Source organism: Monomorium pharaonis, chromosome 1, assembly GCF_013373865.1.
Source record: "Monomorium pharaonis isolate MP-MQ-018 chromosome 1, ASM1337386v2, whole genome shotgun sequence".
Taxonomy (NCBI): Eukaryota; Metazoa; Arthropoda; class Insecta; order Hymenoptera; family Formicidae; genus Monomorium; species Monomorium pharaonis.
In genome coordinates this window covers 32,413,943-32,465,523 of record NC_050467.1, presented here as the reverse complement: position 1 = coordinate 32,465,523, position 51,581 = coordinate 32,413,943, and the positions used below count along the sequence as shown (strand labels likewise).

The window sequence follows — 51,581 nt, the reverse complement described above, 5'->3', positions numbered from 1 at the left end:
CGCGGAATCACAAACGAGATAATTTCGTGCAATAAAGTCTTTCTTTTCCGAAATCGCCTCAATAATTCTATTCTTTGTCACGATTGCATCAGCGATCAATCCGACCCTAGCAGATACGACGAGGAAATCCATCACTATATCTACTGCGGTAACAGTCCCATCTATGAAGAGTGCATGCTGCGGCAGAGCCGAATGCTGCGTAATATTAAATACCACCGTCTCATACGACGATTGCAGCGACTGCACCGCGAAATTTGAGTCGTTTATAATACCTGCCAGTAGGAAGTAAAAGAGAGTTCTGGCTGCGGTGCTCCGCGGGGGTTGCGGGGCGCAGGGGGTACTTTGCGGGGAGGGGGTATGACGTCACGCGGGTGCGATGGCATATGAAGTCACACGGGGTGGGAGGGATATCTTACGGGGTACCGCTTATCGGTTTAGGGGGACATTTATGATTTATGGGTTATCCTATACCGCATAGTCTGCTCTAAACAATTAGGCGCATGTTTATCATAGTGAGCGCCGGACCTTCGGCAGCTTAAATTTTTCTAAACAAATGTTCCAGGTGTTGTCCGGCGGAGTCGCAATCCGCTAAGATAATCAGATATAAGCGTTTATAATTTAGGGTAACATTTTCTATAATTTATGGTTATCCTATACCGCATAGCTTGCTATAAACAATTAAGCGATTGCTTATTACAGTAAGCGCCGAATCGACGGCAGCTTAAAATTTTTTTAATAATAAATCAACATTTAGCTTGCTATGCTCCGTGTGAAACAAAAGGATAAAAATTTGTGGAGGAGACAATAAAATAAAAAGAATCACCCGACACCGTTTCCACATCAATTAACCAGCGGAATACGAACGGTAAAGTTCCAATCTTGCATCAGTTAGTCGAAGGAAGTCAGAGTCTCCCGAAAAAATGAACTATTACGTTCCGATTCAGCAAAATGAAGCGTGTGATAAACCGTAAGTATATGTAATTTTTAAATTCTTTTCAACAATCTTTTATGTTTTCTTCTACATTTATTTGCATTTTCTATAACTCGCATTCTTTAATATTCTTTTTACAGAACATTATCGCAACCGCGTTATATTCCGCGCATTTTGGGAAGGAGATACGCTTTGACCGCCACGGCATACAAATACTTGGATATTGGAATCAGCGTAGGACCTATGTCATACGTGGAATTACTGCTTGGTGACAACAAAGGCAATCAGATGTTCCTGACCTACACGATGTGGAAAGCATTTATCGAGAAACGTGTCAACATTGAACGACTCATGCAGTCAACTGAATCTTTCTAGAAACTTACGATTCATGAACTCGTTGTAGAAATTGTAAAAATACGTGACAAAAATATTGTGAAGTTAACATTATATGATACTTGCATGTACGTGAAGCCATCAACAATATTATTTATGTTTGAACTTGAAGACTGCATTGAATACGTATATTACCAATTGAATCAAAATATTTATACTGTAAGTGATAAATATAAGCAGTTTGTAAGTATTTTACGTCAAAACCATGTTACTAATAAGTGTGATGCCATAAAATTATTGCGTGAAAAATACGATAAAACTTGTCTCATAAATTGTGAGCTAATGGCTTACGCTTCAAACAATATTGTATATGATGCTTTATATGGTAAATAAATGTGTGAAAAATATTATATTATTGTTAGAATTATTTTTTCCTACCTGTAGCTCTAGGTTAGAAAGAATTTTTTTGGAAAAAACAAGATAAGGAAATATGATTGGATATTAGAGGGTATAAAAAATAGACAATGGGATAAAAAAAAATTTATTTTTTATTGTCTGACCACCAATTGAATACTTTAAATACATTTTGTAAAGCGCAATTTTTCGAATGTTGTGTACAACGTAACGTATGCGTAACGTTCATGTCATTTAAAGATCTTATATCTTCGTAATGTATCTCGACATTTTCAACGTATATGTCTTCTCTCGCGTCGTCCAGAAGGAAATTCTGTAGCCATTCTCGTTTCTCGTGTCCCTTGACGTATACGACGGGCGGTGTTTCGTTCCTCGTCAGCGCCGTTGTAATCAATTTTGTAGCCATGCCGTATGGAATTATTCCGCTGTTCCATCGTAATCCATGATGATACGTAAGCAACCACAATGCCTGGCGTTTGTCCGCGTTATTGAGTCGATGCCATGGGACAGGATTTTGAAAAATGTAGTGGGAGAGTTCAAATCCATCTCCGAGAGCGGCAAACTCCTTAACGATAAACTTTCCTCGAACTAAAAAACCTTGCAGGTCCACGAACGTTGGTATGGACATAACGAGGTCTTGTCTATCGATAAATGAGAAGACTGTGATCCACATCAATGCATCGTAGATTTATATATTGTCTTGAAATTGTTTTGAAGAAAAAGTGGCGCCGCATTTAGGTAATCTTGCGCACAACGTTGGTCAACGGGTTGTACTGAACCACGCGATCGTGTATGATGAGACAGTACGCGGTGGTGCTCGCGGGCACGTTCTATTTGCATTCAAACTCTAAGCGCACGTCCACGGTTGCGCTCTTGACCGATTCATTTTGTCGAGAACAATCGATAATCACGAACGGACCTTTATGCCGAAATTTTGCGACAGTTTGATTCGGCTCGAGATAATCATATCCGTAATAGGTTTTACAGAAACGTACGTACACGTCGTAAAGAATCGACCATCTGTTTTTATCGAAATCCAGATTCATATCGTCGTACGGATAACATTCCGAGTTTAGATACAGTTTGACGTTCGTCAGTTTGCAATGATCGAATCGGCTTGCGTCTTCGAGCATGACATTTTTCCGACCAGCCTGCAGAGCGAAAATGATATACCGCGGCTTTTCAAGCTGAGTAGCGGTCTTAATGGCCCACGAATGTTTGGTTGTGCGTTGTAATAGCGGAAACTCATACAGATCCCACGAACGAAAAGCCATGCTCAGGTATCGCCCGCTTTCCAGAGCACGCAGCATCGACAGTTTATTTACCTCATTCAGCAGCATGTGCGGCATTCGCCACTGTACTTTGAATAATTCAATTTCAGGCTCTCTCGCCGGTTCACCAACTAAACAATTGTTGTCGTTCCGCGCGCGTATTAAGATCAACTCGTGACGAGCGTTAATTACCACGCGTCTGTAATTTTCGCAAAATCCCAGTAACATGTTGAGTTGTACGCAAAAATTAAAATATCCATTTGGATGATTCCACGGTTCCCAGCCGGCGTTACTCGCCATCATAATTCTGTCGGATGACATAGTTACATAGTTCTTAAGGGCGCTGGTTATTCCGACGTTTCTATTGCGATCAATTTCTACACCGTCGAGCTCGTATCGAATCTCATCGAACATGAATGGAATACAATTATTTCCCAATGTCACATCACACCCCGCAACTGGTTTTTTTATCGTAAGTTTTCCTTCAATGTATAGAAAACTTTCAGATGGTAACGTGTACAAATCTTGCTGTTGTATAGGTATTCTTATCTCGTCGCTATGTTCAAACGTCGTGTTGGCGAACGGATTGTATGTGTGAGTCTCGATCTTGACGATGCGATCGTCAAAGAACGGCTCGTCCTCAACGTTTAAAATGCTAGTCATTGTCGCACCGCAAATCCCAGAGATTTTAAAAATTCAACGTTTGACGTGTCGAGTTTTTTTTTCTTGGAACACCCAGATAATCGATTATTATCGAATGGTATAATAGGGATATTGGATGACTGTTGTAACGTCGATGTTTTTGTCGTAATGACGTTTATTTTTCTCGTATGTTCCGATGCGTTCAGTACAAGTATCTCACGTTTACGTTATCGTTGCAGCCGCCGTCGCACGTGCAATCTGACGGTGATTTCTTCTCCTCGAAAATCAAGCAATCGTCCGTTCTGGTCAACCACGCGTATCGTTAGATCCGTAACGCTCCGCACGATGATCGGCAGATAAATGATCTGCGACGGTCTTTCCGAGATCTTATATCCAGGCGGCACGTTTGGTGAAAACTCGTGTATCGCGTGCACACTTTTGCCGTTGCTGTACGCGTCCGCGGTCATGTTGCATTCCACGCGGATAATGTTCACGTTCATTATGTTGATCGATACATCCGACTCGTGCCATTTTTGCGGATCTAGTATACGCTTCGACGTGAATCCTAGCAACGAGCCAATGTTGTTGGGTTTGCCAAAATTTATTTTGTAGGCGCATCTGATCTCACATCTCATCGTATTGTAGTTTGCGCGGATCGTTATCGGGTTTTCATCGTTGTCTTCAATCGCAATGTCACCGCGCGTAAAACGGAGCTCGTCACGTCGCGGACGTTTCCGCGATATCGCACGTTTCAAAAATTCGTTTATGGCATGCAGCTCGTACGATCCCTCGGGAATTGTAATTTCCGTGTTGTCGTTGTCAAAGTAAAATTTGTTGTTCGAAGCATTTACGTTCGGTATCGTGTTATATGTTTCAAAGATTGCTAGACCGAGCTCGTAGTCATCGTTGCTCAAATCTATAGCCGGAGAATACCTTGCCGCGAGGATGCTGCTCTTCCCGCTCAGCGTAAGCGTCAGTGACATGTTTGAACGAATACTGAGTTTAAACAGCTCAATGTCGGTCTTTAAATCGATTGTAAAAATAGCAAACAAAGTTGTCCACAATTCTTTTGATCATAAGTTTGATAGGACGTTCGATTATACTCTATCTTTGTCACACCGTCCCCAAAATATCGCACAAGTTCTCTGGGCGGTCGAAGATTATCGAAACTGTCGAAATACACGACGCGAGTAGTAGGCGGGTTCTAAGCCAGACAATGGGGATGACCTCACTAGGGGGAAGGAAAGGGGGAAGGGTATGTTTTCGAAGATCCTTTGGATCCGCCGCCTCGCAGGTGTCAGATAAGGGAAGGAGTTTCATCATATCTTATAAATATATATATATTTATCACCCTTTATATATATATGAATATATATGATTATCACCCTTTATATATATATATATATATGAATCACCCCTTTATACCTACTTATATATATATATATATATATAAGTAGGAATAAAGGGGTGATTCTGACTACGGGGCTCCGAGGGGGGTGAGGGGCGGGGGGGGGGTATTTGCGGGGAGGGGTATGACGTCACGGGGGTGTATGACGTCACACAAACGGGTGCCGCCGCTTATCAGTATAAACATTTCTAAGAAAAATAATATGCGAGTTGCAACTTGATATAAACAATTAGGCCCTGCGGCTAGAAGTAGTAATTAGGTATAAACAATTTTTATCTATGGTTCTTTCTGTCGCTTATCAGTATAAACATTTTTTAAGTAAAATAATATGCGAGTTGCAACCTGATATAAACAAATTTCTAAGAATATTTATCGTACGGAGCGCCGAATCGTCGGCAGCTGATAAATTTATTCGACAGCTCTTGGAATAGCTATAAACAAAAATCGCTGACCATATCCGGTGGCGGTTTGTTATAAACAAATTTTTTATCGCGACAAGGAGCGCCGAACTGTCTGCAGCTAATAATTCGACACGTTTCTTCCTGTCGCGGTGTTACCTCCCTGCTTAGCGCTCTTGTTAGAGGTAGCGGCTCGTTATAAAGAAATTAGCGAATGTTTATCGCACGGAGCGCCGAACCGTCGGCAGCTTAAATTTCTAGATAATAAATCGGTAGTGACCACCGACAGCTAAAATATCTAAACATTTGATCGACATTTATCGCCCGGTAGCTTTAAGCGGGAAGCTATGCATAACTATAAACAAATGCATGAGACAAAGGGCTAAGAGTGAAATATAATTGGTCCGGAAGAGCACGGTGCCACACGTGAAGTCTTCAACCCGAGCGAATCAAAGTGAATTAATTCCTAAGTATTGTGAATTTTAACTTGAAGAATGGCTAATCAGTTAAATGAAGTGGACATTATAGATATCGCGGACGATATAGAAATTGTGAATATCGCGGACGATGAACAAATTGTGGATATCGTAGACGATACAGAAATTGTGGATATCGCGGACGACATCGAAATTGTGAATATCGCGGACGATAAAGAAGATGTTGATATTGCAGGCAGTGATTACGAAAACTCCAACGATGAAGACATGGTAGTTGATGATTTCGAAAATTCCTACGAGGATGATGAAGACAGCTTAGTATCCGATGTTAGTGATTCTACGAGTTATTCCATTGACTTTGTCGATCGCGTGGAAAAATTTGTTTCACATGAAGATTTTCTTAAATTAAACGAGCGTTCCGAACATTGCGCGATATTTTTCTTTTATTCTACGGGTGGTGCTCTAGCTCTCTGTGCCGAGTGTATGATAGACATGTGGGACATTAGAGAAGGCATGAGTGCTGTTAGGGAGCATCAAACGGATCGGCTAGAAAATTTGGATCATCGGGCTTGCTCGAATTGCCGTCAATCCATGTACGTGATAATTCCGCGCAACATGTGCCCAGTGTGCAGTTTGTAAAGACTTTAAATACATAACCGTACAACATGGATCAGGAGGACATTGAAGATATCAAATATGTTCTTAACAATAAACGAATATCACCAGTGCAATTTATACGCGATCGAGAACTTGGTATACGTGGAACGCTTGAACGCGTTGCGATACATAGAGTGTATATAAAGAATGAATCTATTTATCCCTGGCCTTATCACGTGAGACAGGAAATATATACCATGGCATTGAATCAGTGTCCAAATGATGAAGTCGCTAAAAAGATGCTACGTGAATACGATACTATGTACATTAAAATTCCTGCTGGTATTGGAAGGTGTATCAAATTGTTGATAAATAATATGGTTAAAGTATTCTTAAAAAATCCTAAAATAACAAATATGCTGCACACGTATGATGATTTTTTTAATGCATGGAATCGTTATGCTTATAAAGACAATGAGAATAATGATCATTTTGGACGTATGATGAGAACTTATGTTTTCATTCTGCATGAAAAAGAATGCAAGAAAATGCACTATGAAGTGCAAGATTCGGTGCGACGCTGCAAATCATGTAGACGTGTCACGTGCAAGTGCTCCGTCGAAGAATGTAACGTGATTTAAAAAGTGCGAAAAGACGCTAAAACATGGAACAATTAGATTTAGAGGAACGCGAACTCTTGGAGCAAGCGAACAGAGTCGCTACTTTGGGCGAGTGTTTTACATGGTTGCAGCGATGTGATGAGTGTGTACAACGGCTCGAGGAACATAGCCGCGTCAAGCGTCCTCGGCTCGCCGTCGGATATAAACAATCGTTGGTGGCGAGAATTGGGCGACTCGAGGGTGAAAAGACAAGATTACAAAGACGTTTCGTGCACGTCGGCGGTGATTACGCGAGTGATAACGCGGAAAGACTCGTGTGGCGCGAGATAGATACCGCGTTCGAGAATCGCGTTCTGACCGGTGCGGTTATTAATACTAACTATATCGAGCCGCGACAGTTTCTCGAAGACGCCGGAGGTATAGTGCTCGAGAGTGTGCGAGACGCTCTACAAAGACACAACTGTATAAAAGTAAACACCGCGTTCAACGGTGTATTTGTGACTGGTGAAAAGAGCGCTAATAAGAGTATCACCACAAAAAATTGTGAACTCTTTCAAACGTCAAATTTAGACGAATGGTACGAGCGGCGTGTCATTGAGCCCACGTTAGCGTCGCTTGAAGAGTTCCAAGAACGCGATAGCGGGTGGGCGCTTTCACGAATTCTCAATTTAACTATAAATGTGAACAAGTTTAATCCTCTACACGCGGGATGTTACGTGACATTGCCGCGAAAAATAATGTTGAAAAAAGCAGTTGTGAACGTTAAATCGAAGGACAATGCATGCTTTGCATGGTCAGTGGTCGCCGCTCTGCATCCCGTAGAAAGAAACACAGGACTGGAGTCGTCGTACCCTCATTATACGACAGTCTTAAAGTTCGACGACATCAAGTTTCCCGTTATATTAAAAGACATTGGGAAATTTGAGAGACTCAACGATGTGTCGGTCAACGTGTACGGGATCGAAGAGGATAAAATTTTTCCATTACGACTCACGGATAACAAGAGAGAGAAGCATGTCAATCTTTTGTACGTGCAAGATCCGGGGAATAACAACGTGGGTCACTTCACATGGATCAAAAATCTGTCCCGTCTGGTGGGATCGCAATTGAGCAAACATGCATGCAAGAAATACATTTGCGATCGGTAAGTAATAATTCTTCATGAATGTGTTTATAAATTGTTTCAAATAGCAGTAAACATATATGTTTTCTTTGTTATTTACAGATGTCTACATTACTTCAGTTCCGATGAAAAGTTACAATCGCACAATGTGGACTGCCAAAAGTTGAATGACTGTGCTGTCGAACTACCAGATGAAAAGGATAAGTGGCTGAGCTTCCGCAACTTACACAACAAGGAACGAGTGCCCTTCGTCGTATACGCCGATCTCGAGTGTGTGCTGCGGAAGATGCAACCTGACACGGAGCCGACGACATACGCCTACCAACAACACGAGGTATTTAGCATAGCGTATTATGTGCGATGTTCATACGATAATGCGTTATCCGTGTATCGGTTTCGTCGCGATCCCGATTGCGTGTTGTGGTTCGCTAAGCAACTTGAAGATTTAGCACATAACGTTAAGATTCGTTTATGCGCCAATGTCCCCATGGGGATGTTATCGAAAGAACAATTAGAGGCATACCGTAGCGCGACACATTGTCATATTTGCGAAAAACCGTTCGCGCCGGATGATAAGCGAGTGCGCGATCATTGCCATCTGACCGGTCGTTACCGCGGTCCCGCACATTCGCTTTGTAATTTATATTATCAAAATGTGTTGTACATACCGGTAGTCTTCCATAATTTATCCGGATACGATTCTCATTTTATTATCAAGGAAATAGCCACAGCGTTCAAAGGAAAAATTGATTTATTACCCATCACGAAAGAAAAATATATTTCTTTTACAAAGCATGTTGTAAGTACCGCCGATAAATTAGGCCCAAATAATCACATAAAGTTAAGATTTATAGATTCATATAAATTTTTAAATACTAGTCTCGAGAAATTAGCATCATTTCTGGGTAAAGAAAATCTAAAAATTGTACGTTCCGAATTTTCGCACTTATCCGACGCAGAATTTAATTTATTGACACGAAAAGGCGTATTTCCATACGAGTACGTTGACCGCGTCGAAAAATTGGAAGACACATGTTTACCACCACTCGAATCCTTTTATAGTTCTCTGACCTCCGACACAGTATCCGAGAGCGATTATGCACACGCCGTCAACGTCTGGCATCGGTTCTCAATTCGAACGTTGGGTGAATACAGCGATCTATATTTGAAAACGGATGTCTTGTTGCCGACATTTTTGAAAATTTCCGTGATAAATGTTTAGATAGTTACGGTCTCGATCCCGCGCATTATTACACTCTTCCTGGATACACGTGGGACGCTATGTTAAAATATACCGATATTACTTTTGAATTGCTTACGGACATAGACATGGTAATGTTTATCGAACGCGGTATACGCGGTGATCTGAGTCAATGTTCAGGCAGATACGCACAGGCTAACAACAAGTACATGCAGACCTACGACCCATCGAAACCATCGTCGTACCTTATGTACTTTGACGTTAATAATTTGTATGGCTGGGCGATGTGTCAGCCGTTACCCTACACTGAATTTCAATGGGTCGAGGACGTTTCAAATTTCGACTTGAACTCTATCGCTCCGGATTCACCCACGGGATACATTCTCGAGGTCGATCTCGAGTATCCTCGAGACCTTCACGATCGACACACTGACCTACCTTTCTGCCCGACGCGCGATAAACCGCCCGGCAAGCGAGAATGTAAACTTCTCGCCACGCTCTACGATAAAGAACGTTACATTATACATTACCGAAACTTACAGCAGAGTACGCGTCACGGTCTTCGTATCGCGAAGATACACCGCATATTAAAATTCGCGCAATCTCCATGGCTCTGTAAATACATAGAATTAAACACACAATTCCGAACTCACGCCAAAAATGATTTTGAAAAAAACTTGTATAAATGAATGAACAACGCGGTATTCGGGAAAACCATGGAGAATGTGCGTAATCACGTTAACGTTAAATTATTGACGAAATGGAAGGGTCAGCACGGTGCGGAGGCAATGATCGCGAAACCGAATTTTCATAGTCGTACCATTTTTTCAGAGAATCTTATTGCCATCGAACTAAGAAAACTCAAGGTGAAATTCAACAAACCGATTTACGTAGGCATGTGCATTTTAGATCTTTCTAAGACGTGTCTATACGAATTTCATCACGAGTATATGGTACCTTTGTATCGCGACAAATGTAAAGTCATGTACACTGACACCGATAGTCTCGTATACCACGTCGAGTGCGATGATGTTTATGAGACGATGAAACGCGATATTGCTAGGTTCGACACGAGCGATTATCCGGTCGACAACGCGTACGGTATGCCTCTCAAAAATAAAAAAATACCTGGTCTAATGAAAGATGAAATGGTGCGATAATGATCGAGTTCGTCGGACTTAGAGCAAAAATGTACGCGTTGAAAGTGGACGGGAAAAAGGACACCAAAAAAGCAAAAGGTGTCAAGAATAACGTAATAGCGCGAGCCATAACGTTCGAAGATTGCACCCGCTGTTTGAGAGATGAAATCGAGATGACGCGTCGCCAGTCGTGTATACGATCCAAGTTACACGAAGTATACACGGTGTCCGAAATGAAAATTGCTCTAAGTCCGTACGACGACAAGAGATATCTCGTACCCAATTCGATCGAAACGTTACCGTGGGGACATTATCGGATACCCCTATAATATATTGGTATGTATTTTGCGCCTGATGTACTTGTAATTTACATTCCATGTATTTTATATTTTACATATATTTGTTAATTTTACATCTAGCGTTTCATATATTTTATAGTTTATATTTTTTATTTTTTACATTTTATACTTATTTTATAATTTTACATTTAGCGCTTCATGTATTTTATATTATACACATATATTACATTTTATGTATTTTTGTGAGTCTTTTTATATTATTGTAATTTGTATTTTAACGGTTTCATGGATCGCATACCGATCGTTCCTGTTTTTTCTATTCCGTTTCCGTTCTTTGTCTGTTCTTTTCCCGTTTTTTTCTGTTCTGTTTTTGTTCCATTTCTGTTCTTTCGCTGTTTTTTCTGTTTCGTTTCTGTTCTTTCCCTGTTTTGTTCCCGTTCTTTTCTGTTCCGTACGCGTTCTGTACCCGTTCCGTTCCTGTTTTTTTCTGTTCCGTTTCCGTTTTGTACCCGTTCCGTTCCCGTTTTTTTCTGTTCAGTTCTGTTCCGTTTCTGTTCTTTTCCCGTTCTAATCCCGTTTTTTTCCGTTCCGTTTCCGTTCTGTACCCGTTCCGTTCTTGTTTTTTCTGTTCCATTCTGTTCCGTTTCTGTTCTTTTTCCGTTCTAATCCTGTTTTTTTCGTTCCGTTTCCGTTCTGTACCCGTTCCGTTCCTGTTTTCTCTATTCCGTTTCTGTTCTTTCCCTGTTCCATTCCAGTTTTTTTCTGTTCTTTTCCTGTTTCTTTCTGTTCTTTTCCTGTTTTTTTCTGTTTGGTTTCTGTTCTGTACCCGTTCTTTCGCGTTCGTTTCACGTTTGAATTATCTTTTATCACTGCTTTCTATCGTCTTTCAGCAGTGGTTCTTTGTCTTCCGGTACCGATCGATCAGACAATCGTTCGTAACTATTCCTGACTTGATTTACAACCGTTCGATAACCGTCCGACAATCGTTCCCGAGTCGTTTGATAGCGATCCTGCACCGTTCGATAGCTATCCGACAACCGTTCCTGAACCGTATGCTGTTGATTCAGGAACCGATCAAAATTGTTCGTTAAACGTTCGTAACCGTCTTTTCGCCGTTCGTTATTACTCATTGTTTTTAATCTTGATACGATATGGGTGACATCAATCAATCGACTGACACGTTTCGCGATTACGCAGGTTAATTTATAATAAGACCCGCTTCGCGAAGTTCCTCGATGATGGACAGAATCTCGTTGACGTGTGCGTTGTGACCGGCTCGACGCGATGCTTCGAGTAACCGCAGACGATCTACCAGTTCATTGGGATTGTCCCAGTGCACGTAATCGATCGCGTTATCATTTAACGTCATAGCGTGAGGTAATCCCTCTCCAGATTTCTTCGTTTTCGGCGTAGGTTCGATCGACATCAACGGTGCGATCAGATGTTTGTACTTGTATCCTCTGTTGCTTCGTAGTTGACTGTCCTTGGCGTAATTGCGTCTATGCACGTTTGTAGCAAACAATATGCTTTTTTACTTTTGTAAATCATCATCTGTGTAGATGTCATCGGCAGGAATTTTCTTGAAGATCAATTCGTAAAGACCAGGTGTACCAGCGTAACGTACATTGTCGATAATTATATTATCCTCGTTGTCCACATCGAAATGTTTATTACCGAGCATCATTCCATTATTCTCGAGACGAACACCGTATATATTGTCTACATCGCTTTCTCGGTTACCGCTCAGGACAGTCACGACATATTTTTGACCCAGCGGACCAAATTGAGCTTGCAAAGCTTTTCGTCCTTGCGACGTCTGTAACTGATTTCGAACAATCGTCGCAAGCGAGTCATCCGTCGTTTCGAAAACATGCTCAAGCGATTCTATCGGTTGTACGGTTGTGGGACGTGATGTGGAGGTTATCATTGGTACGTTGTTTGAAATTTGTAAATGATTAGATTTTTGCGGTGTCGCAGAGATATCGAACGAGACGTTCGACCGTTTTCTCTTACTGGCATATTCTTCCCCCTCTTCCCTCACGTTTACGGGTGAACGAAACGTTATCAATCGGCTCCTCTTTTATCGCGCGTACGCCAGAATTGTCAATAATTTTTTGCAGCGGTTCGATCAACGGTTCAAAGTGTCTCTTAGTCGCGATATCCTCTTCGATCCTGCCGGTTTTTAGAGCACGATGTTTCTTTCAAATTGATTCGCTCGTTTTTTTAATCTCCTTCGCGATTTTCTCGCGCTCACGTATATCTTTGTTTTCAGCCATGTTAACAGAGAGTGTTGATCGTACGTTTCACCCCGACAAGGTACCAATAACGACTAACCGTTCCGCGGTACTGCAAACTCGTTAAATCCTCTTCTGTATCGCCCGTTAGCAAGTGCACTGTCCTTGTCTATCATCAAAAATCCATGATCACGCTGCCAACAATCGCGACATAATTCACTAAAATCATCATACGACATGTCGGTGTTTACGTGATCGTTGTACACGTGTTTCAAGTTGGTACTGTCCTGCTTAAACAGGATCAGCAGGTTGGCGTTGTCGCGTATAAGATGTTTAGGTATTCTCGCGTACGACTGACAGAGATAAAAGCAGTCGACGTTCGAGTGTCTACCCATTGAAAAATATTCTCTCACGACATCCTGCTTATCGCATGCAACGTCATCGAAGACGAAAATTGAGTTTGGACGCGCCTCGCTCGGTGGAATGACGTCACTGTTATTGGAGAACGTAAAGTAACCGATCTCGTCCATCGACGACAACAAATTCTCCAGATACCGATATTTCGAGTACACGTACACGTTCTCGAAATGTACACCGTGCGGACATTCCAACAAATTTATCAGAACGTTGGTTTTACCGCAATTTGACGGACCGCAAATGATGGCGCGTATAGTATCGGCAGCATCGCACCATGCTTACGCCTCACCCCGCCGTCTCCCATCGATTGTAATTTATCGTCGTAATTCGTTACGCAAATCGTCAAAGGTTGTCGCACGAATCTCATGTTTTCTGAATCTGATTATATATCTGAATCGAACGTCCTATTTATAGGTGTGTGAGTGCAGCGTACGCTCTATGGGAATGCGCCTTTGTACATGTGCACGTGCGTGATAGAGAAGGTGTGTGTGTTTGTGAACGCAGTGCACGGAGAAAGAAACGTATGCGTGCCCCCTGTGCATGCTACAGAAAGCGCTTGCTAGAGAAAGACGTGTGTATGTGGGAACGCAGCGTACGGAGAAAGAAACGTATGCGTGCCCCCTGTGCGTGCTAGAGAAGGCGCTTGTGTATACGTAATAGAGAAGACGGTTAGACGTGTATGAGTGCTAGAGAAGGCGTGAGTATGTGCACGTATGTGTGAACAGTGTATAGAGAAAAAAGTATATCGACGGTCGCGTGCTAGAGAAGGTGTGTGTACGTGCGTGTGTGCGTGCGGGTGTGTAAACGCAGTGTATGGAGAAAATAAACGTATCGACGATTGCGAGTGAGATGAAAGAAAGAAAATAGGATATCATGCAGGATTGAAGGATGAATAAAAAAGATATGCAATATATGTATAATATATATATATTTAAAATATTTAAAACATTAATATTACAATTAATATTACAATAACATAATGTGATAGAATAAAATTATAATATTTTATATTATAATAAGCTAAATCTAATAGAAAAAAGGAAAATATATGAATATATAAAAAATATATAAATATATAAAATATATAAATATATAAAAAAATTGAAATACATATAATTAGTAAATAATATAAAAATATAATTTTCTTACTCTCTATTATAAATCTTATCTATCCAATTAACTATAGTTTTTAAATACATGTCGAACTCCCAGTCTCGTTCTATTTCGCCCTCTTCGACTTCTTCATCTCCAAAGAGGTATCGCAAATCGAACAGATCGAAGAGGTCGTACTCGTCTTCGTCCTCGCCTTTGCCTTCCTCTCGCCATAACCATTCATTATACCGCCGCGTGAAGTCTCGCGTGTTTCTTACTTTTAATTGATGAGCAGCTACATCCACGTAACCGCGGACGTTGACTACTGTGCGCCCGGTGACGAGTCCGCAACGGTAACACTATAAAAAAACATGTAAAAATATAAAATTATCAATTACAAAAACAATGTATTTGTAGAAAAAGGGTACTTACAATGCTAGCAGGTATTCGCACGTATGCGTTCCTGCTGAGGCGCGGAAACGTCTTTGGGTGGCGCTTTGCTGTGCGCACCGCCTGCTGACTTTTTACATGTATAAACCCCAGCGCTGGCATGTTGGGCAGTGCTATTCTCGTTTCTTTAGATATGCACTGTAAAAAATTAAAAAATATTAATATAAATTAATATAAGTTAATATAAAATAACATAAGAATAGGTAGTATAAAAAATACTTACTATTCGAACGGTGTTATGCGGACCAAACGCTGCCATTTTACTTGCACTTTTTAACTTTTTTCTGAACTACTTTTCAAATTTTTTCGACGAAGAGCGAATGCTTCACAGTTTGAAGTCAAACTGACGGTGCAGTCCGGCTTCGAAGGCATTGTTTATGATTTTGGTACTTATCCCCACGCTGTGGAGATGCCACTTGAGCTTATCATCGATGCTCAAGTAAACTATCACCCTTTGACGATTCACTCGTGGTTTGAAAACTATTTTTCATAATAGTACTCACACTGTTTTTTATAGCAAGAAAAAAAATTACTAGGCAACAAAAACCTTGCAAAACTATTTATAGGCATGCAAAATCGCGCATCGCTCAGTAGCAAACATGTATCTCATACTGTCACATCCCTCTGATATTATAAATTTGAGTGCTGAGCAGTTACAATTCGTACCAAAGATCGTTCTGTTACGCGAGTGCGGCAACTATATCGAACACGTGTGGGACAAGCTTCCGGAATATATAAAGGTTGATTTCGAAGTTCAGCAATATCGTCGCTGCAACGAACATTATAATCAGCCGTGGCAGCAAACGCACATGGACGGAACCGCGCCGTTGATCAAGAATTGTAGCGAATGCCAGATGTCGCAAAGATAAAAAAGGGTTGCGGTCATCTTTTGAATCGCGTGATAAACGCGCTTCCCTTTGAGCTACATATCCCCGGTTATCAATTTTGCGGACCGGGAACTCACTTGGAAAAACGATTAGCTAAAGGCGATAGAGGTATAAATCCGCTGGACGCAGCGTGCCGCGAACACGACATTGCGTATTCTCGGAGCAACGAGCTCGCCGACAGACACGCGGCGGACGAGATACTCTCTGCGAAAGCACGAAAACGCGTAATCGCGTAAGACTCGGCTCTCGGAGAAAGAGCAGCCGCTGCTGCCGTCTGGGCAGCCATGAAAGCCAAGACAAAGATAGGTATGGGTATGAAGAAGAAAAAAAAGGTAACGAAAAAAAAACGTATACTTCCGACAGCCAGACGAGGCGGCATGTTACCAATTTTACCGATGTTGGGCGCGCTCGGATCATTGATCGGCGGCGCGGCCGGTGTGACAAAGGTGGTAAACGACAGCAAAGCTGCGCGACGTCAGCTCGAGGAGCTGCAACGTTACAATCGCGCGATGGAAGGGCGCGGAGTGTATCTCGCCCCGTACAGAGGCGGACGAGGACTGTACCTCGCCCCGTACAAGTACGGAAAAGGTGTAAAAGCGAAACGAAAAAATATGTCAAAGAGGCGTTAAGAATACCCGCGGGTGTGACGACGAACATGCAACTACTTCAATTGGCAAAACGATTGTGTATCCCGTATTTCAGAGAAGTGTTTATGCGTAACGCGCTACCGACGAGCGGTGCGCGTCAAAACGAGAGCGGTATCGTAAATCTGGACGATGCGGAGGGTCCCGGTACTCACTGGGTAGCGTACGCAAAGAGGAGAAATCACGTAGCGTATTTCGACAGTTTCGGCAATCTGCGGCCACCCAGAGAACTCGTACGATATTTTGGGGACGATGTGACAAAGATAGAGTACAATCGAACGTCGTATCAAACTTACGATCAAAGGAATTGCGGACAACTTTGTTTGCTATTTTTACACTCGATTTAAAGACCGACGTTGCGCTGTTTAATCTCAGTATTCGTTCAAACATGTCGCTGACACTTACGCTGAGCGGTAAGAGCAGCATTCTCGCGGCAAGCTACTCTCCGGCTATAGATTTGAGCGACGACGATTACGAGCTCGGTTTAGCGATCTTTGAAACATATAACACGATACGGAACGTGAATGCTTCGAACAATAAATTTTACTTTGGCAAAGACAACGCGGAGATTACGATTCCCGAAGGATCGTACGAGTTGCATGCCATTAATGAGTTTTTGAAACGTGAGATTTCGCAAATACGTCCGCGACGTGACGTCACGACTGAAGGTAGTAATGGCGGGGATAAAGATCCAATAACGATCCGCGCAAATTATAATACGATGAGATGTGAGATCAGATGCATACACAAAATAAATTTTGGCAAACCAAACAACATCGGCTCGCTCCTGGGATTCACATCGAAGCGTATACTAGAACCGCGAATATGGCATGAGTCAGACGTGTCGGTCAACATAATGAACGTAAACATTATCCGCGTAGAGTGCAACGTGACCGCGGGCGCGTACAGCAACGACAAAAGCGTGCACGCGATACACGAGTTTTCACCGAACGTGTCACCTGGATATAAGATCTCGGAAAGGCCGTCGCAGATCATTTATCTGCCGATCATCGTGCGGAGCGTTACGAATCTGACGATACGCGTGGTTGACCAGAACGGACGATTGCTCGATTTTCGAGGAGAAGAAATTACCGTCAGATTGCATGTGCTACGACGGTTGCAACGATAACGCGAACGTGAGATGCTCGTACTAAACGCGTCGGAACGCGCTAGAAAAATAAACATCTTTACGACGAAAACACCAACGTTACAGCAGTCATCCGATACTTTTGCGACGACATTCGATAATATTCGATCATCCGACTGTTCCAAGACAAAGGGGCTCACCGCCTCGAACGTTGAATATCTACAATCTCTGGGATTTGCGGTGCGACAATGACGGATATTTTAAATATCGAGGACGCGCCGATCTTTGACGATCGCATCGTCAAGATCGAGACTCACACGTACAATCCGTTCGCCAACACGACGTTTGAATACAACGATGAGATAAGAATTCCTATACAACAGCAGGATCTTTACACGTTACCGTACGAAAGTTTTTTATACATTGAAGGAAAACTTATAATAAAGAAACCAGTTGCGGGATCTGATGTGACATTGGCAATTAATTGCATCGCGTTCATGTTCGATGAGATTCGATACGAGCTCGACGGTGTGGAGATTAATCGAAACAGAAACGTCGGAATAACCAGCACCCTCAAGAACTATGTAACTATGTCAGCTGCCAGAAGCGTAATCGCTAGGAACGCCCGCTGGGATCCGTGGAATCCTCCGAACGGATATTTTAATTTTTGCGTACCGCTCAACATGTTGTTGGGATTTTGTGAAGATTACAGACGCGTAGTGATCAACGCTCGCCATGAGCTGATTTTAATACGCGCGCGTAACGATAACAATTGTCTGATGGGAAGTTCAGAATTGGAGCCGAAGATTGAATTACTCAAAGTTCAGTGGCGAATGCCGCATGTGTTACTGAACGAGATAAATAAACTGTCGATGCTGCGTGCGCTAGAAAGCGGGCGATACCTCAGCATGGCATTTCGTTCTTGGGATCTATACGAGTATCCTTTATTGCAAAGCACAACCAAACATTCGTGAGCCATCAAGACGGCTACTCAGCTCGAGAAGCCTCGTGGTTTTCGCTCTGCAGGCTGGTCGGAAGAATATCATGTCTGAAAACATGAGCCGATTCGATCATTGCAAATTAATCAACGCGAAACTCTATTTAAACTCGGAATGTTATCCGTACGATGATCTGAATCTGGATTTCGATAAAAATAAATGGTCGATTCTGTACGACACGTACGCACATTTCTGTAAAAACTATTACGGATATGATTATCTCGAGCCGAATCAATTCGTCACCATGTTTCGACATAATGGTCCATTCGTAATTATCGATTGCTCTCGACAAAACGAATCAATCAAGAGCGCAACCGTGGACGTACGCTTAGAATTTGAATGCAGAGAAAACGTACCCGCGAACACTACCGCGTACTGTCTCATTATACACGATCGTGTGATTCAGTACAACCCGTTGACCAACGTTGTGCGCAAAATTACCTAAGTGCGGCGCCACTTTTTCTCCAACACAATATCAAGATGATATAAAAATTTATAACGCGTCGAGACGGATCACAGTATTCTCAACGACAGCTGTCATGTCTGTACCAACGTTCGTGGATCTGCAAGGTTTCATCGTTGGTGGAGAATTTATCGTTAAGGAATTTGCCTCTCTCAAAGATGGATTTGAACTCACCCACTACATGTTTACACCCACCTATTCATGGGAATACCTTACCAAGGCAGAAAAACGTCAGGTGGCGTGGTTGAAAGTGAATCATCACGGAATATCATGGGAGGATGGATTGATTCCGCACAGCATGGCTAGAGATTTAATTACAAAGGCAGTGATGGGTACAACTGCAACCAATGATGAAATTGTCGTGTACGTAAAGGGATGTGAGAAACGAGAATGGCTGCAGGACTTACTCCTGGACGAGGCGAAAGAGGAAGCTAATGTCGAAAATATCGAGGTGCATTACGAAGACATAAAATCTCTAAACAAGTTGGACATTACGTACACCTTACGTTGTCGGAATCATGTGAACAATTGCGCTTTACAGAATGTATTTAAACTGTTTAACTGGTGGTCTAGCAATAAAAAATGATTTTTTTATGTGTTGTGTATTTTTTTATATTTCCATTACCCGTTTATATTTCCTCTTCTCCATTTATTAATTAAATTAATTTTTTAAGTTAGGATAATTAGTAGGAAAAAATAATTCTAAAACGTTTTTATACAAATACATATTTATTTATTATTCAAAGCATCATATACAATATTGTCTGATGCATAAACCATCAGTTCGCAATCTATGAGCGAAGTTTTTACACATATTTCATCTAATAGCTTTACAGCATCGCACTTATTATTAATGTTATTTCGCTGCAAGCAGTTTACAAATCGATTATATTTTTCTTTCACTACAAACATATCCCGCCAGTGCTGCCAGACCCCCCTCCATGGGCTAAGTCGCGCATGTGCGATGGATGGCAAATACAGTTACGTACGTTATGGGCGCTTAGTTTTGGCGGGCCCCAATACTCTAACTACCTCAAGGAGCAGAGAGGACGTAATATGGTAAGTAATAGGTAAGTAAATGGATTAGTAGTAGCAGTAGTGGTAGTAGTAGTAGTAGTAGTAGTAGTAGTAGTAGTAGTAGTAGTAGTGGTAGTGGTGATGGTAGTAGTAGTAGTAGTAGTAGTAGTAGTAGTAGTAGTAGTAGTAGTAGTAGTGGTAGTGGTGATGGTAGTAGTTGTTGTGTTGTAGCTGTAGTAGAGTAGTAGTAGTAGTAGTAGTAGTAGTAATAGTAGTAGTAGTAGTAGTAGTAGTAGTAGTAGTAGTAAAATAGTTATTGTAGTTGTAGTAATAATTATCTGTGATATTGCTTTAATATATCTGTGATAGATTTGCAATATTATTAATAATTATGGATATTGGGAAAGGAGCTATTAAAAAAACAGTTAGAAAGTTTAATGATGCATGGCTAAATGATGATAATTTTAAAGGATGGTTGGCTCCCCATTCTGAACAAAATAAAGCTTTGTGTGTAGTGTGTAATAAGACTATTAGATGTTGCAAGACGGATATAACACAGCATTCACAGACGGTTACACATACAAATAATATAAAAACACAAACTCAAAGTCTTGATAACCACGAGCAATTTTCATTTAAAGATAATATAAAACGCGCAGAGATAAAATTAGCAGCATTTTATGCTGATCATAATTTAGCATTTTCTACCGTAGAACATTTGATACCGTTAATAAAAGATATTTTTATAGATTTGCATACTCCTGAAGTTGCACAAAATCTTTCACTGGGACGAACTAAATGTGTACAAATTGTTAAAGAAATAATATCAAAACGCGAAGAAGAAAAATTAATTTCAATTTTGCAAACGTGTAAGTTTTCTATTTTAATTGATGAAACTACAGACATTACCGATAAAAAATTTATGTGTTTACTTGTTCGATATGTTTCACCAAATGATAAAAAAGTAAAAACGCAATTATTAGAATTATTAGCATTAGATGCTACAGATTCTAGTGCACAAAAAATTTTTGAAATGTTTAAAGCATTTTTAAATAAAAATAATATTCCTATTAAAAATATTACTGGCATGGCAAGCGATAATGCATCGGTAATGACGGGATGTAACAATTCTTTTTTTTCTCGTTTAAAAATAGAAGTACCCAGTGTAATATTATTCAAATGTATTTGTCATTCGTCCGCAATTATAGCCAGCAAAGCTTGCAGAAAATTGCCACAAAATTGCGAAAATTTAATTAGAAATGTTGCAAATTATGTTTCGGGCAGTGCGAGAAGGTGTGCAATCTTAAAGGAGTTTCAAGCTTTTTTTAATGTTGAAAAGAAAAAAATTCTGAAACTTTCAAATACAAGATGGCTTGTTCTGCATAATTGTGTTGTCAGACTTCTTGAAAATTGGGATGTTCTTAAACATTATTTTACTTTGGCTGCTGCAGAAGATAAGTCTAAATCCGCAGAACAAATTTTAATTGAGTTAAATGATAATTCGAATAAAGCTTATTTGTTATTTTTAAAATATTCATTACATTTTTTTAACAGTTTTAATGCTCTTTTTCAATCGCGTAAAATTTTAATTCACAAATTATATATTAGCAGCCAACAAATTTTATATCAAATTGGTCAAAATTTTATGGTTTCAGAGACTTTGAAGCACATCTCTACTTTAAATGTAGATGATGAAACAAATTTTAAACATCCAACAGATATTTATGTGGGACCAGAATGTGAAAGCTTTTTGCGAACTCAGCCTTTAGAATTTGTAGAACAAATAAAATTAAATTGTCTTAATTTTTATAAAACTGCTCTTAAAGAAATTTTAAAACGTTTGCCACTTAATAATACATTTTTTGCAGAATTAACATTTTTAGATCCTAAAATTGCACTTTATAATGAAAGTAGAGATACAGTTAAAGATTTATCATCCATAGCTATACATATAGAAAATATTAATATTACAAAATTAGCAATAGAATGGAGAACATTACCAACAATTTTTAGTGATATTGAGAAAAAAGAGTTAGCTTGTTTAGAAATTGACGAAATGTGGAAAAAAATATTAGAGTTTCAAGATTTTAATGATGAAAAAATGTTCCCAAATTTAGAATTATTAGTCGAGTTTGTTCTTACTTTTCCACATTCAAATGCTGAAGCGGAACGAATATTTTCAATTATAACAGATGTAAAAAATAAAAAAAGAAATTCTTTATGTAATAGTACAATTTCCGCAATTTGTAAAATTAAATCTAGTTTTCAGGCTGAGAATATTGATTGTGTTAATTTTAAAGTTGATTCGCGACATTTAGAATTGTTCAATTCGCAAAACTTATATCCAAAGCAACATAAATCTAATCCTTAATTTTTTTTTATTTTGTTTATTACATTTTATTAGTATCTTATTTTTATTTATTTTTTAATTTTTTAAATTTTATTTATTATATTTTATTACTTTTTTATATTTATTTTGTTTTATTTATTTTATTTATTTTATACTTAAATTTTATTTACTTATTAACTATAATTTTTTTCTTTTCTACACACTGCACAGCTTCTTATGCATGTTAGTTATAAAACATTAAGATTTTATTTTATTTTTTTTATTGCGCATGATTTTTAAATGCATGTTAATAAATGATTATTTTTATTATGTCTAAAATAATATTTTATTTATTTTTTTTTAACATGGCATGTTGCAATTTTTTATAATTAATTTTAAAATGTTAAGTTTTAGATAGATATATCTGTGATGTATCTGTGATATATATGTGATTTTAATAGTTCATAATTATTATTATAGTAGTTATAGTAGTATAGTAGATTAAGCTTATGAGGGGTTTTTAGTGAGTAGGTCATGAAGGTAGAATCTTTAGCGATGTACCTTACATGAAATCTCACACTACTCGAATGTACGGGCATTCGGGTGTCTTTGCCTTCTTGAATCGAGGACAACTAGGTTATCGGCCCAAGAAATGCTGCACGAAGATTTTCCCCTTCGTAAAAAAAAAAAAAAAATTATTTTGTTAAATATTTGCTTTTAATTTAAACATAAAATGTAATTTTTATTTTATAAATTTTGTTGAGATTTTTAATGATTTTTTTTTTTAATTGCAATGAATATTGATATAATAATTTCTGTAAAATAAAATATTTTTCTTAATTACAGAAAAATGTATTTTTCATCAATATATTAATTTTACTCTCTACTTATCCGCGGGGGCATATGTGTAGTCACGAGAGTCCGTAAATTTGTGATACATTACTGTATTTAACTCGTAAGCGCATGCGTCGGCAGAAGCGTGCCGGGCAACCCGGCAAGATCTGGCAGCTCTGGGTTCACGTCCCACACTGACACCGATATCCAAATATTTGTAGGCAGTGGCGGTTAAAGCGAATCGCCTTCCCAGGATGCGAGGAGTATAGCGTGGCTGCGATAATGTTCTGTAAAAAGAATATATCAAGTTATAGAAAAATATAGAAAATATATAGGATTTTAATATATAGATTTTAATTTAATTAAAAATACTTACGATTTATCGCACCCGTCATTCTGTTGGATCGGAACGTAATAGTTCATCTCGTACGGTTCTTTCTTCAGACACTTTACAATCCGACTTCCACCAATCAACTGCTGCGGTAACGTAGATGAAGATTTACCGTTCGTATTCCACTATTTGACTGATGCAATAACGTTGTCGGGAGCTCTTTTTTATATTAATATCCCCTCCATAAAATACCCCCTTTTTTTTATCCCTCTCCACAAAAAATCTAACTTTTATCCCCTCCACAATTATCTAATTTTAACGCGCTCACTACCGATTCATTATGTAGAAATTTAAGCTGCCGACGGTTCGGCGCTCCTTGTCGCGATAAAAAATTTGTTTATAACAAACCGCCACCGGATATGGTCAGCGATTTTTGTTTATAGCTATTCCAAGAGCTGTCGAATAAATTTATCAGCTGCCGACGATTCGGCGCTCCGTACGATAAATATTCTTAGAAATTTGTTTATATCAGGTTGCAACTCGCATATTATTTTACTTATAAAATGTTTATACTGATAAGCGACAGAAAGAACCATAGATAAAAATTGTTTATACCTAATTACTACTTCTAGCCGCAGGGCCTAATTGTTTATATCAAGTTGCAACTCGCATATTATTTTTCTTAGAAATGTTTATACTGATAAGCGGTGACCGGCAAGTTATTGTTTATATCTGGTTACAACTGACTTGTAGTTTACATAAATGTTTATACTGATAAGCGGCTACCGACCGGTATTTGTTTATATCAGGTTACAACTAGCATGTTGTTTACATAAATGTTTATACTGATAAGCGGCGGCACCCGTTTGTGTGACGTCATACCCCCCCCCCCCCGGTGACGTCATACCCCTCCCCGCAAATACCCCCCGCCCCTCACCCCCCTCGGAGCCCCGTAGTCAGAATCACCCCTTTATTCCTACTTATATATATTTGTAAATCTTATCTTTTTTTTATTATTGCGAATATTGATATTTCCAGTTCCCAAAAACATTTAATACGTAGTCATTTTATTCGAAGATATGTATGTACACTGCCGGACAATGATTCGGCCCATTCCCTAGCGAGTTTATCTAGGACTTGTCCTATATAAATTTTGCTAGGATGGAATGGGTTGAATCATTGTCCGGCAGTGTACACAGATTTTCTTCGACTCGAAACTTTATCGTCACGTCGATATTAAATTTTATTGCATTCGAATACTTTTGCCGACGTGCTCGACGGAAAAGCCTACAGTTGCGTTTGATATTACCCCAAAATAAAAATTTTTCGATACAATTGAACACGTTTTCATATGTCGAAGCCCATAGGCTTATTAGTTGTAAACAAGTAGCATGGATATATATATATATATATATATGGCGAGACTCTTAGAGCAACTCTTAGACCAAAAAGATCAAGCGTTTGAGATCGCAGCTCAGTTGTCGGAGTTTTTCTGAAAGTGAAATTTAATTATTAAAATATATTGCAAGATGCGTACTGTACAGATTATATATCCAGTAGAAGGTGTAAGTATAAGTGACAGTGCAAGTTTTATGTGTGGTAAAGTGTATAGATTTAATAATAATTTTTAAAATTTTACAGTTTGTATACGTAGACGAGACACCAATTACAGGTGTCACATTTGCCAATAGTATTACGGTACCACTACTCCCACAACAAAATCAAATGTATATACCATTGAGTAATTTAATTTCGGTGCGCGGTTCCGTAGGACCACAGGTAAGTTGTAGATTATTCAATTTAATGTCATTATATATATATATATATATAATTATAATTACAATTATAAATTTTTTACAGCCGTGGTTTCCCTACGCTGATATACACATCCCCGGCTTTATCAATATCGAAAAGAAAATCTGGACGCAATACTTTAGAAAGATCAATCAGGACCATAATGATGATCTAATAAACCATTCTTATGGAGAATTTGGCATGGCCGACGTATTTGATTTGCGCAAATTGTTTAATAAGGAGCCGCTGGTTGACGAGGATTTGGAAGATTGGAGTCGCGATAAAATTGCACCGATTAATGAGTCTGGAGTCTCTAATCAGCGATTTAAAAATTTAGGAATAGTTTTTTTAAACAACATACATTTATATTTTTATATTTATACTTTTGCATTAACTATTTTTTTTATTTTATATGTAATAATTAATTAAGAATATATATTATTTAAAAAATAAAAAAATAAAAATTTAGTCAGTCTCTCTTACATTTGTCTACTCATCACCATACTATCCTTTCACTTTTTATCTCGTATTATTATTATTATTATTATCATTATATATATATATATATATATATATATATATATATATATCATAGTTGACATGTTTGCTGAAAAACTTAAGAATACGTTTAATATTCACTCTCCAAAAAATTTCTTTATTACGATTGAGCATATGTCGAAGCTCAGACGGTTCACAGACTTCAAAGATCACGTGACTATTTACAAATAGTATGGGTATATATGACGATACCCTTAAACGTCGACGCCGTCGAGCCTACAGCGGTAGTGGGGGCATAGCAGGCGGTGCCTCGAGAATCGAGGCGAAATGTGCAACTAATTCCGAGCACTGCTTTAAAGCATCCCTTTAGAGCTAAGGATCATGGGTTCGAGTTATAGTCGGTTTGTCAAAACGTGAAACCTACACAAATTTTCAACGTGGGTTAAACGAATCTGCGTTTTTACATATAATGAAAAATTTCGAACAAGTGGAACGCGAACTCTTAGAACAAGTAAATGGAGTTGCTACATTGAGCGAATTTTTTACATGGCTACAACAATGTGAGGAATGCATCGAACAGCTCGGGGAACGCAATCGTGTCAAGCGTCTTCGACTGGCTGTTGGACAGAGACAATCTTTGGTAGCAAGAATCGCGCGACTCGAGGGTGAAAAAACGCGACTGCAAAGACGTTTTATACACGTAGGTGGTAATTACGCGAGCACTAGTGACAATAGCGATAACGCGAGACTTGAGTGGCGTGAAATAGATACTGCGTTCAAGAGCCGTATCTTAACCGGTGTAATAATTAATGTGCACCACATCGAACCACGTCAATTTTTAGAAGAAGCTAAAAACATTGTGCTCGAGCGAGTGCGGGAGGCAATAAACGTACACGGTAGTGTAAAAGTAAATACCGCATTCAATGGTGAATTCGTAGCGGGGGATAAACGTGCCAACAAGAGTGTGAATACAAAAAATTATGCATTCTTCCAAGTATCAGATTTAAACGAATGGTACGAGCGATATGTTATCGAGGCCACGTTGACATCGCTCGAAGAATTCCAAGAGCGTGACAGCGGGTGGGCGTTGTCGCGTATATTAAATTTAACTGTAAATATAAATAAATACAATCCAATGCGTGCAGGATGTCAGATTATATTACCGAAGCATATTATGTTAAAAAGAGCGGTGATTAACGTGCAATCAGAAGACAATGCGTGCTTCGCATGGTCGGTGGTTGCTGCTTTGCATCCTACACAAGATCATCCTGCTCGGAAATCATCGTATCCGCATTACAGTGCGATTCTGAATTTCGGAGACATAGAGTTTCCAGTCGCGCTGAAGGATATTAGAAAATTCGAACGACTTAACAATAATATTTCAATTAACGTATATGGCATCGAAGAGGATAGATTTGCCCCCCTGCGACTCTCCGACGAAAAGAAGGAGAAGCATGTAAATTTGTTATACATGCAAGATAACGATGGCAACGTGGGACACTTCATGCTGATAAAAAATTTATTTCGACTTATAAGCTTGCAATTGAGCAAGAATAAATGCAGAAAATACATTTGTGATCGGTAAGTAATAATTCTTTTATAAAAACGTGTTTATAATTTTATTAAATAGTAAAAATAAAATTTCTTTGTTATTCGCAGGTGCTTGCACTACTTCGATTCCAAAGAAAAATTACAATTGCATGCTGTAGACTGCCATCGGATGAATGACTGTGCCATACTATTGCCGAGTGAACAGAAAAAGTGGTTGAAGTTCCGTAACCACAAGAACAAGGAACGGCTTCCCTTCGTCGTGTACGCTGATTTGGAGTGCATACTGCAAAAGACGCAACCTGACACGGAACGAGGGTCGTATACATACCAGCATCACCAGGTATTCAGCATTGGCTATTACGTGCGATGTTCGTACGACGACGCGTTATCCGTGTATCGGTTTCATCGTGATCCCGATTGCATATCATGGTTCGCGAAACAATTAGAAGAATTGGCGCATAACGTTAAGGCCCGTTTATCCGCTAATGTTCCCATGAACACGTTGTCGAAGGAACAGTGGCAGGCGTACCGTAGCGCAACACATTGTCACATCTGTGATAAACCGTTTACGCCAGATGATACGCGGGTGCGCGATCATTGTCATATAACCGGTAGATATCGTGGTCCCGCGCATTCAAATTGTAATCTAAATTATAAAAATTCATTTTATATTCCAATAGTTTTTCACAATTTATCCGGTTACGATTCACATTTTATAATAAAGGAAATAGCAAGCGCGTTCGAAGGCTGCGTTAATCTGCTACCAATAACAAAAGAAAAGTATATTTCTTTTACTAAATTTGTTAAAGATACTACCGAAAAAGACTCGCGAAATTATATAGGGTTACGATTTATAGATTCATACAGATTCCTTAACACCAGTCTCGATAAATTAGCATCGTATCTCAATATCGATAAATTAAAAATTGTACGGTCTGAATTTGCAAACCTATCTAATGAAGAATTTAGTTTATTAACTCGAAAAGGTGTATTTCCCTACGAGTACATAGATTGCGTAAATAAGCTGCAGGACACGTGTTTACCGCCGCGCGAATCATTTTTCAGTTCTTTGACTGGTGATACGGTATCTGAGAGCGATTACGTGCACGCCGAAAACGTCTGGAGGCGATTCTCCATCCATACCTTAGGCGAATATAGCGATTTATATTTGAAAACAGATGTTTTATTATTAGCGGATATTTTTGAAAATTTTCGCGACACGTGTATCAAAAGTTATGGTCTTGATCCCGCGCATTATTACACATTACCGGGTTTCACGTGGGACGCCATGCTGAAACATACACGTGTCAATTTTGAGCTACTTACAGATATCGATATGGTATTGTTTATAGAACGCGGTATACGTGGCGGTCTCAGCCAATGTTCAGGCAGATATGCGCGAGCTAATAATAAGTACATGCAATCGTACGACTTATCAAAACCATCATCATATTTGATGTACTTTGACGTTAATAATTTGTATGGATGGGCAATGTGTCAACCTTTGCCTTACGCTAAATTTCAATGGGTTGAAGATATTTCAAATTTTGACGTAAACGCGATTGCCACAGATTCGCCCACGGATTACATTCTCGAAGTCGATATCGAGTATCCACAACACCTTCACGACGTGCACGCCGATCTACCATTCTGCCCAACGCGCGACAAACCGCCCGGTATGCGAGAGGAGAAACTGCTTGCAACTGTTTACGATAAAAAGCGTTACATTATTCATTATCGTAACCTGCAGCAGTGCATGCGCCACGGTCTTCGCGTAACACAAATACACCGCGTATTACAATTCTCCCAATCTGCATGGCTTTGCGAGTACATAGAATTAAACACACGATTTCGAACCCTCGCGAAAAACGACTTTGAAAAAAATTTATACAAACTCATGAACAACGCAGTATTCGGTAAAACAATGGAAAATGTACGCAATCATGTTAATGTAAAACTTTTGACGAAATGGGAGGGACGGTACGGCGCGGAAGCAATGATCGCTAGACCGAATTTTCACAGTAGAAGCATATTTTCAGAGAGTTTAATCGCTATCGAATTGCGCAATCTCGAGGTGAAATTCAACAAACCAATCTACGTAGGGATGTGTATACTCGACATATCAAAAATCTGCTTGTATGAATTTCACCACGAGTACATGCTACCGCTGTATCGCGACAAATGTAGAGTTATGTACACCGACACCGACAGTCTCGTATACCACGTAGAGTGCGAGAATATTTATGAAAACATGAGGCGCGATATTGCTAGATTCGACACGAGCGATTATCCGATCGACAACGCGTACGGTATGCCTCTTGAGAATAAAAAAGTACCAGGTTTAATGAAAGACGAGAACAATGGTGCCATCATGACAGAGTTCGTTGGACTTAGGGCAAAGATGTACGCGTTGAAGGTGGATGGGAAAAAGGATACTAAAAAGGCTAAAGGTGTCAAGAGCAGCGTCGTCGCGCGAACTATAACATTTGACGATTACACGCGCTGTCTCCACAACGAAATCGAACTGACACGTCGCCAGTCATGTATACGGTCCAAGTTGCACGAAGTATACACGGTATCCGAAAAGAAAATCGCTCTAAGTCCGTACGACAACAAACGATATCTCATACCAGATTCAACCGAAACGTTGCCGTTGGGACATTGGAGGATACTCCTATAATATATATATATATATATTTTTTTTTGTATTGTACACGTATTTTACATTTTATATAATGTATTTTACATTTTACATGTATTTATTAATTTTACATTTTGCGATTCAAGTATTTTATACTTTGCGTTTTATGTATTTTACATTTTACATGTATTTTATAGTTTTTCATTTGTGTTATATATATATATATATATATATATATATATATATATATATAACACAAATGTATATATATAATGTATATAATGTATATAATGTATATATATAACAATATATATATATATACGTTTTACACTTATTTCGTATTTTATATTTCGGCGTTTCATGTATTTCATATTTCACACGTATTTTATATATCTAAACTTATATGAAATAAGATTTTTTACATGTATTACATATTAAGGATGATGGAAGGATAATAAAGATGTTTTTTTATTATTATGTGTCACAAACATTTATTTTTATACAGCTACATTGTATTTTTATATGAGTATAATAAAAAAATTTGCATGAATTAAATGACATTGTCTTTGTGTATCCATGAATTATGCGATCCATCGAATCCTAACTTTACGTAGACCTCGTCACCCTTCCTGCGCAATATTTTCTCCACAAGAAATACATCAGGATGAGTCGCACGATGCAACTCGTGCTCATAGAACGCTCCAGCTATAGATTTTCCACGATAATCCTCGAGTAGATAGGTTACGGGATTAGTATGTTGCACTTTAATAATCTTAAACACCTCGGTTGTCCAATTTGGCGTGTAACCCTTCTCAAAAACCGTCTTGTACTTGCTCACGCGTACTGAATCGCCCATTTTAAATCTCGCTGGACCCGCGATCTTTATAGCGCTGTATACTGTAGCCAAGAGTCTTTTAGCCACAGCGGGGGTTACGTCGACGGGTCGCATACTGATAGTTCGATGCTTTCGAGTATTGTAATTCAACACGAGACGTGGTAACAGATCAATCCACTTGTAATTGCCGTAAAGTGTAAATTGCTTCCACATATCGTTCTTCAGCGTGCGGTTAAACCGCTCAACGACCGACGCCTTCATTATAGAGTACGTAGAATAATGATTGATATCATGTTTTTTCAAGAGTTTCTGCACGTCGGCGTTGTAAAACTCCTTCCCCATATCGGTTTGCAAGTTTTTCGGATGTCTACTGCTCTCTCGTATTATCTCAGCAATAGCGTTAGCCGTCTCACTTCCACCCTTGCTCTTGAGCGGTATAGCCCACGCATACTTGCTCAACACATCGATGACAGTGAGTATATAGTGATAGCCTTTGTTGAAACGCGAATACGGATGCATCTCGACGATATCTGCCTGCCACAAGTCGTCGTATCCTCGAACTATAACACGTCTTCGTGGAAAATTTCTTCTTGCAGGAGCGTGCAGTTCCTCGACGAGTCGCAACCTCTCAGAACTAACATGTCGATCGGATTTTAATGATTTCATGTTTGTTTCACGTTCGTTTAACGTTTGTTTCACGTTCTTTTACGTTCGTTTCACGTTCTTCCACGTTTGTTTCACGTTCTTTCACATTTGTTTCACGTTTTTTCACGTTCTTTTACGTTTTTTTCAAGTTCTTTTACGTTCGTTTTACGTTCTTCCACATTTGTTTCACGTTCTTTCACGTTCTTTTACGTTCTTTTACGTTCTTTCACGTTCGTTTCATGTTCTTTCACGTTCGTTTCATGTTCTTTCACGTTCGTTTCACGTTCTTTCACGTTCTTTTACGTTCTTTTACGTTTTTTTTACGTTCGTTTCACGTTCTTTCACGTTCGTTTCACGTTCTTTCACGTTCGTTTCACGTTCTTTCACGTTCTTTTACGTTCTTTTACGTTTTTTTCAAGTTCTTTTACGTTCGTTTCACGTTCTTCCACGTTTGTTTCAAGTTCTTTCACGTTCTTTTACGTTCGTTTCACGTTCTTTTACGTTCGTTTCACGTTCTTTCACGTTCGTTTCACGTTCTTTCACGTTTGTTTCACGTTCTTTCATGTTCTTTTATGTTCGTTTCACGTTCTTTTACATTCATTTTACGTTCTTTCACGTTCGTTTCACGTTCTTTGTTGTTCGTTACCGTCCGTATTGACGTTCGTTGTCGTTCGTATTATCGTTCTTTGTCGTTCGTTAACGTCCGTATTGATGTTCGTTGTCGTTTATATTATCGTTCTTTGTCGTTTGTTTATTATTTCTTTCTGTCGTCCTTCAAAAGCCATTCTTTGTCTTCAGGTATTGAACGATTAGTTAGTCGTTCATAGCCATTTCTAGCCTGATTTACAACTGTTTTGTAGCTATCCGATAATCGTTCTTGAGTCGTTCGATAGCGATCCTGTATCGTTTGGTAACTACCTGACAATCGTTCCTGAACCGTTTGTTGTTGATTCAGAAATTTTTCGAAATTATTCGTTAGACGTTCGTAACCGTCTCTTCGTCGTTCATTGCCGCTCATTGCTGTTCGTTGTTGTTTCTGACTCAGCTTTTATAATCGTATGTTGAAGTTCGTTTATCGCAATCTGCAACGCTCGCACGTCCTTCTCAAGTGAAGTCAACCTCTCTGATTCTTTCTGGTGGTTCATCAAGGTTTTAATATACTGATCCACGTATAGTTTGTTGACAGCGTCGGTATTAATTTCAGGCTGCGCTAGACGGCGAATCTTGCGCAATCTCGCGTCAAAGTCTGTTACAACGCAACACAGAGCGTTTTCACGCACATAATTTCTCACTATACCGCTCCAATGATGATACGAATCGTCGGTATCGTTTCTCAGTTTGGATAGTCCAAATTTGTCGATCGGCATTTTTCGATATGAGATGACGGCGATCAACTGATTCGTTTCAACGTTCTCTACGTTAATTTATAATAAGACCGGCCTCGCGAAGTTCCTCGATGATAGACAGCATCTCGTTGTCGTGTGCGTTGTGACCAGCTTGACGCGAAGCTTCGAGCAATCGTATGCGATCCACTAGCTCGTTAGGATCATCCCAGTGCTGGTAATCGATCGCGTTATCATTTAATGTCATAGCGTTAGGTAATCCTTTTCCAACCGTAAATTCGTTTTTTAATAACGGTGAAATTACATATTTATACTTGTATCCCTTGTTGCTCAATAATCGACCGTGTGCAATGTGATTGCGTTTATGTGCGTTTGTAGCCAGCAATATGTTTTTATACTTTCGTTTATCATTTTCCGTGTAGAGAGAATCATCGGGATATCTCTTAAAGATTAGCTCGTAAAGACCGGGTGTGCCAACGTAGCGCATGCCATCGACAATTATGTTATCTTCACCGTCCACGTCAAACTTTTTACTACCAAGCATCATTCCATCCTTGCCCAGATAAACACCGTACACAATATCTATAATTTTCTCTTTTTCACCACGACCGCTGAGAAAATCCCCGATGTACTCTCGACTTAGCGGACCAAAGTGCTGTAACAGCGTTTTTCGACCCTCCGACGTTTGCATGTGATTTCGAACGGTCACCGCAAATGAATCGTCCACAGTTTCGAAAACATCATCGTTTTCAAGCAATCTGGATATCGTTGGGTTTGCAGTTACCGTACGCGGCGTGGACGCTATTGTATGCAAATCCATTGCATCGTTTGACATATGCTGCTGCTGCTCTTGCTGTATCGATGGTAAATCTACCGCGTCGTTTAATGTATACCGCATAAGTTTGTACGATTCGTTTAAGGTGTGATCCATCGAAGTGTTTTTTCGTTTCCTCTTTATCTTACTCTGTATCGTATCTTTCTGAGCGAACGATGTTTCAACGCTTACATCATCATCACGCGGTTCGTCTTTTATTGTGTGCGTACTAGAATTGTCGATGATCTTTTGCAGCGGCTTAATGAGAAGCTCAAAGTGCTTCTTAGCCGCGATATCCTCCTCGATCCTACCGGTCTTTAAGGCACGATGTTTTTTTCGAATCGATTCACTCGTTTTCTCAATTTCCCTTGCAATTTTTTCACGCTCATGTATATCTTTGTTCCCAGCCATGCTGATGTTTGTCCAACGTTAACGTATCGATAACAACTAACCGCTCCGTGGTACCGCGAACTCGTTAAATCCTCTTCTGTATCGCCCATTAGCAAGTTCACTGTCCTTGTCTATCACTAGAAATCCATAATCATGCTGCCAACAATCGCGGCACAATGTATAAAAATCATCGTACGTCATATCGGTATTCACGTGATCGTTGTATACATGCTTTAAGTTCGTATTATCCTGCTTGAACAGGATCAGTAGGTTTGCGTTGTCACGTATAAGATGTTTAGGTATTCTAGCATACGTCTGACAGAGATAAAAGCAGTCAACATTTGAATGTCTGCCCATCGCAAAGTATTCTCTTATCGTATCTTGCTTGTCGCACGCTACGTCATCAAACACGAAGATTGAGTTTGGACGCGCCTCGCTCGGAGGAATGACATCACTATTATTAGAGAATGTAAAGTAACCGATTTCATCGATTGGTGTTAACAAACTCTCCAAATATCGATATTTCGGCTGTTGCAACGATTTCGAGTACACGTACACGTTTTCGAAACGTACGCCGTGCGGACTTTCCAACAAGCTTATGATAACGTTGGTTTTACCACAATTCGAGGGTCCGCAAATAATCGCACGTATAGTACTCCGTAGCATTTCACCATGCTTACGTTTCCCACCGCTATCTCCCATTAGTGACAACCTGTCATCATAATTTGTAACGCGTATCGCCAGCGGTTGTCGTACGAACTTCATTTTTCTACTAGATAAAAGGGTAAGATCGAACGCCTATTTATATGCATGCAAAACCGCGAATCGTTCAGTAGCAAAGATGTTCGTGCTGTTATCACATCCCTCCGATATTCTTAATTTAAGCATCGCTCAGTTGCAATTTATATCGAAACCTGTTCTGTTACAAGTGTATGGTAACTACTTCGATCACGTATGGCATAAACTTCCGAAATATATAAAAGCGGATTCTGAAGTTCAAAGCTATCGCCGCTGCAACGAGCATTACAATCAACCGTGGCAGAGAACGCACATCGACGGTCCCGCACCGTTGATAAAGAATTGTAGCGAATGCCGACGGGTTGTGGTTTATTAAATCACGTGATAAACGCGCTTCCTTTTGAGCTACATATCCCTGGATATCAGTTTTGCGGCCCAGGAACGCACTTGGAAAAGCGATTAGCCAGAGGCGATCAGGGTATAAATCCACTGGACGCAGCGTGTCGTGAACACGATATTGCTTATTCTCAAAACAACAATCTCACTAAACGACACGTGGCGGACAAGGTACTCGCCACGAAAGCGCTAGAACGTGTAATTGCTAGAGATTCAACTCTGAAAGAGAAAGCTGCTGCTGCAGCCGTTTAGGCAGTTATGAAAGCTAAAACAAAGATTGGTATGGGCATGAAGAAGACGTCGATGAAGAAAAAGACAACAAAAAAGAAACGAGTACTTCCTACGGTGAAACGAGGCGGTATGTTACCGATTCTACCGATATTGGGTGCGCTCGGATCCATGATTGGTGGAGCGGCTGGCGTGGCGAAAGCGGTGAACGACAGCAAAGTCGCGCGACGACAACTCGAGGAGCTGCAGCGTCACAATCGCACGATGGAAGGTCGCGGACTGTATCTTGGTCCGTACACAGATGGACGGAGGCTGTACCTCGCTCCATACAAATCTGGAAAAGGTGTAACATCGAAAGAAAAAAAAACAACATCGAAAAAGCGTTAAAAATGCCCGTGGGTGCAATGACGAATGTACAAGAGAGCGGTATCGTAAATTTGGATGATGTAACGGGTCCCGGTACTCATTGGGTAGCCTACGCAAAGAGGAACAATCACGTGATATATTTCGATAGTTTTGGCAACCTTCGACCACCTAAAGAACTTGTACGATATTTCGGAAACGATGTGACAAAGATAGAGTACAATCGAACGTCCTATCAAACCTACAATCAAAGTATTTGTGGACAACTGTGTCTACAGTTTCTTCGAACGGTTGATGCGTATGAATTTAAAGCTTGACAACGTGCTATTTAACTCAGTATTCGTTGGACGGTTTTTCAATCATGTCGCTGATACTTACACTCACCGGAAAGAGCAACGTCCTCGCTACAACCTATTTTCCCGCCATAGATTTGAGCGATGACGATTATGAGCTCGGTCTCATGAATTTTGAGACTTACAACACAATTCCCAATGTAAATGCTTCGAATAATAAATTTTACTTTGACGAAGATGACGTGGAAATTACGATTCCTGAGGGATCGTATGAACTACAGGCTATAAATAAATTTTTGAAACGTATAGTTCCACTGAAACGTCGGCAACATGCGATTAACGATGAGGATAAAAAAAAACATGATAACGACGGTGACGATGAAAATGATGATTTCCCGATAGTGCTCCGCGCTAATAACAATACGATGAGAAGCGAGATAAAGTGCGCTTACAGAATAAATTTTAGCAAGCCTAACAACATTGGATCGTTGCTAGGATTTTCTTTAGATCGTATATTACCGCCGCATAAATGGTACAAATCGGACTTACCGATTAACATTATCAACGTAAATATTATCCGCGTAGAGTGTAACGTGACTTCAAGCGCATACAGTAACGATAAGCGCGTGCATACGATACACGAATTTTCTCCGAACGTTGCGCCGGGATATAAGATCTCGGAAACACCGTCGCAGATCATTTATCTACCGATCACCGCACGAAGCATTTCAGATTTGATGATACGCGTCGTCGACCAGCACGGACGATTGCTTGATTTTCGAGGTGAAGAAATTACCGTCAGATTGCACGTACGACGACTACGACGATAACGCATGTGTATGAGATGCTCATATTGAATGGACACGTGAGAGATAACACAACATTTACAAAACCAACATTTACAAACTCGACATTTAGTAGTAAATTTCAACCACCAAGAAGAAACGGTTGTATCACGAAAAAGAAACTTACCGCGTCCAACGTTGCATTTCTACAATCTTTGGGATACGCTGTGCGACAATGACTAACATCTTAAACATCGAGGATGAGCCGATCTTTGACGATCGTATCGTTAAGATTGAAAATCACACGTACAATCCGTTCGCCAACACAACATTCGAATACAGCGATGAGATAAGAATACCTATACAACAGCAAGATTTATACACGTTACCGTCCGAAAGTTTTCTATACATCGAGGGAAAACTTACGATAAAAAAACCGGTTGCGGGATCTGATGTGACATTGGGGAATAATTGCGTCGCGTTCATGTTTGATGAGATTCGATATGAACTCAACGGTGTGGAGATTGATCGCAACAGAAACGTTGGAATAACCAGCGCGCTCAAGAATTATATTACTATGTCATCTGACAGAATTATGATTGCAAATAACGCTGGTTGGGAGCCGTGGAATTCTCCGAATGGATACTTTAATTTTTGCGTACCGCTCAATATGCTACTAGGATTTTGCGAAGATTATAGACGCGTGGTGATTAACGCCCGTCATGAGTTGATCTTGATACGCTCGCGCAACGATAATAATTGTCTAGTTGGCGATCCGGCGAGAGAACCTGAAATTGAATTATTCAAAGTACAGTGGCAAATGCCACACGTGCTGCTGAACGAGGTAAATAAACTGTCGATGCTGCGTGCTCTAGAAAGCGGGCGATACCTCAGCATGGCTTTTCGTTCGTGGGATCTGTACGAGTTTCCGCTATTACAACGCACAACTAAACATTCGTGGGCCATCAAGACCGCTACTCAGCTCGAGAAGCCGCGTTACGTCATCTTCGCTCTGCAGGCTGGTCGGAAGAATGTTATGCTCGATGACGCGAGCCGATTCGATCATTGCAAACTAACGAACGTAAAACTGTATCTAAACTCAGAATGTTATCCGTACGATGATATGAATCTAGATTTTGATAGAAACAGATGGGCAATTCTCTACGACACGTACACACGTTTTTGTAAAAATTATTATGGATACAATTATCTCGAGCCGAATCAAACTGTCGCAAATTTTCGACATAAAGGTCCGTTTGTGATTATCGATTGCTCTCGACAAAATGAATCGATAAAGAGCGCAACCGTGGACGTGCGCTTAGAGTTTGAATGCAAAGAGAACGTGCCCGCGAGTACCATCATACACGTCTCATCATACACGATCGCGTGGTTCAGTACAACCCGTTGACCAATGTTGTGCGCAAAATTACATAAACAACAAAGTGACGACGCCAGAAGACAATGAATCTCTAAACAAAATGGATATTATGCATGTCTTACGTTATCAGAACCATGTAAACAATTGTGCTTTACAAATGTATTAAAAAAAATATATATTTAATTGGTCTAACAATAAAAAAAATATATATATGTAAATTTTGTATTTTATTTTATCCTCCATATTTCCTATTTTCCATTTTATTAGTTAACATAATTTTTATTTTTGGAATAATAGGTAGGTAGGTCGGAAAAATAATTATAAAAATGTTTTTTTTTTTTAATTTTCACACCAATACATATTTATTTATTAAAGAAGGTGTATCATATAAATTTTTTAAATTTTCACACAAATACATATTCATTTAATTATTACACAAAGCATCATATAAAATATTATTCACGCCATAGGTCATCAGTTCGCAATCTATGATACAAGTTTTATCGTATCTTTCATTTAATAGCTTTACAGCATCGTGCTTAGTAGTAATATAATTTTGGCGTAAAAGACTTACAAAATGCTTATACTTATCGCTTACACTATAAGTTTTTTGATGCAACTGGTTATATACATACTCAGCACAGTGTTCGAGTTCATATAAAAATAATATCGTTAACGGTTTCATATATAAACTGGTATTAAGCAGCGTTAATTTTACAATATTCTCATCACGTATTTTTACTATTTCTATTACTAAATAGCAAATTACAAGTCTTGAAGATGGCAAAGTTGACCGCACGAGTCGCTCAATGTCCGCACGTCTCTCGATGAATGCTTTCCATGTTGTATATGGTAAAATTATTTGGCTGCCCTTGTTGTTGCCAAGAATCATCTCCACATATGACATGGACCCCTTCCGATGTCCAAGTATTTGTAGACTGTGGTAGTCAAAGCAAATCTCCTCCCCAGGATATGTGGAGTATAGCGCAGTTGCGATAATGTTCTGTAAAAAGAATATATAGCGAGTTATAGAAAAATGTAAAATAAATATGAAAAAAGAATTTAAAAGTTATAAATACTTACGGTTTATTGCACGCTTCATTTTGCTGGATCGGAACGTAATAGTTCATCTCGTACGTTTTTTTTGAGAGTCTTTCCCCAGTTGTCTGAGCGGTAATGTTGCCGAGAATCTTTGCTATCCGTCTTGTAACGAGCGACTGATGTGGTGATGATGCTGGAGCTCTTCTTCTTATATGCAATACCCCTCCACATGTTTTAATGGCTATGGTTGTGACTATGGCTGTGTGTGTGTGTGTGTGCGTGCGTGCGTGCGTGCGTGCGTGCGTGCGTGCGTGCGTGCGTGCGTGCGTGCGTGCGTGCGTGCGTGCGTGCGTGCGTGCGTGCGTGCGTGCGTGCGTGCGTGCGTGCGTGCGTGCGTGCGTGCGTGCGTGCGTGCGTGCGTGCGTGCGTGCGTGCGTGCGTGCGTGCGTGCGTGCGTGCGTGCGTGCGTGCGTGCGTGCGTGCGTGCGTGCGTGCGTGCGTGCGTGCGTGCGTGCGTGCGTGCGTGCGTGCGTGCGTGCGTGCGTGCGTGCGTGCGTGCGTGCGTGCGTGCGTGCGTGCGTGCGTGCGTGCGTGCGTGCGTGCGTGCGTGCGTGCGTGCGTGCGTGCGTGCGTGCGTGCGTGCGTGCGTGCGTGCGTGTGTGTGTGTGTGTGTGTGCAAACTGCGACTGTGACTTTAGATAAACTTTTTTTTATTTTTAAGATAAACTTAAATATAATATATATATATATATTTGTAAATCTTATCTTTTTTTTATTATTGCGAATATTGATATTTCCGGTTCCCAAAAACATTTAATACGTAGTCATTTTATTCGAAGATATGTATGTACACTGCCGGACAATGATTCGGCCCATTCTCTAGCGAGTTTATCTAGGACTTGTCCTATATAAATTTTATATATCTTATATATATATATATATATATATATATATATATATATATATATATAAGATATGATGAAACTCCTTCCCTTATCTGACACCTGCGAGGCGGCGGATCCAAAGGATCTTCGAAAACATACCTTTCCCCCTCTCCTTCCCCCTAGTGACGTCATCCCCATTGTCTGGCTTAGAACCCGCCTATTACCACTACTGACGCGGTTTCTTCTCTTTGCGTACGCCACCCAGTGAGTACCGGGGCCCTCCGCATCGTCCAGATTTACGATACCGCTTTTGTTTCGACGTGCACCGCTTATCGGTAACGCGTTACGCATAAATACTTCTCTGAAATATGGAATACGCATACGAATAGCCAGATGATATAATTGCACGTTCGTCGTCACATCCGCGGGTATTATTAACGCCTTTTTGAAGTACTTTTTCTTTTCACTTTTACGTCTTTTCCGTACTTGTATGGGGCGAGGTACAGCCCTCGCCCGCCTTTGTACGGAGCGAGATACACTCCGCGACCTTCCATCGCGCGATTGTGACGTTGTAGCTCCTCGAGTTGACGTCGCGCGGCTTTGCTGTCGTTTACTACCTTTGTCGCGCCGGCCGCTCCACCGATCAATGATCCGAGCGTGCCCAATATCAGTAGAATCGGCAACATACCGCCTCGTTTCGCTGCCGGAAGTATACGTTTTTTTTTTCATCGTGGTCTTCTTCTTCTTTACACTCATACCGATCTTTGTCTTGGCTTTCATGGCTGCCCAAACAGCTGCAGCAGCTGCTCTTTCTCCAAGAGCCGAATCTCTCGCGATTACGCGTTTTTGTGCTTTCGCGGCAAGTATCTCGTCCGCCGCGTGTCTGTCGGTGAGCTCGTTGCTCCGAGAATACGCAATGTCGTGTTCGCGGCACGCCGCGTCCAGCGGATTTATACCCCGATCGCCTCTAGCTAATCGCTTTTCCAAGTGCGTTCCCGGCCCGCAAAACTGATAGCCGGGGATGTGTAACTCGAAGGGAAGCGCGTTTATTGCGCGATTCAACAGATGACCGTAGCCGTTTTTTACCGTTGCGACAGCTGGCATTCGCTACAATTTTTGATCAGCGGCGCGGGTCCGTCGATGTGCGTTTGCTGCCACGGTTGATTGTAATGCTCGTTGCAGCGACGATAGCTTCGAACCTCCGGATCAGCCTTTATATGTTCCGGAAGCTTGTCCCACACGTTTTCAATATAGTTGTCGCACTCGCGTAACAGAACGATCTTTGGCACGAATTGTAACTGCTCGGCACTCAATTTGATAATATCTGAGGCATGTGATAGTACGAAATACATCTTTAATACTGAGCGATGCACGCTTTTGCACGACTATAAATAGTCCCGCGGGGGGGCTTTTCTAGCAATTTTTTATTACATGCTTTAAAAAACTGTGTGAGTATTATAAAAAATAGTTTTCAAGCCATAAGTGAAACATTGCATCACTAAAGGACAATAGTTTACTCGAACATCGATGCCAAGCAAAAGGGTATCTCTACGGCGTGGGGATAAGTATAACAAAAAACATAAACAATGCCCTCAAAGCCGGACTAACTGCAGTTTTAGCTCGTCAGTTCAGTTCAAAATTTCTCGGTGTAAAGAAGCAGAAATCATGCAGGAGTATAACGCAAACACAATGGCGTTAATTGTAAGTATTTTTTATATTTACTAGAACAACACTTGCGCGCGCTACGCGCGCGCTATTTAGCTTTTTTTTAAATACTAATATTTGAAATAATAATTATATAAATGTATAATTATATTCTTTTGTAATTATGTTTTCTCACTCTTTTTTTCTTTTTTAAATAACATAAAAGTTTAATACAATTTTTTTTTTTTTTTTTTAAGATTATGTTCTATTAATTAGAATAAATACTTTTTTTCCAGAAGAAGACAATTTTCAATATTAGATTACAAATCAAGATAAATGTTATTCAATTTTTTAATAAGATTTACTTTTTTATTTTATTGTAAATGTCTTTTTTTCTAACCTTTTTTTTTTAAAGAAAGCTGAAAATTATGTAATAACTTCATTTATCTAAATATGCTTTCTCACCCTCTCTTTCTTTATGAAATAATAAAAAAGACGAAAACACTAATTTTGTTTTGTAAGACTATGAAAACTTTTTTTTGTGTTAAATTATTTTGTTAATGTTCCCAAATTCTTATCCATAATTTTTGATTATTCTCTCTTTTATTTTTCATAAATATACATAAGTTTGTTTATTTTTTCAAATTATTTTTATTTCTTTTCCTTTTTTTTTCAAATTGTTATATATTTTTATTTTTTCATTCTTTTATACTATCTTTTCTAATTTTTATTATTAAAAAATATTATACACATTAAGTATTTAACAAAATTAATTCAAAATACCTTACATACCTAATTCTTTCTTTAAGGCTGTTTAACATTTATCTTGATTTGTAATCTATTGTTTTCTGTTCTTTTCTTTTTTTTTATGTTTTTTAGGATATATTTAGAATAATATTATCTTTTTTTATTGTCATATTTTTCATAATATTTCATTATACTACATAATTTTTTAAATTCTTTTTATTTTCCTTTTTTTTGTTTTCGGGGGGGAAATCCTCATGGATAACCTTTGTACTTTTTCTTTTTCTTCAAAGGTTATGCCGGACTGTTACCGACTAAAACCCCCTCGGGTCTCTTTGTCGAGTACCAATCCAAATATTTTTTTTTAAATTAAAATTTTATATAATTTTTTTTTAATTTAATGTTTTTTATTTATTTTATCTTTTTTAATTTTCTTTTTTTTCTTTGTTTTTGCCTTTTTTTATTTTGCGTTTTTTGTATATTATGAATATATTTCTTTATATACATAATTTTTTACTTTTCTGTTATTTCGTTGTTCTCCCAAATAAATTTTTATTGCTTGCCATGATCTTACTCGGGATAATGCTACATATAGTTGTCCATGATTGAATACATCTTTACGTAGATCTATTCCTATTTTATCAAACGTTTGTCCCTGTGCTTTATTAATCGTCATTGCAAAAGCTATTTTAATTGGAAATTGTCTTCTTTTAAAAGTAAGTTTTTTTTCTCCTTGTATTTTACCGTAATGTCGTACATAATCTTCAGACATTGAAACTTTAAATTTATTCTATATTTCTTCAGGATGTAATGGTTGACAATGTAATAAAATTCTAACAAATAATTTACGTAGTTGTCGTGGCATCATCCATCCTACGGCTTCATTCATTGCACGAATCCATTCATCATCTTCAATTAAGCCTAAAGCTAAACATGTTTCTGAAAATGTTTGATAAGTTTTTCCATTTACAGTTTTTAAATCATTATAACATGTTGCGCCTTTAATAGTTAGTAACAACAAACGTAAATGAAATAATTCTGTTTGTGTTGGACTAACTGAATACATTCGTCCTATACAATTATAATAATTTTTACGTTTTACCCATTGTGTTATGTTTCTTCCATTTACCTTTTCTTTCTTGAAAGTATAATGTTGCGGAATTTCTATATATAAATAATTTTTAGCTTCATTATCGCGTAAATTTAAAGCAAAATAGTCAATTAACATTGTGACTTGTTTTATTGCATTAGACATTGCATCTTCAATAGAATTATTATCAATTATTACATTTTGTTCATTAGGCAGATGTATTGGTAAACGTACTATTGCATGACTTTTATCTTGTAGTTTTTTACTAAGTATTCGCCAGCTAGCTTCTACAGGTCCGACGTAACGAGCTTCAATATATTCACGTATTTCATCATGATTAATTTCTACATTTTCTGTTGTTTGTTCGATTGTTATTGCAGCAGCATCGTGTCCCTTATAAATATATTTATATAGATATTTTACTGATTTTATACTTGAAACTATTTCAACGTTTAGATGACAATTAAATATAATTGATAATATAGGACAATATGGAACTACATATCTATTATCAACTATATATCTTCCTGGACGTTCCCAAGTCTTACCATTATCTCGTCGTCGATAATATGGATAAGCATCTTCATCCATTTTTGTTTCTTCTAGAAAAGCTTTTGGATAATGTTTTGAACACTTTCCATCAACTAAACACCAATTTCCACATGGTCCATGTATCATATGTTTCATAACTATATCATGTAAAATTTGATTTTTATATGAATCTGGAATTTCTGCAGAAATATATTTATCTACTATTTCTGTTGTTGTTATTTTAAAATTTTGTTTTAAAGTAATCAACATATGTATGTGTGGCAAACCCCGTTTTTGAAATTCAATAACATATACGTATGATGCTACTTCTCCAAAAAATTTTTGTTTAGTTATTAAATCTACAAGATAATCTTTTTTAATGTTAAAAATACGTGCACAAATATCTGGTCTATCATAAGCTTGTTGTCCTGGCATAAGATTTTCCTCAATTTCACGCCATTTCGGATTACAAGTCATTGTTATAAAAAGATCTGGTTTTCCAAATTTAGCCACAATTGCCATTGCATCTTGATAATTTTGTAACATGTTACGTGGTGATCCAATAAAGGTAGATGGCAGAATAACTAATTTTCCTATATGTCCATTTAATTTATTTGCTGTCTTTTGCATATAATCTATTAAACCTTGATAAGTTTCTGAGCGTAATTCTTTTTGATGTGTTCTACAAAAATCTATTCTGTCTTTTTCAATTTTTACATAATTATCTACGAGCCATTGTTGGAATAAGCGTCGTCCTAATAAAAAGACATTACTATTATCACGAATTGCCATACGATATTTAACATATTGTGCTCTAGTTATTCTCTTATTACTATTTTTTTTCATTAAATTTCGATGCCAACCTCTAGTTCCATATGGATAAAATAATGGATATATCCATGGTTCTACATTTGGGTCCATAATACTAACTTGTTGTAAAATTTTTGAATTTCTATTACGTATTGTAACATATGAATCTGGAATTTCTCCATCTGAAGTTATTTTAAAAATCGCTGCAACTTCATTTGTTCTTTGAACATTATATCTATGTCTTTCCATTCCTGGTTTTAGTGTAAATAATAATTGTAGCTCCATAAAAGATTCTCCCCTTTGTTTTTCTATTCGTTGTTGATTTTCTACTTCTTCCGCCATCATTTGATATGATTTTGCAAAAATATTACATTCTCGTATTAATTTTTCTAATTTTGTTACAATTTCAAAATCTAAATTAGAATTTTGTTTAAGACGTTGATTTATTGCTTCATTATAATCAATTATAAATAGTTGTCCATTTGTCGGATTTTCATTTTCAGCTGCATGTAATGCAGTATTAATTTGATAATATATTTGACCATGTATTTTAAAACAATACGGTCCTGTTCTTCTTTGTGAAAAATTTACCAGATTTGCACTAAATGATGCAAAAGAAAATGAATTATTATAACTACGAATATTATTGAAGAAATGTTTTGATTTTTCATGATTTCCATTGAATAAAGAAAATAAAATTTCAGGTAAGTCTGGCATTGGTTCAAGATATACTGCTCCATGATTACAACATTCATGAAAGGAATTCCCTTTATTTATAATCTTTTCAGCTGCAAAATGTTTGGCATTACAATGAATACAAATCACATCCATTGACCCTATATAATATTCTGCTATATCATCATTGGTACTATTATTTTTTTAAAAAGGAATTTTTTTCTTACGGAATCTACACCTGATTTGTTTTTCCACTACTCGTTGCTTTTCTAAATTTATTGATGAATTTATAATATTTTTACTATACATTGTAACATGGTTCTCATTTGATGTACTTGCAATGCATTCTTCTTCAACAACATTATTAAACTCTATTATACGTTTTTTTGCAATTAAATTTTCAATTATATTAGTTTCTTTATTAATTTGACGACGACGTCGTTGATTTTCGTTTCTTTTCTCACGACGTAGTCTTTGATACATTTCCTCTTCTTCTAAATTACGTTCTTTTTTTCGTCTTGGCATTTTTTCAAAGTATTATAATATAATTTTCTCTTTTTAAAAATTTTTTTATTTTTATTTTTAAATTAATATAATTTTTAAGGACCAATGTTGTTTGATCAATTTATATTAAATATTAAATTATGGTTAAAGTTATGGACACAATATTTTTTATTCTTTATTTTTCAAAAAGGTTAATTTTGTTAAATATATAAAATCTTTTTAAAAAAATCACGTATTAAAACATTTTTAATATAACTTATTATGCTACTATAAATATTTTTTTTTAGTATTAATTTTTCTTCCTAATAGGTTTAAAATTTTTTTTAAATCATAAAAACTTAATTTTAGTATCACATATTTTTTTAAATTTCTTCCGGAAATTTACAATTTTAAGTTAATTTTTTTTAAATCAACAAATATTTAATTTTTGAACAATTTTATCTATATCAATATTATTTCTACAATTTTTCTTATTGTCATCATCTCTTTCATTTAAATTTTTTAAATAATATTATTGTCAACATTATTTTCATCATTATTATTATCAAATTTTTCTCTTTTTAATTATCAATGCATATGAACATTTTTTTATATTATTTTTATTTAATTAATTTTATAATGTATGTTTCTTTTTTAATTTTCTAATATTTAATTTTAAATTAAAAAAAACAAAGATTATTTTTCTTTTAATATTTTTTACTTATTATTTTAAATAAATTTAATATTTATAATAAATATGTTGTAAATAGCGGAAGTCGTTGCCGATCCGGAGGAAATAACTGACAATGAGTCGATTTATAGGAACTAATTATTGATACTTTATTAAAAGAGCGAGCGCACGTGGCACGTGTACAGCGTTATATATTCGACAGATAAGGGTAGATCAAAAATGCCAAACGGATGCGGTGTCAACAAAAGGAACTAGTGAAAGATTTAGACAATCGATAATGAAGGCGAACAGATTACAGTCGGTAATAAAAAGCACAATTTATGACACCTTCCCTTAATCTGAACGCATTCTAAAAGCAAAAGGCAATTCAAATGAAATCAATATTTAATAAACTTAAACAGGTTTCATGTTTTGTCCGCGGTAGTCCCTTTGTAAGTATGTCAGCGGGCATCTCCTCGGTCGCCAAATATTGAAGTTCGACTTGTTCACTCCTTATGGCCTCTCGGACGAAATGATGACGAATGTCAATGTGTTTAGTCCGTGAATGGAATGACGGATTTTTGGCCAGTCTTTGAGCTCCTTGGTTATCGTTGAAGATCGATACTGGATCTTTTCCTCGAACTCCTATTTCTGTCAGGAATCTCTGAATGTGTATAGCTTCCTTCGTTGCTTCCGTCAAAGCCATATATTCAGATTCAGTGGTTGACAGTGCCACTGTCCGTTGTTTCTTGGATTCCCAAGAAATTGGCCCGTTAGCCAATGTAAATACAAAGCCAGAATACGAGCGACGATCTTCCACGCAGGATCCCCAATCTGCATCCACGAAACCTTGCAAGTCGAGGTTTTCTCTCTCAAATTGTATACCCAGATTAGTTGTACCTTTTAGGTAACGGAGAACCTTTTTAGCTGCAATCCAGTGATCATCGTCGTAACAATTATTAAATTGGCTCAATGAACTGACGGCAAAGGATATATCTGGTCTCGTGCAAACAGCCAAATACATTAAAGACCCAATAAGCTCCTGATATGGATAACGTCTCATGCTTGCTTCTGTGGCATGGGCTGGTTTGACAAGTTTCGTCGATGAATCGCAGGGCGTCGTAACTGGTTTAGCGTTTTCCATTCCAAATCGCTTCAGTATCTCTTGAATGTAGCGACTCTGTGACATTGCAATTCCTTCATTGGTTTCAGTGAATTCTATGCCAAGGCATTGTTTAATTTTGCCAAGGTCTCTCATTTCAAATGTAGACATTAATTTTCTTTTTATCTCAGCAATACGGACTTGATTTCTCGATGCGATAATAATATCGTCAACATATATAGCTACTAACGTCAAGTAGTTATCTTTCTTATCAAAATAAATGCAAGGGTCCGCATTCGTGCGAATCAATCCTAGTTTGCGGATTTCCTCATCGAATCGTAAATTCCACTGTCGACCCGATTGTCGCAGTCCATAGATGGCTTTCTTGAGTAGACAAATCTTGTTTCCTTGATGGATTTTGCGTAACATCTCCTGAGCCTTCATACGTAGTTGATTTTCTTCGTTAGTTGTACTCTCCGAGATAATCTGCTTTAAGATTTCTTTGGATAATTCTGGTAATTCCATATATACTTTGTCTTCAATGCTACCATTTAAATATGCTGTTGATACATCTAACTGATGCATTTTTAGACCCAAATGTGCTGAAAGTGCAGTCAGAATTCTAATCGAACTCATTCGAGCTACAGGTGCGTAAGTCTCATTAAATTCAATTCCATAACGTTGAGCGAATCCTCGAGCGACCAATCGCGCTTTTCTCCTTTCCAGAGTACCATTTTCCTTCATCTTGTTTCGCAAAACAAATTTGCATCCGATGATGTTTTCTCCAAGCGGTCGATCAATTATCTCCCATGTTTCGTTTTTGATAAGAGCTTTAAACTCCTCTTTGATGGCTATCATTCATTCCGTAGCTTCGGATCCCGATAATGCATCCTTGAGAGAAATTTCGGCTAGATTGGCTTCTTCTTCAACGTTAATTTCCTCATCGTCTTCTTGATGATCTTCATTGTTAGGATCTTCTATCCTTTCGTCGTTTGCTTCGATGTTTACGACATTATAGACTTTTCGCGGTCGTCCTCTTTGCCCACTGCGAACGATGCGGGGTCTGCCTGCTCCCCTTCGAATCTCTATGACGGGTGCTTGGTTGTCGTTTTCACGTTGATGATTTTCATCTTCTCTTGCTTCTATAATATTTGGATTTTCTTCAAGATCTTCATTCGTCCTCTCAATCGTTTCTCCATTGATTTCGATGTCGACTTCCTTGCGCTGATTTTTCTCTTGCTCATCCAGGTTTTCGTTTGTTTTCTTCATATTGTTTTGTTCAAAGAACTCCTCGAATTTTCCGTCTTTTAAAAACTCAGGCAAGAATCTTACATCTCGCGACACCTCTACCTTTTTCTTTTCAGGTATCCAGACTCGATACGCTTTGGACTCTTGAGAATATCCTATAAAGATGCCTTCCCTTGAACGAGGATCAAATTTGCCTTTTCCGGGTGCTTTATTTAGGACAAACACTTTGCTTCCAAATATTCTGAGATGACAAAGATTTGGACATCTTTTGTACCATTTCTCAAATGATGTTTTGTTACTAAGTGGTCTTGACGGACATCGATTTCGTAGATAATTTGCAGTAGCTATCGCCTCTGCCCAGAATGAGGGCGGCAATCCCGATTGTATCATTAGACATCGGCCCATTTCTACTAAAGTGCGATTTCGTCTCTCGGCAATTCCGTTTTGTTCAGGGGTATGTGGAACAGTTAATCTTCTTTTAATTCCGCGTTCTTTTAAATATTGATCAAAGTTTTCGTTACAGTACTCTTTTCCGTTGTCTGACTGTATACACTTAATCCGTTTTCCGGTTTGATTTTCCATTAATTGTTTAACTTCTCGAAAAGCGTTCAAAACGTCATTTTTCCTTTTTAGAAATCTTACCTCGCACCAGCGTGTGCTATCGTCGACGAAGACAGCGAAATATCTGGATCCGCCCATCGAATCGACGCGCATCGGGCCACATACATCTGTGTGTATTATTTCCAAAATTTCCGTTTTTCTTAGAGATTCTTTGAACGGTGTTTGTGTGAGTTTTCCCTTTAAACAAACTTCACACGGTTGCAATTTCTCGTTGTCGGCTATCTGGATTCCAATTGCAGCTTCTTCTCGTGCTAGTTCACGAAGACTTCCCTCGTTTAAGTGTCCGAGTCTTAAGTGCCATTTCGTGATGTTCGACATACTGATATTGGCTTCGGCTTTCGCAGCGAATTCATTTTGCTGGTTTATGTAATACAATCCGTTGCGCCGTTCGGCCGTTAACTTGACTTTTGCTTCCTTGTCTATAATTAAAGCCGAATTTCGATCAAAAATTACTTTGTATCCTTTCGACGTAATTTTGGGTACAGATATCAAATTTGTTCTCAAGTCAGGTACGTTTAGAACATTTTCTAGACTTACCACTGTGTTGTCTGCTCCGTTTAGTGTGATTAGTTTTACAGTACCTTCGCCTTTAATTACAGTTGATGCATGACTCGCCAAGTTTACTGATCGGTGTTCCGTTCCTTTTAAATCTAGAAATTTGCGTTGATCATTGCACATATGTGACGTGCAGCCGCTATCGAGGCACCACTCGGCTGTGCGCTCAATTTCTTCGACTTGAAAAGCTGAACTCGGTGCATCTGTTTTCTCGGTAATAAATAGACTGACTTCCTTTTCTTCGATGTTTTTAGCCTTTTCAGAAGATTTCTTCTTACAGTCCACTGCTTTATGTCCGGTCCTGTGACAGCGAAAACATTTAAATTCAAATTGTGTCTTTGAGTTATCTTTTCTTTCATGCTTCCAATCAGATTTCTTCGGAATATTTTTCGAATTCCTTTTATATCTTCCACTGGCGATCATTGCATTTTCCGAATGTCCACTTGTCTCCTCGTGTGCATCGCTCTCTTCGAGAATCTTGATTTTTAGAGTGTCAAGATCGGGCAGTTTATCACGAGTTTCTATCGCACACCTGAAAACTTCAAATTTGTCAGGTAAACTGTAGAGAAGCATAATGCTGAGTTGCTCCGGATCAAATATTACGTCCATCTCTTGTAATTTCTCGACCGTTTCGATAAATGTACTTATGTGATCACGGATATTGTCCGTTTCGCGCATTTTTAATAGCGTTAATTTCTTAAATAAATGAGCTTTCTTAGCAGGACCTTTAGATTGATAAATACCTTCTAATTTCTGCCATAGTTCGCGCGAAGTAGTACACGACTTTACTTGTTTTACCTCAGATGGACTTATCGCTAAAATTAGCTTCGACATGGCCTTTTGATCTGCCTTGTCCCACGCCGCAATTTTTGTCACGTCTGCATTTGGTCGCGCTGTTGTACCGCTCACGTATTCCCACAAATCATTTTCGACTAGCAAGGCCTTCGCTTGAATTTTCCAACTATCGTAGTTATCTTTTCCAAGCAGCTCAATCCGATGGGTATTCATGACGAATTTTCTCGAATATGATGAATCGACTGAACACAGTTAACCTTACTTTCGTTGCGCAAAGATTTTTTGCTTAATCGTTCGACAACATGGGTCCTGGGCCCATAACCTGTTGTAAATAGCGGAAGTCGTTGCCGATCCGGAGGAAATAACTGACAATGAGTCGATTTATAGGAACTAATTATTG

General features: G+C 38.6%; 2 protein-coding genes across 2 annotated transcripts; one reads left to right on the top strand and one right to left on the bottom strand.

The window, feature by feature from the left end:
• Positions 1-2,508: 2,508 nt before the first annotated feature.
• On the bottom strand, positions 2,509-3,612 carry LOC118647077. Its single transcript, XM_036291282.1, has one exon. It carries the CDS (start codon positions 3,610-3,612, stop codon positions 2,509-2,511), a length of 1,104 nt encoding a protein of 367 aa, XP_036147175.1.
• A 33,533-nt stretch (positions 3,613-37,145) lies between these two features.
• Positions 37,146-38,318, top strand: LOC118647073. Its single transcript, XM_036291268.1, has one exon. It carries the CDS (start codon positions 37,146-37,148, stop codon positions 38,316-38,318), a length of 1,173 nt encoding a protein of 390 aa, XP_036147161.1.
• The last annotated feature ends 13,263 nt before the right edge of the window (positions 38,319-51,581 follow it).

Coding starts and splice junctions, on each gene's coding strand:
- LOC118647077 (XM_036291282.1), bottom strand. CDS start 3,612: ATGACTAGCATTTTAAACGTTGAGGACGAGCCGTTCTTTGACGATCGC.
- LOC118647073 (XM_036291268.1), top strand. CDS start 37,146: ATGACTAACATCTTAAACATCGAGGATGAGCCGATCTTTGACGATCGT.